At 37.1% G+C, this 72,089-nt stretch overlaps 1 non-coding gene across 1 annotated transcript; it reads left to right on the top strand.

Moving 5' to 3' along the window:
• The first annotated feature begins 39,908 nt into the window (after positions 1-39,908).
• Positions 39,909-40,015, top strand: LOC141635758 (small nucleolar RNA R71). Its single transcript, XR_012540420.1, has one exon. It is a non-coding gene; the product is annotated as a small nucleolar RNA R71 (small nucleolar RNA).
• The last annotated feature ends 32,074 nt before the right edge of the window (positions 40,016-72,089 follow it).

Raw genomic sequence — 72,089 nt, 5'->3', positions numbered from 1 at the left:
TTCATTTGTCCAATATGCTTGATAGTGACATGACTATGGACAAAGGCTTACACAATTTGTCTTGTGAAGACAAAAAGGAAAAGAAAAAGAGCCTAAAAGGCTCCCCACCCCACTGGTTTTGGTGATAAAAATAGAGAATTTTTTCTCTTAATTTTTCATTCTCTTATGTTTAAAACAAAACATAAACTTCTCTCACTTGTTCATCATAAAATCAAGTTTTATGAATCTAATTTGTTTAAATCAATAACTAATAATACTAGTAGTAGTATATGAGTATTAGTAATCAATTTTAAGGTAAACCACATTACAAATATCTAGTACATGTTAGTTTGTGGGATTAAGGGATAGTCTTGGGTGCTACTAATTGGAGGGCTTCTATTTTGAAGTCAAGAATGTTCATCCATTGTTGGAAAGCTCAAGAATTAACAAGAAGGAGATCTTGTTGGTGCCCATATGATGACCGAAATATTAGATGTGAGAAATCGATTTTCTTATCTCTTCTTATTTAGTTTGCATGCATAAGATTTGTAATTAATTTTATGACTAAATTAATTAAAACATATATGAATATGTTGACTATAATGAGTATAATGAGATATAGATTTCTAACAAGTGGTATCAGAGCACAAGGTTGTTTGCATGCAAATCGGTTATAGTTTTTCCAAGTTCTACGATTAACATATAAAACTTATAAATTTTTGTTTATTATGATATATCACGAAATTTACTATGCATGTTAAAGTTTCTGGTCCTAAAATGTATTTAGGATTTTTTGGTTAATTTATGGATTTTTATTGTTCATTTTATATAATAATGGCATTAAAAATGTGATTATATGATAAAAATGTCATTTTCGGACTAAAATTAGCTAAACTTCGAATTTTCCAGTGGTTTTTCGATATGTTGTCACATATATTATTTTTAGATGATCTGGAAATTTTCAGAATTTTTGAAGTTTTTATGCTCGAAATATGGATTTTTCATAATAAAAATCGAATTTAAATGAAAAATGGGTTAATATGAGATAAATTTCAAATCTGGTCATAGAAATTTAGTATGTTGTCACATGCAATTTTACAAGATGTGTGTAAAATAATAGGCTATAATGAAGTCTTCATGCATGATTTATGAATTTTTGATGAAAAATAGCATAAATAGTGACTTAATTAGTGAATAATTGCTAAAACATACTTCATGACAAAGGAAAAACGTTACATGTTGCATTTTATTATCTTTTTCAGATCTAAAATTGAAAAGTTGATGAATATAATTTTTCTCATGTTTTTATGATTTTTTCGAAATTTTAACCTAAGTTTTTTGAACATTATGAGTGTCATGGTATTTTCCCAGAATGTTCAAGAGTTTAAATTTCAAATTTCAAATTTATTTGAAATTTTTTTGATTTATTTGAAGTTTATAGCATTTTGTTGTAATTTTGAGTCCATTAATGAACAATTTTAAGAAATATAAGTTAATTATTGTCATAAGTTAGTGGAGACTAATTTTGAGTCCTAAGTTGGTTAGGGTAATTAACTTGTGCATAAATATGATTTTATGTAATTTATTGTGATTTTAAAAGGTTGAATCACGCAAATCCGTAAAAACCGATTAATATACGATATTGGTTCCTTAAAAGCGATTTAGCATAAAATTGGGCATGTTCATACATATTATAATGCTACATTTTATTTATGATTGTCATAATTTTATTTTATGTAATTTTGAATTATGTAATTTTTACTTGGTATGGCCTTACCTTTTAATTGGTATTACCCGAAATGTATGGGAATATCGATTCGGTTGTAATTTATTGTGATCTCGTATCACCGTTTTGTAATTTAATAGATTTATTTTTATTTTAATTACAAATGTATAATAGGAAATTACGTAATTTGTTATGTAATTTAATTATTTCGGAGTTCCTTGAAGACGATGTTACTCAAGAAGGCGATACATAAAGACGGTGTTACCTCGAGATGCGTACCAAAAACCGAAGTTCAAGGGACCAATGGAGTTGATTTCCGAATATGTAATAGTTAATTAGATTTTCTATTTTAGGAAGGCCATACTTGGATTTTATCTTTATGCTTTGCATTTTATTTATATGTTTCATGCATCGCTAAATCGCCATAACTAAAACATGCATTATCATTTTGAATCGAATTTATCGACCGTGTCAATTACAATTATCGTAGTTCACCGCTTTAGTTCACTTAAAACGTGATAGATAATAAATTAACATGACCTCTCGCTAAATAAACAATTGAGACTTAGCCGTACCAAAAAGTAGAAACCATGAAAACCTATTTCATAAGGGAGTGCACTCGGCCCTACCGGGGTACAAACCTTGTTACGTAGGGGAAGTGGGTGATAAATGTCTATCCACCGAATTCATGTTGATAAGGGATGAATCGGCCCTACCGTGCCCAAGTTAATGTGGATTTGGATCATAGACACATTTATTCGAAATTTGGATTGAGCTCAACGGAAGTATTCGTGACCGTAGTCGCATGTGTTCCGGGCTAAAGATAAATGTTAATGTAATTTTATCGACCAAGAGTTCTAAAAGTAGAATCGATTAAAGAGTTAATCCACCGAGTTATATTGATAAGGGATGAATCGGCCCTTCCGTGCCCAAGTTAATATGAATTTGGATCTTGGAATCATTTATACTAGTTGGGTAGAGGTCACTATGTAAATGCTTTACTTGTTATTTACAAGTATTATTATAACGATAAATGTTAAGTTTTCCACTATTACGTTATCATATTGTTCTATTTCTTTACCACTATTCATATACGATATCATTTCGATTTTTGATTCAAATCTCCATTAAAACATCGTAACTAAAGACAAATATGAATTTGCTTCTAAAACCTCAAATGAACCATTGCTAAGGATCTCTTGTAAAGAGTATAGGTTAAAGTTATTCATTATCAAACAAGTTTTTGATTCTTGACTAACACATCTACTTGCAATGGATTCTTTTTCATATACTTAATTGAATTAAGTACCTTGAAGCGATAAATTGTTTTGGTAATTAGATTTGTCAGAATTCGTAATTGACCAAAATAACGCAACCACTTCAATGAAAATTTTAAGACTAAAACGATTGAATGAAGAGTAGTCTTCATGAAATTCAATTTTGCTTCTCTAAGCAAAGATTCATTGAAATGAGTGGGAGCATTAAATTAAACCGTTAAGGACGAGGTTCAAGAAGTAAAGATTATAATGGAATTGATACAAGGTAATGTTAAAAGTAAAGTTATTGAGAATAACGACACTAAACCTATCAATCCTGACCGATAAAGTTTCCATTGTTTTAAATGTTGGACACTAGAAAGGAAACTACCCCAAATTATCGAAGAATCAACAAGTTAGTTGTGGGACATCTAATGGGACCTTCCTCTTTAAATGTTTATTTGATTGACATAAGTTTTCCTAGTACTACATCGTTAATATTAGAAACCGGTGGTGGTTTTCATCATTGTATGCGATACATAGAATGATTAGAATATGACGACTAGCAACAATAATGTTGAGAGATAGAGTCATTGTATACTCAATCTAATTTTTGAGTTTAAAGTTGTACTTAATTGTGACTATTAAGTGCAGAAACTCCAAATAAGAATATAATTTTGTTAAGATACAAAAGAGGTTTCACTTTTGTGACCCTATACACCACGATTTTATGTATGGCTAGCCCATTATCAAGGTGATTATATTCTAAACCAAACTAGAATGATATATCATGAAGATGATGCAAGACTCAAATTGGTAACCCAAGATTAAACCTTAAATTCTCAAATGATGAACGCAAAGAGTTATCGAGTACTCTTGAAACCATTAGATCTTATGGTATATGCGTATCTTGTATTCAAAGCAAGATGTCTCGTGCCTTTTGGTTGAAAAGGAGATCGAGGATCTAAATCATTGATCCAAAATAGAATGATTATTTTCTTTTACCAATGATTTAAGTTGACACTAATGTGTTCACTTAATAAGGTAAATAGAGAAATCTTTGAAGAAGTTCAAAGAGTTCAAAGAAGCACGATTTAGTCGTGATGGGATTATCAAAGTGAAGACTTTGATATAAGCTAAAGGAAATGTGATATAGTATCACAAGTTAATCTCTCTTAACACACATTATGGGATAATGTGTGATTGGATAAGAATTCAAACGCTATTCGATATGGTCTGGACTTCAATCAAGTTACTTTGAGTTACTTGATCCTTTTGGGGATTTTATCATTTTGTCTAAATTATTTTTCCACTAAATCTAAAACAAGTCATATGAGATATGATGTAAGTTTTCAAAGAAACAAATGCTCATTTTTCCTTATTCTAATCACAAGTACAATGGGTTTGTGGCTCGTGAAGCTGTCTTTCTAAAATACAAGTTTATTTCTAGAAGACAGAGTCGGAGAAATTATTCAAGAAGCCACAAAGAATGTTATGTCTCAAGAAACTTGTCTTTGTTGGCTACATAGGACGTTTTGTGTAAAACGTTGTTTCTTCAAAACCTAGGAGTTGAAGTCATCACTTGTGAAGATGATGAATTAGTGTTACTTTTAGAAAGTAAATAGATTGTAACTTACAAATAATTTGTTTGATTCAAGTTGATTACTTCTAGAAAGTAATGGACATATTACTTACATGAGAGCGTTTAAGTCACAACTCAATACAAGGCTTAGAGCCATGAAAATCCAAAATAAAAGGCTTGATTAGTTGCAAAGGGTTTTGCACTAATAAAGAGAGATTTCAAAGCTTGATTGGTTGCAAAGGGTTTTGCACTAGTTGAAATTCTTAAGTCTATTTGGATCTTCTTAGGGATTGTGTTTCATTATGATGATATACATATAGCGAGTGAATAAAAAACTCACTTCTTCAATTAGAAGGAATGTATTCAATACATGTCTTGAGTTTTGTAGATTCTTGCAATCCTAAGATATTGTGAAACTTAAGAGAGGGTCTTAAGTAGGACATCAATGAGTTGGAATCAACATTTTGATCATGTGATAAAACTTTTCTCAATGGGTTGAGAAGTTGTGTTTATACATGGAGTTTAGTGGGAGTTACGGAAATTTTAGTAGTCTTATATGTGGATGACATATTGATCATTGGGAATGATTTAAGACTTGGAGTAATATAATACATCTTTAATATCCAGATTTATGTAGATAAATTCACATGATATCAACGTCAAATAAGAAGTCTTATGTTGATAAGATTCATGACTAGTTCAATCAAGTTGAGCATATTTGATTGATTCCATTTGCTTCCGCTGCCGAATCAATTAAATAGGAAATGATGTATAACACTTCATATACTTCGAGTATGATGAATTGTTTTAAAATCGAATTTAAGTAATAAGTTACCAAGTACGCCATAAAGATTACCCTTAAGTGCTTGCAAAAGCATTAAGGATATAATGCAAAGTGTTTTTGATGCAATTTTGTGTAAGGGTGTTACACAATTGACAATTGACAATTGAGATTGCGCATGATTTCCGACAAAACCATAATCAAAACACATTAGGATGGTTAAGATACCATTGTGGCTATGTTATTTAAGAAATAGATTTTATAGAATCGTTCTAGGCAATAAAGAACAATGAGAAATATTTACAACGGAAATAGAGTACACTTGGAATCATGAGATGTGCAAGAAGGATGAGTCCCGCATACTGTGAAAACAGTGGGAGCTATTCTAAGCCTAGAGGGCCTATGTCTCGATTGGATCTCGACACGTATTCAGAAAATTTTATAATGCAAATATATACATAACAAAGGAAAATCAGTATGTAGTAAGGTTGAGTAAGGTACAAGAAGTTGATAAAACCTACTAACCAAAGCCTTCTTATAGGCTTAACATGATGACTCATGTCATTTCAATTGGATTGAGATTAATAACTACATAAAAGATCAAATTAAATTATAGAATATGAAATAGTAATCAGGCATTGACTATTCATATGTGATAATCGCATTTGTCGTTCGAGTTTTTCCTTTAAAAACTCTTTTCTTATACTTTGTTACATCCAAACGGCTTGTAGAGACAATATTGAGCCCCGTTAAAGTGAACCCGGATTAACATGGTATTCGCCCATAGTCATTTGTATGAGGTGACGTCTCGAAGTGACTAGAGTGTGATGCGATTGATGGCAAGTTCAAGTGCCATAGAGTCATGTGAGATGACTAGTCGATCACACAGGCAGACTGTTAGGAACACTTTGTCCGGCAGTGACCGCTTATAGAGTTCTGGCAAATTTATATAGCCTGGTCGTGGCGAGAGCTACTATAGTATTCTAATGAGTCGATTCTTTTGATTAAAGACTGTTCGCCTAAGATGGCACAGTTTCATATTAGCTTTGATTTATGTTACTACGACCTTCGTAAATGGGGTCAAATGGGCATATTTTGGGTTATGATGGTTGTGGCTAGTCGAAGGGAATAAGTGCGATAGGAATTGTCCACGCCTTTGTCAGGGTTAAAACAATATCTCAGGGCCAATCGAGGAGTAATGAACTGGAAATGCGTGGCCACGCTCGGAAGGTTTCTATGGTAGATAACTCCGGTCAATCAGTTATTCTCCAGATCGAGGAAACCACTCTCGATATGATTACTTGCAAGTACGACCCGAAAGACACCTTGCATTGAGTGGGAGATAGTAATAGGACAAGAGAATTGGTAACGCACACTTGTCGAGGACAAGTGGGAGATTATTGGAGTAAGTGTCCCCGACAATAATGCGATCACAATTGTCGATCATATTGATCACATATTTAAATCTCATACCAAGAATACGAAAGGGATGATACATTACATATATAGTCAACTGGTCAGCACATATCGGTAATGATTAGCTGGCTAGAGTTTGACATTACTGTCGTGCGACGGTGGTGATCAGTTGATCCCTTGAGGTCACACCTAAAGGACGATTCCCTTAATTGAAAAGGTTAATTAATTGTATGCCAATACAGATTAATTAATTCCTTAGAATTGAACAAATTATTATCATAAGATAGAAAATGACATCTTATTATAATGTGATTAAATAAGATTTTATTTGGTAATTTAAGAAGTTATATTACTAAAATTAATCGGTGTTTGCGAAACACGCGAGATGAGAATGATAAGTTAGTTATAATTACAAGATGTTGTGAATTATACTAACTAGTATTTAAATGACCATTTTATGTGAAAGTAATTTTGAATTACTAGTTGATACGGTCGTTATGTACCAAAAATAAATACCTATGTACTACTAACAGAAGTCAGCGGTAAGTAAGGTCGATCTCCACAGGGAGGCGGTTTACTATCTACTTATCTATTCTATATGTCTAATGTCACAATTGGGGGTTTGAAATGTTCTGACTAGACTAATTAGATTAAAGCAAGAGGGGAATGAATAAGAGAACATAATGAAGAAATACAAGGGTAAATCAGATAAAAGAGGGAAATATGCTAGGAATCGGTCTACCGTGGCAGCTACACTATCGGGTCAACTGAGTCGATTAAATTATTGATAAGAAGAGCGAGGTCGTCACCTTTCGGTCCTTAAACCTACGATTATACCCTTTCGGTCTCTAATCGCCCTAGGGTCTCCTAACTTAGCCTTCGCCTAATTAGGTATCACCTATTGTAATTAAGCAAGCCTTCCCTTCCAATCTTTCGATCCAGGTCGGGGGTAACTAAATAAATCGGTCTCCTGCATGCATTCATTCAACCTAATCACAATTATATTGCTTAATACAATTCTTATCGAAAACTAATCTAATCATGTCAATCCTAACGTATTGCTACCATGGCTTCTCTACTCCTAACATACTAAAGGAATTAGCTAGACATAATTAAATAAAGAACATAAGTAATAAAGAGAGGAAGAGAAATAAACATTAAATTAAAGAGGAAAAGGGAGAGAAATGTTACTGAAATAAATCAGGAATAGAGGAACAAAGTAGGAGCAGTAAAAGTAACGTAAGTGGTGTCGGAGAGAAAAATAGGAGGGAAGAGAAGTACAACTGACGTCCTACCTTCCTATTTATAAGAAAATAGGAATTATTTAACCTAATGACGGAAATAAACCTAAAAAGACCAAGCCCATAAGAGAATCCACTCGATCGAGTGATTTAAAACCACTCGATCGAGTAAACTAAAGCTTAAACCACTCGATCGAGTAGAAAATCTACTCGATCGAGTAAATCCTAAAATGCCACTACTCGATCGAGTAGAAAAAGGACTAGATCGAGCAAAATTGTACTCGATCGAGTACTTTCCAGCAACAATTTCTTGCTTTGCGCACTGAACTTCAAACGGCTGCCATTTCTTCATTACTTGGGCAAACAGGGCGATTCCGGTGGCGTTGGAAAGCTAAGAGGACAAGCTTTCATCTCCAATTGGAATTACCTGAATATGAGTTGTAGAACTCGAGATATGGCTGTTCAAAGTAGGCACTAGCAATTTGAAGTTCTTCCTTTGCTCGCCTAGCTATCTTACTTCTTTGCGCATCTCAAAATAGCTACATTCCCGCTCCAAATTCACTTTTCCTCCAAATTCATGCTAAACGGACGGTTAAAGGCTTGATTTCACTACTTTCTGGTTCATTCCTGCAAATAAGACAAAACAAACCAAAGTAGCATATTCGGGGCATTTCGTAGCATAAACTACGACAAAAGCATGGAAATACGTGCATGAAAAGGCCTAAAAAGACTTTATAAAATGCACGTATCAAATCTCCCCAAACCAAACCTTTACTCGTCCTCGAGTATACTAAATGCAAACTAATGGAACGGAAAAGATAACTTAGAGCTAGCTATAACTTGTCCACTTAAACCAATTTAATGCAAGCAAACTAAACACTTATAGCAAGATAGTCAAATGCAAACGAGTTGTAAGATGTTTATAATAAAGCTGAACCATCGACCTTGCAAGACCTTTAATAATGGACTCTCACGGGTCACTCTTCTCTCATGAAGCAAAGGGTGAACATATATATATGTATAAGAGAGAAAGAGAAAACAGTCACTCTCCTAGACTGCGACCTACATAACATGCATGCAACAAAGATGATAGACAATTCTAGCTACCTTACACACATTCCAACCAAACAAGGTCCTGTCACAGCCGAGGGCTTACAAAAATATGGTAAAGTGAGACAATGGGTAAGAAAAGGCAAAACATTTATGGGAATGTGGAGGTATAGGTGATCAAGCTAGTACCTAAATAGAACCATATGACTGTTGGAATATGTATCCTCCGACAATAATGCGATCACGACTGTTGATCATGATGATCACATGTTTAAGTCTCATTATAAAGAATACAATTGGGAAGTAATATTTTACTGTCAACTGATCAACATATATCGGTAATGATTGGCTGACTAGAGTTTGACATTACTGTCGTGCGACGGTGGTGATCAGTTGATCCCCTAGGTCATACCTATAGGGCAACACTCTTAATTGATCAATTAATTAATCGTATAACGTTACGAGTTAATTAAATTACTTGAAAATTGACGGACGATTTTGGAAGTAAAATTTATGTATCACATTGAAATTGATTAAAATGATATACGGTCTGAGTATTTGAATTGTATCATTACTCAGATGAAATTATTGTTTAAAGAAACAATTAAAATTGAATGAATTATTATAAATACAATTTATTTTGATTTGTAATTGGTAAAATATTTTGGTACAAGTAATTATGAATTACTAAGTCGATTTTTGTATATGACGTATTTTTATTAATATGTTGATTTTTAATATGTTAAAAATACATAACTAATTTATGTAACATATGACATGTGACATAAGACAAAATTGACAAAAATAAAATGGATTCCATTTTATGTATGTACTGAAATTAAGGGGAAGTTTTGGCTAAAATTGTGTTGTTTAAATTAGTGGAAAACATAATCATTCACTAATAGCCTAGCCATGCAACCCTAGTTTGCATTGTGAAGGCAAACAAGAGCATGCATTGGGTCTCCTTTCTTCCCTCCTCTTCCCTCCTACCCGGTTTTACCAAAGAAAAGGCAAAGGGTTTTCGTCTTATATTTTTTGATATACACTACATGCATGAGTGTGCATTATTCATTCATTCTAACTTATCAAAAATTAAGATTTTAGAAAGAGAAAATACTTCATCTCCTATTCTTTCCCAACCGGTTTTTGGGAGATTAAAAACCAAATTATTTTGGGTCATTTTTCTACAAGAATAATATTGTACTAGTATTTATAATATTAATTTTAATTAAGAGAAAGCTTTGGGTATAAATCCTTGGGAGAGATCCTACACTTGGGTCTTAGTTCATCCAAAAGGGAAAGCTCAAGAACAAGAGAGAAAGGTGATCTCTCTTGTGCCCATTAAACCGAAAATCACAATGTAAGAACAATGTTTCTTCCTTATTTTGTTTTAATGTTTGCATGCATAAGATCAATCATTAATTTTATGACAAATTAAATTATAACATATATAAATATGTAAGTATATAGATCTACTTTTCCTTCAATCGGTATCATGAGCCAAGGTTGTTTGCATGCAAATCGGTTAAAAGTTTTTCCGAGTTATAAAGATTAACATATAAAACTTGTAAAATTTGTGTTATTATGATATATCACGAAATTAATTCATGCATGTTAAACTTTCTGGTCCTAAAATGTTTTAGGATATTTTGGTTAATTTACGGATTTTTATTGTTCATATTATACAATAATGGCATTTAAATATGATTTTATGAGTAAAAATGTCATTTTCGGTCTAACATTAGCTATACTTCGAATTTTCCAGTGATTTTTGGATATGTTGTCACATATATTATTTTGAGATAACCTGTAATTTTTCATAATTTTTGGACTTGATATGCTCGAAAAATGGATTTTTCATTATTAAATTCGGATTTAGGTGAAAAATAGGTTAATATGAGATAAATTTCGAATCTGCTCATAGAAATTTAGTTTGTTGTCACATGCAATTTTACAAGATGTGTGTAAAATAATGGGCTATAGTGAAGTCTTTTTGCATGATTTATGGATTTTTGAAGAAAAATGGCATGAATAGTGACTTAATTAATGAAAAAAAAATTAATAAAACATACTCTATGACTAAAGAAAAACATCATATGTTGTATTTTATTATTTTTTTCAGATATAAAATTGAAAAGTTAATGTATATAATTTTTCACATGTTTTTATGATTATTTTGGTTAAAACCGATAAACCGCAACATTGTTTTTCCGGATAAATTTCGAAATTTTTAACCTAAGTTTTTTGTGAACATTATGAGTGTCATGGTATTTTTCCAGAATGTTCATGAGTTTAAATTTCAAATTTTGAATTTATTTGAAATTTTGTGATTTATTTGAAGTTTATAGCTTATTTTTGAAATTTTTAGTCCATTAATGAACAAATTTAGAAATATGAGTTAATTATGGTCAAATTATTAGTGAAGACTAAATTTTGAGTCCTAAGTGGTTAGGGTAATTAACTTATGCATAAATATGAATTTATGTAATTTTTGTGATTATAAAATGTTGAAATCACGCAAATCCGTAAAAACAGAGTAATATACGATATTGGCTAATTAAAGGCGATTTAGCATAAAATTGGGCATGTTCATACATATTATAATGCTGCATTTTTCCTTTATGATTGTCATAATTTTATTTATGTAATTTTGAATTATGTAATTTTACTTAGTATGGCCTTAGTTTTAATTGGTATTTCCCGAAATGTATGGGAATATCGATTCGGTTGTAATTTTATTGTGATCTCGCATCACCGTTTTGTAATTTAATAGATTTATTTTATTTATTTTAATTACAAATGTATAATAGGAAATTATGTAATTTGTTATGTAATTTAATTTATCTCGGAGTTCCCAAAGACGGATTTCTTCAAGATGGCGATACATAAAGACGATGTTACCTCGAGATGCGTGCCACAACCGAAGTTCAAGGGACCAATGGAGTTGGTTTCCGAATATGTAATAGTTAAATAGTTTTTCTATTTTAGGAAAGGCCATACTAGGATTTATTTATTTTATGCTTGCATTTTATTTATATGTCACATGCATCGCTAAATCGCCATAACTAAAACATGCATCTTCTTTCATCGAGTTTAATCGACCGTGTCACATAGAATTATCGTAGTTCACCGCTTTAGTTCACTTAAAACGTGATAGATAATAAATTGACATGACCTCTCGCTAAAACAATTAATTGAGACATAGCCTTACCAAATAGTAGAAACAATGAAAACCTATTTCGCAAGGGAGTGCACTCGGCCCTACCGGGGTACAAAACTTGTTACGTAGGGGAAGTGGGTGATAAATGTCTATCCACCGAATTCATGTTGATAAGGGATGAATCGGCCCTACCGTGCCCGAGTTGATGTGGATTTGGATCATGGACACATTTATTCGAAATTTGGATTGAACTCAACAAAAGTTTTTCGATAAGGGTTTCATCGGCCATACCGTGCCCTTGTCGGATGTGTTTTGGGCTATAGATAATTATTAGAGTAATTTTATCGACCAAGAGTTCTAAAAGTAGAATCGATTAAACGTTAATCCACCGAGTTATATTGATAAAGGATGAATCGGCCCTACTGTGCCTAAGTCGATATGAATTTGGGTCTTGGAATCATTTATCTAGTTGGGTAGAGGTCACTAGAAAAAATGCACAAAACTTGTTTAAATTAAAATTTTTACGAGTATTATTATTAAAACGACATTTGTTTTACTCCTTTGTTTTGTAGACCACTTTTTCCTCATAACAAATGGCAACACCAACCCCTATTGCAACGCCTCTCGCTAGTTCATCATGGCTCCGATCCTTCATGGATCAATGTAAACTTCAAAAGAATGGGTCAAATTTCTCCGATTGGGATGCCCAACTCAAACTAGCCGCCCAAGGTGACGACAAGCTTCGTTACCTTACCGAGGCATCTCCACCCGAACCTACTACTAGGTCGACCGCCGCCACTAGGGAAGCATATGAGGCTTACCAAAAGGAGTCCGCCGCTATAAAAAATGTCTTGATATTTGCGATGGAGGCGGACCACCAAAGGAAAGCCTTTAAAATGGGCAATGCTAATGAGAGTTACTCCAAGCTTGTGACAATGTTTTCACAAACTCCGCGGATCGTCCAATATGAGGCGGCCGCGGCATTCTTTGATCTCGACTTCAAAGAGAGCCAAAAGGTTAGCCCTCATGTGCTCAAACTCATGGAGCTTGTCGAGACCTTGAAAATTCAAAAGGTTGAAATTCTCAAAGAACTCATTGTAGATAGGATTCTACACTCCTTATCCAAAGTCAAAGCGTATGTTCAATTCCGGGTGAATTTTAACATGCAAGACAAGGATGTGTCTCTTGAAGAATTGCACAAGTTACTTGTGCAAGCCGAGAGGGACATGGGGTTAAATATGAATCTTCCAAAAGATATGCTTAACATAAGCACTAAGAGTAAGGGGAAGTTCAAGAAGAATGGGAGGAAGGGTAAGAAGCAAACTCCCACATTCACCAAAGCTAAGACTTGTGAAGCTAGCACTTCAAAAATCAAGAAGGGTCCTCCTGATAAATGCCATTATTGTAATGGTATGGGACATTGGAAAAGAAATTGTTCCAAATACCTTGGTGATATTAAGGCTGGAAAGATTACTCCAGTAGGTAAATGACTATCCTTCTTTGATGTTTCTAATTCAACTATGGTATTATGATGCAAAGTTGTGATAATGTATCTCCCTTTTTATTCTAAATAGGGCCTCCACCAAGCAAAGACAAGGGAAAGGAAAAGCAAGCATGAGAAACCATCAAGAAGCTAGGGATAGCTTTCATGGAGCTTTGCTTTTCATTGTCTTATTTTAAATTATGTTTTGGATTTTAGAACCTTAAGTTTCCGTGTTCGACATGGAAAGGTATTTTGGATAATGGGTTGTATTTTGGATAATGGTGACTTGGTTTGCAACCCAAGTCACCCGTTTTATCATTTTATCCTTTTGTTCTAAAATTCATGTTTAAATGCTTGTTCTTAGAAACATATAACTTAAAGTGATCTAATAGACAAATATAATGACGGGTTTCATTATATGTCCACATGCTTAAGGCTTGTGTATGATCATTTATAAAGCGATTTTGAGTCTATGAACTCTCTTAAAGGAATGTCAATCACCAAGTACACTTACGAAATCTGTAACTATTAGTCAATCTATGAGATAGTTCTTCTTATACTTCAAATCATTATTTGTGTCTCATATGCTATCTTTGAATCTATAGTGTATTTATTCTAAAGATAGAGTGGGAGAAAAATGAGGACACAACACACGAGACAAGATAAAAAGTAGATCTATTGTGTAAATGAAGATCTACGCAAGAAAGAATGATTTGAATGAAGGTATATCTATTTACATAGTATACCAAATAGATGAGATCTATGGTCTCAAGTAAGTTCTATATGACAAAAGAGACCAAGTGAAGTAATCGAAAGAACATATTCTTATGATAACTACACGAGGAGACCAAAAGAAAGTTTTGGAACAAAATGACTAATGTAAAGTCTTAACAAGTTTTTGACTAAGTTTATGATAAATTTTGACCAATAGTTTCAACCTTGAGATTTACTTAAGAGCCTAAATGAATCAATGTAACATCCTAGTAATAAGCGATATTTATCACTAGAAGTTGCAAGGATAGATATACCGATATCTCCAATAGCCAAAGTTTTAAACCACGCAGATGTCATTACTTAACCTCATTATGAAAATGGATTGGTTAAACATCCTTCTAAAAGGGATATTTTGAAGAATGTGTATTAGATATTACTTATATTTAATAAATGACATTGCCACACATCATTATGACATGAGTGTGTTAGAGATTTAAAATCTCTTTCCGTAAGGTTAAAATGAGACCTCTTCGAAATAGGTATTTTGAAGGGATATGATGGGAACATATATGGTTTTATCTTAATAACTTGGCAATGCAATTTATATTTCAATTCTTGAAAAGTTTCGATTGAGAAGTCAATTTCGAAATATGTGGAATTGAGTGGGAGTTAGGAAATTATCATGTGAAGACATGGAATTTAGTGGGAGCTATCATCCTTTGAATGTTTACAACTTACCACTCATTAAAGAATGACGAGCTAACACCTTCCTTCATAGAGGAAGTTTTGAGTTTTCAATTCTGGATGAAAATGGACTATGATGAATCCAATTACATCAAGGGATGTTGGATAAGTATTGGGAGATACACATCGGATCAACAGAAACATAGGTTATTCATCTAAATGAAATGGAATTGCCATTAGCAGTCATGGTCGTTCCTTGAACCTAAATATAGTTGATGACATGATTATAAGTTACTAATGTTTTCGCCATTAGAATGATCATGCACATGTCCAATGGTGAATCATATGCATAAGAGCATGATGATTCATTGGTAAGCCACAATAGAAACGTCATGAATTCTCAAGTAGAATCCGATGAGCGATTTCGGTGTTTGTCAGAATGCTCTTATATGTGTCAAGAGGTTGCGCATATTAATGAAAATCCCAGCACATGTAAGGATTTATGAGAATCCTAAATCTTTCAAGCCTAGAAAGAGAAATAAGAAGTTTTGGAAAGATACTTAGTTGAATAAGAAGTTACTCAAAACTAATCTTTCCTAACTATGCTAGGACTTGTGAGAAGTGCTAGGCTAATCATCTTGTCAAATTGTTGCAAGATTCTGCAAAACATATACCTAGTGCATTGTGTGTGGATGGAGTACTTGATCAGTACAAGTTATATCATTCACCACAAATTCGTTCGTTATGTGATAATCGATAAGGAAGTTCTTTCAAGATAAAGAACCATAACCGAGGTCGGGAACCTTGATGTGTACTTGGTAAGATTCATGCTATGAGAGAGAACATGAATGTAAAGGAAAATGCGATTATAAGAAGTTTGAACACATGGACACATGGCATGTTAAACTTCTATTGCAATCAATAAGTGTTTACACTTACGATTTGCATCACAAGGTTGTAATATGGTATTGACTACCCTAGTGTGATGTGGACATTTGTCGTTTGAGTTATTATTAACTCACCTTGTACATTTTTATATCCAAACGGGTTGTGGAGACAATTGAACCCCGTTAAAATGAACATGGATTAACATTGTATTTGCCCATAGTTACTTACATGAGGTGACGTCTCGAAGTGACTAGAGTGTGATGCGATTGATGGCAAGTTCAAGTGCCATAGAGTCATGTGAGATGACTGGTCGATCACATAGGCAGACTGTTAGGAACATTTTGTCGGGCCTAATGACCGCTTATAGAGTTCTGTCAAATTTATATAGCCTGGTCGTGGCGAGAGCTACTATAGTATTCGAATGAGTCGATTCGTTTGACTAAAGACTATTCGCCTAAGATGGCACAGTTTCAGATTAACTTTGATTTGTGTTACTACGACCTTCGTAAATGGGGTCAAATGGGCATATTTTGGGTTATGATGGCTGTGGCTAGTCGAAGGGAATGAGTGCGATAGGAATTGTCCATCCCTAGTCAGGGTTATAACAATATCTCAGGGCCACTCGAGGAGTAATGAACTGGAAATGTGTGGCCACGCTCGGAAGGTATCTATGATAGATAAATCTGGTCAATCAGTTATTCTCCAGATCGAGGAAACCACTCTCGATATGATCACTTGCAAGTACGACATAAAAGACACCTTGCATTGACTGGGAGATAGTAATAGGACAAGAGAATTGGTGACGCACACTTGTCGAGGACAAGTGGGAGATTGTTGGAATATGTATCCTCCGACAATAATGCGATCACGACTGTTGATCATGATGATCACATGTTTAAGTCTCATTATAAAGAATACAATTGGGAAGTAATATTTTACTGTCAACTGATCAACATATATCGGTAATGATTGGCTGACTAGAGTTTGACATTACTGTCGTGCGACGGTGGTGATCAGTTGATCCCCTAGGTCATACCTATATGGCAACACTCTTAATTGATCATTTAATTAATCGTATAACGTTACGAGTTAATTAAATTACTTGAAAATTGACGGACGATTTTGGAAGTAAAATTTACGTATCTCATTGAAATTGATTAAAATGAGATACGGTCTGAGTATTTGAATTGTATCATTACTCAGATGAAATTCTTGTTTAAAGAAACAATTAAAATTGAATGAATTATTATAAATACAATTTATTGTGATTTGTAAATTGGTAAAATATTTTGGTACAAGTAATTATGAATTACTAAGTCGATTTTTGTATATGACGTATTTTTATTAATACGTTGATTTTTAATATGTTAAAAATACATAACTAATTTATGTAACATATGACATGTGACATAAGACAAAATTGACAAAAATAAAATGGATTCCATTTTATGTATGTACCGAAATTAAGGGGAGGTTTTGGCTAAAATTGTGTTGTTTAAATTAGTGGAAAACATAATCATTCACTAATAGCCTAGTCATGCAACCCTAGTTTGCATTGTGAAGGCAAACAAGAGCATGCATTGGGTCTCCTTTCTTCCCTCCTCTTCCCTCCTACTCGGTTTTACCAAAGAAAAGGCAAAGGGTTTTTGTCTTATATTTTTTGATATACACTACATGCATGAGTGTGCATTATTCATTCATTCTAACTTATCAAAAATTAAGATTTTAGAAAGAGAAAATACTTCCTCTCCTATTCTCTCCCAACCGGTTTTTGGGAGATTAAAAACCAAATTGTTTTGGGTCATTTTTCTACAAGATTAATATTGTACTAGTATCTATAATATTAATTTTAATTAAGAGAAAGCTTTGGGTATAAATCCTTGGGAGAGATCCTACACTTGGGTCTTAGTTAATCCAAAAGGGAAAGCTCAAGAACAAGAGAGAAAGGTGATCTCTCTTGTGCCCATTAAACCGAAAATCACAATGTAAGAATAATGTTTCTTCCTTATTTTGTTTTAATGTTTGCATGCATAAGATCAATCATTAATTTTATGACAAATTAAATTATAACATATATGAATATGTAAGTATATAGATCTACTTTTCCTTCAATGACAACATCCATCCTTACTCAATTATGAATTAAGCACATATGCCCTTCATTTGGCATAAAACTCACCAAACCGAACTGAAAATACTCCTCAAGATATAGATAAAGCATAGAAGTGAAACCGTCTCATCAAACAACATTTTTTTCTTTTTCTTTCTATTTTCATTCTTTTTTTTTCGGTTTCTTCTTTTCTTTTCTTTTCTTTTCCTGTTTTTTGGAATTCCTTTTTCAAATTCTCTTTTTTTTTCTTTTTCACGTCTTTTTTCATCATCCTCCCTTTCTTCTTAGATTACCAACTCCGAGTCAACAGAATACGAGCCAAACTTGGCACAATGAAATATATACCGCAAAACATACACTAAACTAGCTTGACAAGGCAGGCTAAATTTGGGATGTAGCTAAGGGTCAACAGGCAAATTTGGCTAATGTGGAGTTAAATGGGTAAAAATGAAAGAAAAGGAAATTGTAAGCACCTCCCTGCATGTGACACCAACCACTAACCCGAATTTATGACGACAAAAAAAGCAATTGAATTTTATATACGTGCAAATTAATGAACATGCTATGCAAGGAGTAACTACTCACAATCCTACATGAAACCGGTCATAAATGACACCAGTTTATAAGGCTCTAATCCTTAGAAATTATAAGTAGGTTGCCAAAATTTCAGGTCAAGTCTATATGTTCAGCTAAATTTTAACATTAACTCGTAGATATGCAAAAGACAAAGCTAAAAAGATATATAGTCTATGCAAGGCTTAAGCAAAAGACAAATAATATAGCAATTTCATCACTGGAATCCATCGTTCCGACTCAACCTATATGCTAAAATAAACGTGAGATTTTTGAATTTTTAACAATTTATTCAATTTTTTTGAGATTTTAAATTTTTTATGAAAAATAAATAACAATGCATACGGAAATAAACGTGATAACAGAAATGCAAATAAAAACAAGATGCAGACACAGATATGGATGCATAACCTCCCCAAACCAAACCGTACAATGCCCCCATTGTACCAAAACATGGAAAGGAAATGCAAACTAAGAGAGAAAGAGAGTAAATACGGAAAGCTCACAAGATTGCGTGAATAAGGGACCTCCCCAAACCAACCGGCAATGTGGGGGGTCGCTAAATAGCCCAAATATCGTCACAGGAAGCGAATCCAAGTCAAAGGGCATCCAAAACAGCTTGATCGAGAGGAATAATGGTCGATCGAGTTGTTCTCTCTTCGCAGGTGCTCGATCGAGTAAAATGAGAATGCTCGATCGAGTAAAACAGCAGAAAAAGCTCTCGATCGAGTACAAAAAGTACTCGATCGAGTGATCATTAATATGTTCCTGCAAAGATGCAATGAAAACAGCCCGTAAAACTAACAGAACAAGCATAACTGAAATAGTCTATGGTACGAAGACCATTTATTACAACTAAAACTGAAATAAAATGCAAAACAACTAAAAATAAATCTCCAGATTGCCTTCCGGGTAGCGCTAGTTTCAGACAGGTCCCAGCTCGACCTTCTTTTTCAACAGCTGCTCCAATCAGTCATAATCAAAATAGCTCAAAGCTCTTAGCATGAGATCATACATCTGCACATGTGCTACACAAGAGCATAAGTAGCACCAAAGTGGAATAAAGAAATAGGAAATAAAAATGTATGACCGTTTAAGTCTAACAAATTTCCTATGAGAGCTCCTAAATTTGTCCACAAAATAGAGGAGCTCGGGAGCAATTGACAATAAAGTAGGGCCCCATTTCAGATTGACAAGATTGACATGACAAGGACGGTGAAAATTCGTTAATTTATACGTCCACATGGGAGGGGGTATAGCATTAAAAGAAATAGCATGAGTCAAACGAGGTAGCGTACTTTGAATATTAACAATAATAAAATCATCGCTAATTACCTCAGGTAGGTTGCTCTCAATGGAATCATCGACAAAAGAATGTAATACCTCATCCGTGCTGGGAGCAAATGCCGACTCAGCTGTCCTTTCGTCGCCCTCAGTGGAATTCAGCCCGTAAATCGCAGCCTCAAGCGCATCTAACTCGGCTTTGAATAGGGGAGACTCACCGTATCCATTATCATCGTCAAAATCGTCATCCAAAACTAATCCATATGATGAATCAATGCTCTCGCTGGCCAATTCAGTCGATCGAGTAGAATTATTACTCGATCGACCACTTCCTTCCTGATTTTCACTCGATCGAGCAGAATTATTACTCGATCGAGAAATTTCTTCCAGAAATTCACTCGATCGACTAATATAAGTCACTCGATCGAGTGATTCTTCCTGTACAACGCTGAAATCTTCGTGTAAGCTCTTGAAATATGATTGAAATTCGTCATCCGAGTCATATAAATCATCCTCAGCATTGGGCAACACGGGTTCTTCAGGGGAAAAACCGCTCTCGTTAAAGTTTTCCTCTTCTGGTTGCCAACTATCCGACTCAGCTACTAATTGAGCAATTTCAGACTCGAGCTTATCAAATCGCGCACAAGTGCGTATATCATCATCTTGCATTTGGAATGCAAGTGTCTCCAACAAAGATTTCAGCTCCGCAAGCTCTTCTTTCTGTATGTCAGGAGGATCTTGTTGCGGTGGCCATTGATAGGGTGGATGTGGCGGCACAACTACAGGGGAATGGCTAACACGTCCCCAATGCTTGAACTCGTAGACCGCATCATTTTCTGCCATACAAAGAACTGCATTGTGCTCAGGAAGACCACATCACCCGCAGTAAATCACCTGCTGCGCCATATAATGGGACATAGGTGATGGGTTAAAGGTACTCAAGCCTTCCCTTTGACAATATTTCACCTAGAAATGTCTAGGTAGAACCTGTAAGGCCAATCAAAACAGCACTAAAGAAAAGATTAGAACGGCCTCAAGGGAAAAATCCCCTGAGGCTAAAAACAGACAGAATTAAACAAATAAATAAATAGTTGCCTCCCCGGCAACGGCGCCAAAATTTGATACGGTCGTTATGTACCAAAAATAAATACCTAAGTACTACTAACAGAAGTCAACAGTAAGTAGGGTCGATCTCCACAGAGAGGCGGTTTACTATCTACTTGTCTATTCTATCTGTCTAATGTCACAATTGGGGGTTTGAAATGTTTTGACTAGACTAATTAGATTAAAGCAAGAGGGGAATGAATAAGAGAAAATAATGAAGAAATACAAGGGTAAATCAGAGAAAAGAGGGAAATATGCTAGGAATCGGTCTACCGTGGCAGCTACATTATCGGGTCAACTGAGTCGATTAAATTATTGATAAGAAGAGTGAGGTCGTCACCTTTCGGTCCTTAAACCTACGATTATACCCTGTCGGTCTCTAATCGGCCTAGGGTCTCCCTAACTTAGCTTTCGCCCTAATTAGGTATCACCTATTGTAATTAATCAAGCCTTCCCTTCCAATCTTTCGATCCAGGTCGGGGGTAACTAAATAAATCGGTCTCCTGCATGCATTCATTCAACCTAATCACAATTATATTGCTTAATACAATTCTTATCGCAAACTAATCTAATCATGTCAATCCTAACGTATTGCTACCATGGCTTCCCTAGTCCTTACATACTAAAGGAATTAGCTAGACATCATTAAATAAAGAACATAATTAATAAAGAGAGGAAGAGAATAAACATTAAATTAAAGAGGAAAAGGGAGAGAAATGTTACTGAAATAAATCCGGAATAGAGGAACAAAGTAGGAGCAGTAAAAGTAATGTAATTGGTGTCGGAGAGAAAAAGAGGAGGGAAGAGAAGTACAACTGACGTCCTACCTTCCTATTTATAAGAAAATAGGAATTATTTAACCTAATGACGGAAATAAACCTAAAAAGACCAAGCCCATAAGAGAATCCACTCGATCGAGTGATTTAAAACCACTCGATCGAGTAAACTAAAGCTTAAACCACTCGATCGAGTAGAAAATCTACTCGATCGAGTAAATCCTAAAATGCCACTACTCGATCGAGTAGAAAAAGGACACGATCGAGCAAAATTGTACTCGATCGAGTACTTTCCAGCAACAATTTCCTGCTTTGCGCACTGAACTTCAAACAGCTGTCATTTCTTCGTTACTTGGGCAAACAGGGCGATTCTGGTGGCGTTGGAAAGCTAAGAGGACAAGATTTCATTTCCAATTGGAATCCCCTGAATATCAGTTGTAAAACTCGAGATATGGCTCTTCAAAGAAGGCACTAGCAATTTGAAGTTCTTCCTTTGCTCGCCTAGCTATCTTACTTCTTTGCGCATCTCAAAATAGCTACATTCCCGCTCCAAATTCACTCTTCCTCCAAATGCATGCTAAACGGACGGTAAAAGGTTTGATTTCACTACTTTCTGGTTCATTCCTGCAAATAAGACAAAACAAACCAAAGTAGCATATTCGGGGCATTTCGTAGCATAAACTATGATAAAAGCATGGAAATACGTGCATGAAAAGGCCTAAAAAGACTATATAAAATGCACGTATCACTAGTCAATTTGTTAAATATGATTTATTTAATTTGTAAATGATATTTAATTTGTTAAATATGCATTTTAAATTAAAACATGACATAAGACATGTCACATGTCACATGACATATAATTGTACAATTGAAAAAAAAAAATGGACTCCATATTACACTATATAAACCGAAATTGGTGGGCATTGTGAGAAGTTTTGTCTTTTTCCATTTGTCTTATTCATTTGTCTAATATGCTTGATAGTGACATGACTATGGACAAAGGCTTACACAATTTGTCTTTCGAAGACAAAAAGGAAAAGAAAAAGAGCCTAAAAGGCTCCCCACCCCACCGGTTTTGGTGATAAAAATAGAGAAATTTTTTCTCTTAATTTTTCATTCTCTTATGTTTAAAAAAAAACATAAACTTCTCTCTCTTGTTCATCATAAAATCAAGTTTTATGAATCTAATTTGTTTAAATCAATAACTAATAATACTAGTAGTAGTGTATGAGTATTAGTAATCAATTTTAAGGTAAACCACATTACAAATATCTAGTACATGTTAGTTTGTGGGATTAAGGGATAGTCTTGGGTGCTACTAATTGGAGGGCTTCTATTTTGAAGTCAAGAATGTTCATCCATTGATGGAAAGCTCAAGAACTAACAAGAAGGAGATCTTGTTGGTGCCCATATGATGACCGAAAAATTAGATGGTGAGAAATCGATTTTCTTATCTCTTCTTATTTAGTTTGCATGCATAAGATTTGCAATTAATTTTATGACTAAATTAATTGAAACATATATGAATATGTTGAGTATAATGAGTATAATGAGATATAGATTTCTAACAGTATTCGGCTTTACTGATGCCCAAGTTAATATGAATTTGGATCTTGGAATCATTTATCATAGTTGGGTAGAGGTCACTATGTGAATGCTTTACTTGTTATTTACAAGTATTAATAAAACGATAAATGTTAAGTTTTCCACTATTCCGTTATCATATTGTTCTATTTCTTTACCACAATTCATATACGATATCATTTCGATTTTTGATTCAAATCTTCATTAAAACATCGTAACTAAAGACAAAACTTGAATTTTTCTTCTAAAAACCTCGTATTATCCATTGTACGGATCTCTTGTGAAGAGTATAGATAAAAGTTATTCGTAATCAAAAGGGTGTTTTATTCTTGACTAACATATCTACTTACAATGAATTGTTTCTCATATGCTTAATTGAGTTAAGTACTTTGAAACGTTACATCATTTTGGTAACTAGATTTGTTTGAAATCAAAAATGACCAAAATACCTCAACCACTTCAATGAAAGTTTTAAGACTAAACAAATGAATGAAGAGTAGTCTTCATGAATTTCAATTTTGCTTCTCTTAGCAAAGACTCATTGAAATGAGTGGGAGCATTCTCGTAAACCGTTAAGAAAAGGATAAGGTTTTAAAGAAGTAAAATTAGAATGTAACTGATACAAGGTAATGTTAAAAGTAAAGTTATTGAGAATAACGATACTAAACCTATCAATCCCGACCGATAAAGTTTCCATTGTCTTAATTGTTAGACACTAGAAAGGAAACTACCCCAAATTATTGAAGAATCAACAAGTTAGTTGTGGGACATCTAATGGGACCTTCTTCTTTAAAAGTTTTTTTGATTAACATAAATTTTGCTAGTACTACTTCGTCAATATTGGAAACCAGTGGAGGTTTTCATCATTGTATTCGATAAATAAGATGATTATAATATGACGACTAGCATAAAATAATATCGAGAGATAGAGTCATTGTGTAATCAATCTAGTTTTGAGTTTATAGTTGTACTTAATTATGACTATTAAGTGCATAAACTCTAAATAAGAATATAAACTTGTTAAGATACAAAAAGAGGTTTCACTTTTGTGACCCTATACACCACGATTTGATGTATGGCTAGCCCATTATTAAGGTGAATATATTCTAAACCCAACTAGAATGATACATCATGTAGATGATGCAAGACTCAAATTGGTATCCCAAGATTAAACCTTAAATTCTGGAATGATGAACGCAAAGAGTTATCGAGTACTCTTGAAACCATTAGGTTGTTAATCTTATGGTATATGCGTATCTTGTATTCAAAGCAAGATGTCTCGTGCCTTTTGGTTGAAAAGGAGATCGAGGTTGTAAATCATTGATCCAAAATAGGTTGATCATTTTCTTTTACCAACGATTTAGGTTGACACTAATGTGTCCACTTAATAAGGTAAATAGAGAAATCTTTGAAGATGTTCAAAGAGTTCCACGAATCACGAATTAGTCGTAATGGGATTATCAAAGTGAAAACTTTGATATAAGCCAAAGGAAATGTGATATAGTATCACAAATTAATCTCTCTTAGCACGCATTATGGGATATTGTGTGGTTGGATAAAGAAATCAAACGCTATTCGATATGGTTTGGACTTCAATCAAGTTACTTTGATTTACTTGATCCTTTTTGAGGATTTTATCATTTTGTCTAAATTATTTTTCCACTAAATCTAAAACGATTCATATGAGATATGAAATGGTAGGGTACCATGCTTGTAAGTTTTCACAAAGAAACAAATGCTCATTTTTCCTTACAATAATCACGAGTACAACAGGTTTGTGGCTCGTGAATCTGTCTTTCTAGAATACAAGTTTATTTCTAGAAGACAGAGTGGGAGAAATTATTCAAAGAGCCACAAAGACTGTTATGTCGCAAGAAACTGGTCTTTCTTGGCTACATGAGACGTTTTGTGTAAGACGTTGTTTCTTCAAAACCTAGGAGGTTAAACTCATCACTTGTTGAAGATGATGAATTAGTGTTACTTTTAGAAAGTAAAAAGCTTACAACTTACAAAGCAATTAATTGACTCATGTTACTTCTAGAAAGTAATGAACATATGACTTACATGAGAATGTTTAAGTCACAACTCAATACAAGGTTTAGAGCCATGAAAATCCGAAATAAAAGGCTTGATTAGTGACAAAGGGTTTTGCACTAATAAAGAGAGATTTCAAAGCTTGATTGGTAGCAAAGGGTTTTGAACTAGTTGAAATGCTTAAGACTATTTGGATCTTCTTAGGGATTGTCTTTCATTATGATGATATACATATAGCAAGTGAATCTAAAACCCACTTCTTCAATTAGAAGGAATGTATTCAATACATGTCTTGAGTTTTGTGGGAGTTACGAAAATTTTAATTAGTCTTATATGTGGATGACATATTGATCATTGGGAATAATTTGACACTTATGGAGTATTATAATACATCTTTAATATCCGTATTTATGGATATAAATCCACATGATATTAGCATCAAATAAGAAGTCTTATGTTGATAAGATTCTTGATTAGTTCAATAGAGTTGAACATATTTGATTAATTCCATTTGTTTCAGCTGCCGAATCAATTAAATTGGAAATGATGTATAACACTTCATATACTTTAAGTATGATGAATTGTTTCAAATCAAATTTAAGTAATAGTTGCCAAGTAAGCCATAAAGATTACCCTTAAGTGCTTGCAGAAGCATTGAGATGTAAAGCAAAGTGTTTTTGATGCAATTTTGTGTAAGGGTGTTACACAAATGATTGACAATTGAGATTGCGCATGGTTTCCGACAAAACCATAATCAAAACACATTAGGATGGTTAAGGAACCATTATGGCTATGTTATTTAAGAAATATATTTGCTATAATCGTTCTGGGCAATAAAGAACAATGAGAGATATTTACAACGGAAATTGAGTACACTTGCAATCATGAGATGTGCCAGAAGGATGAGTCCCGCACACTGTGAAAATAGTGGGAGCTATTCTAAGGCTAGAGAGCTTATGTCTAGATTAGATCTAGACACGTACTCAGAAAGTTTTATAATGCAAATGTATACATTACAAAGGAAAACGAGAATGTAGTAAGGTTGAGTAAGGTACAAGAAGTTGATAAAACCTACCAACTATAGCCTTCTCATAGGCTTAACATGATGAGTCATGTCTTATGTCATTTCAATTGCATTGAGATGAACAACTACACATAAGATGAAAATGGATTATAAAAATATGAAATAGTAATCAGACATTGACTGTTCATATGTAATCACATTTGTCGTTCGAGTTTTTAAATCTGAAAACTCCTTTTATACTTTGTTACATCCAAATGGGTAGTAGAGACAATATTGAACCCCGTTAAAGTTAACCCGGATTAACATGGTATTTGCCCATAGTCACTTGTATGAGGTGACGTTTCAAAGTGAGTAGAGTGTGATGCGATAGATGGCAAGTTCAAGTGCCATAGAGTCATGTGAGATGACTAGTCGATCACATAGGCAGACTGTTAGGAACACTTTGTCGGGCCTTATGACCGCTTATAGAGTTCTGGCAAATTAGTATAGCCTGGTCGTGGCGAGAGCTACTATAGTATTCTAATGAGTCGATTCTTTTGACTAAACACTGTTCGCCTAAGATGGCACAGTTTCAGATTAGCTTTGATTTATGTTACTACGACCTTCGAAAATGGGGTCAAATGGACATATTTTGGGTTATGATGGCTGTGGCTAATCGAAGGGAATAGTGCGATAGGAATTGTCCACCCCTTTGTCAGGGTTAATACAATATCTCAGGGACACTCGAGGAGTAATGAACTGGAAATGCGTGGCCACGCTAGGAAGGTATCTATGGTAGATAATTCCGGTCAATCGGTTATTCTCCAAATCGAGGAAACCACTCTCGATATGATCACTTGCAAATACGACCTGAAAGACACCTTGCATTGAGTGGGAGATAGTAATAGGACAAGAGAATTGGTGACGCACACTTGTCGAGGACAAGTGGGAGATTGTTGGAATATGTGTCCTCCGACAATAATGCAATCACAACTGTCGATCATGATGATCACATGTTTAAATCTCATTTTAAGAATACATGTGGGATGTAATATTTTACAGTCAACTGGTCCACACATATCGGTAATCAATTGCTGACTAGAGTTTGACATTACTGTCGTGCGACGGTGGTGATCAGTTGATCCCCTTAGGTCATACCTATAGGGAAATACTCTTAATTGATTATTTAATTAATCGTATGCCGATACGAGTTAATTAAATTGACGGATGATTTTGTGAGTAAAGTTAACGTGTCTTATTATAATTTAATTAAATGAGATACGATCTAAGTAATCGAATATCTTTATTACTTAGATAAAATTATTGTTTACGAAACAATTAAAATAGAATGAATAATTATTATAAATACAAGTTGTTGTAGTTATAATTATATGACCCATTTTGGTACAAGTAATTATGAATTACTAATTATTTTTGTATGTGACATATTTAATAATATGATGATTTTTAATATGTTAAAAATACATTATAATGTAACATGTCAAGTAACATGTCACATATGTCACAATTGACAAATGACAAAAATATAATGGACCAGCATGTTATATGGGTGACCGAAATTAGAGGGGTTTTAGGGTTGTTTTGTTTGAATTATTTTATTCTACAAACACAATCATAACCCTAGGGTATAGGTATGCAAGGCTAAACATTTTGAGAAGAGCAAACCTATAACTAGGGTTGCATGTCAGTCTCTTGTGAAGAGCAAAAATAAAAGGCATTGGGCATGCTACCCAAGGCTATTTTTTTCGGCCACCATGGGTAAAAAAAAAAAGAGTTTTCTTTTCAAAATCATTCATTCATCTTTCATGATAAAATTTCTAGTGTAAGAAATTATTTTCTCTCTACATTTTTGTGAAACATTTTAGAGAAATAAAAACTCACATCACTCTCCTCTTGGCCGAAATTTTCAAGAGGAAATACACAATATTTTTGTGTCAATTTTATAGTAAAACTTATATTATTACTAGATCATAATAATATTAGTTATTAAGAGGTTTCCTTGGGTATTCACTTTTGGGAGCGATTCTAATTTGGATCCTTGTTCATCCATAATAAGGAAAGCTCAAGAACTAACAAGAAGAAGATATTGTTGGTGCCCAAATAGCCGAAAATTAGATGGCGAGAAATAGATTTTTCCATCTCTTTTATTAAAGTTTGCATGCATAAGATCTAGATTTAATTTTATGACTAAATTAAAATGACACATATATGAATATGTTAATTAATGAGATTAATAATTTCTAACACTATTCACGTATAAAGGCATACATAATTGATCAAACGACGACGTACGACTAGTGATATTGGACCGCTTTGGCCCTAATTAATTAACTCGGTAAAAATACCAAAACAATATCCACATTTTTAACTTTGATTTACTTTAAACTGAGATAAAATAGCCTCTACAAAGGTTTGAATTTGCGACTATATGCAACATATTGTGACGTTACCAGACTTACCAACAAGCTACTAACAAGTCTGAGACGACCTTGGGTTTACGATTTTATTTACTTCTCTTCCTGCCAAATTATGCTTTGTTTTGTCTCTATAGGCGTGGGTAATGATGGCCGACAGCTCAGAAATTGTTTAGCTGAGAGGGATGGATGAATGTGCATATCAAGAGAGGACAATTCATCTCACCCTTAGGCCCTGTTTTTTCTGGCTTATTTTCAGCTCACTTCAGTTCAGCTCAGCTCTATTCAGTTTAGTTCGATTCATTCGATTCGATTCGATTCGATTCGATTTAATTTAGTTCGATTGATTCATTCAATTCGATTCGATTCATTCATCGATTCATTCATTCGATTCGGACCAATAAGTTCAAAGACATTTCACTTCTACTTATCTTAAACTTATAGATTTTATTAATATTTTAATATTTATTTATTTATTATTATTATATTAAAAATTTTATATCAATATCATTAATATTTTTATTAATTAATTAATCAACACAATTATTATTATTATTATTATTATTATTATTATTATTATTATTATTATTATTATTATTATTATTATTATTATTATTACTATTATTATTATTATTATTATGAATATTGTGATTACTACAATCAATAATATCGATATTAATATAGATAATACAATCACTAATAATCTTCTTAATATGAATATGAATATGAATATTAATTAATTATAATATTATTAATAACATTGCTACTATTAATTTTAATAAACTAATATTATTCTTAAAAATATTACTCTATTATTACTTTTATTATAAATACGTTCGAACTTTATTTTTTCAGATACATTTTTTTCTTAAACATTCCATTTAGTACCCTTTTTTTTACCTAAAATATAACCAAATGAACTCTTAAATCATCATTTTTCCTAAAACTTATTCTAATTGCTCAAATGACTCAAAAGATTGATTCCAATTTAACAATTAATAAAGTATTTTTCTTCTTTATCAATTATTAATATTATTTTATGATTTTTAATTAATCATTCAAAATTTATTTGTTTGTCACAGATAAAATTAGGATTTGTTAACTTTTAGTTATTTAATTAATTAAGTTAGGATTGATGGTGGTTCTTGGTGGCTACTGAATCACTCAAATTAGTATGATAGTTGCACGAGCTACTATTCGAATAACAATTTGGCAAATTGGTGCTCCATTATTCCATCAAATTAGGGTAGAAGGTGGTTTGTGGTGGCTACATAAACACTCAAATTAGTATATAACTATTAGTGTATCTATTATTATTATTATTATTATTATTATTATTATTATTATTATTATTATTATTATTATTATTATTATTATTATTATTATTATAATTATTATTATTATTATTATTATTATTATTATTATTATTATTATTATTATTATTATTATTATTATTATTATTATTATTATTATTATTCTCCTTCTTCTTCATATAATAATAATAATAATAGTAATAATAATAATAATAATAATAATAATAATAATAATAATAATAATAATAATAATAATAATAATAATAATAATAATAACTAATTATTATTATTATTATTATTATTATTATTATTATTATTATTTTTTAAACGATGCGCGAAGCTTTCACTAAAAGAAAAATTAAAGTTTACATGAAATTGGTGGGGAGCCGAGAGACAAGCTTTCATAATAATAATAATAATAATAATAATAATAATAATAATAATAATAATAATAATAATAATAATAATAATAATAATAATAATAATAATAATAATAATAATAATAATAATAATAATAATTATTATTATTATTATTATTATTATTATTATTATTATTATTATTATTATTATTATTATTATTATTATTATTATTATTATTATTATTATTATTATTATTATTATTATTATTATTATTATTATTATTATTATTATTATTATTATTATTATTATTATTATTATTATTATGGTTCAGTTCAGCTCCAATCAGCTTTAGTTCAGTTCAGTTCAGCTCAGCTCCATTCAGCTCAGTTCAGTTCAGCTCTAAAAAGCCAGAGAGAACAGGACCCTAGTTCCATTGAATCTCCTAAGAATGTGAGTGTTGATGTTTAAAGTTTAAACGACTTTTCCTTACATATGTCCTTAGAGGAAGCACATGCTAGGTTACATAACTCGTGGTTCGGTTCGAATTCGGGTTCGTAATTCATAATTCGCTTTATATAGTGAACCGGGTTCGATGTGCATATAATTAATCTATTATTTAAGGGAAGGGATAAAACTAAACATACTAATACAAATATTTGTTTTTATTTTGAAAAATATAATCCCTCCATTCATCTCCACAAGGCCCTTTTCTTTTTTCACGTTTGTGGCTCGTGGTATAAACTCCGTCGTTAAAAGCTACCAACCAAAACAATATTTATAACTTCACAAACTACTCTTAGTAAAGAGGCAAGTAAAGGTCGGATCCCAAGGGACGGTATTGATGTAGGATTTTCAATTCCAAATGGCTGTGTCTAAGGGTGTTACAATTTAGGTTGAGATAGGAGATCAACTAAACTAATCAACAATATAAAAGTAAGGTAAAAATAATCAAGGTAATTAAAATGAGATGTAAACAATTGAATAAAAGCACTAGGGTGTCACGGGTTCATAGGGGATTCATGGGAGTTGATCATACAAACATGTTCTCTACTAGATGCAAGCACTTATTGTTGTGATGGGATCGAGTTGGTGTATAAGCTTACAATCCGTAAGATGGTTTGGGACCCGGAGCCGAATCGATTAGATTTTACAACACCTACAAGTCGACTTAGTCCTTCCTATTCAACTATATGCATGGTCTAATGAGACTCGAGTTAGTGTATAAGCTTACAAGTCTCATTGAAAAAATAGGTGATGGGTAAAAAATGCAAGGATTCATAGGCTCGCAGTTCATCAAATATAACATGTGGATAAGTTGAAATCACAACAAGCAAGAAAATTAATTATGAAAACATATTAGATTAAGTATGAATCAATCCCCATGTTGGTTTCCCCTAACCCCCATTAACCCTAGTTAAGGAAACTACTCACTCATTATCAAGTTTAACATGCTAACAAGGTTGTCAATCATACTAGCAAAGCAAAACATGATGAATAAATGAAAATGATTAACAATAATTAAACAAAGTTAAGAGAGAATTATACCTATGAAGATGATTCCAAATAATTAAGCAAAGAATAATAGAAGTACTTGATGATTGATGGAAGGTTGTCAATCCTCCAAATAAACCCAAATAATCTTCTATTTACCCAAAATAAATGAAGAACAATAGAGAAATTAAGGAAAAATTAATATTGAGATTTGTATTAAGACATGATTAAGAATGGATTACAACTTAATTAAGAGAGTATTAAGGATTCATAAGACTTGGTTAGGAATTTGGTAGTAATTGATACTAATCTAGGTAGTACAATGGGGTATTTATACTAAAGATTAAGTATAAAGATTAGGGTTACTAAGGGCTTAAATGACTATTAAGTCCTTAAGAAAAGTTGAGGAAATGCTCCTCTCTAAGGAAAAGAGCATATCCGTCTTGCTAGTCTTGCCACGATCCGTGCGTCCTGAGATGTGGCACGGGCTCTCTGACCTATGATCCGAGCGGATTGTCTGGAAGACGCTCGGATCCTTTAGCTGCAAGACGAGCGTCTTGGCTGGGAGACACTCGGCTGGTGGTGATGGGAGACGCTCGGATCGTGTGTGATCCGCTCGGATTCCTCGGCAGATTGCTTCTCTTCTTTTTCCTCCTTCATAATCAGCAAGGATCATTTCGGGGAGGCAAGGATCCTTTTATCATTGCCCATTTCACTTTCTTATCTACATAGGCCTTCTAGTGATGTCTTCTCTTTGATGCTTGGTCATTAGATGCGATCAATTTAGCTCCATTTCGCCATGTAAATGTAAGGTTAGCACTCCTTTCCTACCAAGGGGACAAAACCTCAAAGAATATGCAAAATGGGAAACTAAAGATAGTAAATGACCTAATTATGCACTATAAAGCATAGAAACGAGGTTAATTTGGGGACTAAATGTGCTCAAATATGAGTCACATCAAAGATCCCCAAATCGAACCTTTGCTCATACCGAGTAAAGAGGTGACAAAAACTAGGACCCTTATTCAAACTATCCTATTAATATAGCCGATGTGAGACAATTATCGGGTCTCACTCCGCCCCTCAACTCACAACAAGACAACCATGAGGTAGGATCCCTTCTTGCAAGGCATGATGGGGCTTGCCAAAATGGCGATACATCCAACCATTAAGCACGCAAAACAAGAAATGGATGCATCTACAAAAATGAATAGACACTTTCCTCATCTAAGTGGCGCAAATTATCTATAAGGGAAGCAATCTAAGGGTACACACTCCATTATAGATACAGTTTCTTCAAGCTACTAAGCCTAAGAGGATACCAATAAATCACCTCCAAGTTGTGTCAAGCTAGGGTACCTTTGTCCTCAATTGTTAAATGCATTCGTGAAGAGTAGACTCCCTATGGTGTTAAAAACACTGTAGGATCGCGGAATTCCCATCCTTGCCTAGACAAGAAGAAGGGTCGTCCCCTCTCTACCATGCACAAAAGTGGATTCGATGGATAAAGGGATCATTTGATTTTCGTATGGGAGTTTGCTTTTGTTGTTGTTTTTCCCCCCAATTTCTTGTGGCATTTAACATTTGAGAACACTTTCTTTTTGCCATTTCTTTTGGTGCTTGGCATTTCAATACTTGACAATTTCAACTTTTTCTTGCATTTTCTTTTGAACATTTTTAAAGTCACCCCATTTGTAGTGAGGGTGCTTATATTTGAAGCATAGGAGTTTTCATTTTTGTTACTCCTCTTTTCTTTTGATGCAATTGCAAACTTTTTCATTTTCATTTTAATGCTTGAACTCAAATTGATAGTTTTTGTGCCCATTCCCTTTTTGATGACAAAATGTGGTAGAATGTGAAAGATGATTGCATGGTTTCAAGGGTCACCTTGGAATAAACGGTAGCGAAGGAGTTATCACACCACAAGGTACTCTTGACTAGGCCTTAATCCATGGGTCAAAGGATACTAGCATGACACATCCTAGGGTGTTTTACAAGTATTCTAACAAGCAAAGTCTTAAGAAGAAAAAGTATCTAAAAGGGCCTTATATACACTTGTTAAGTTTCCCGAATAGTTGTTTTCACAAAAAATTTCCTAAATGCAACTATATGCCATGATGCAACTATCATTTATACAACTCTAATGCATATGCTTCTACCAACTAGTATGCCATATAATCTAAATGCAATCCTATAATCACATTGTTTATACCGCATCAATCAAAATAAAGCCACATAGTCATTAACATAAAGAGGAAAAAGGAGATTGCAAAGATCATACCATGGGGTCTTCAATATCCTCATGTCTCGGATGTGGCGTAGTCGATCAATGTGAAAAAGGATAGACAAAGAATCAAACGAGTATATACAATATATACAATTCTACACTAAAAGGGGAATGAACATGTTTTTGGGTTTTTCAATTTTTCAAATTTTTATGGTTTTTGTTTATGAAATAAAGAGACATGTTTTTGTATTTTCAAAATTTCTCAATTTTATCATTTTTTTATTTTTAGTCAAGTTAGGATTCCTCATCCCTACACTAGTATAACATTGTCCTCAATGGCCAATACGATAAGGAATTATGCAAGCTATATGAGAATGCATGATTTCTACACTAAATGCAAACTATATGAAATATAAACAAGTGAATGCATTCTAAACTATACTATATGATGCATGAATTTTTGTTTGGTTGTAGAGCATAATTTGAATTAACTCCCAATGCGTGTGCTTAAACTTCCCCAAACCAAATAAGACACTATTGCTAGTGTAAAAATTTTGGGGAGTTCATGCACAAAATGCTATGCATGAAACTAAACTTGTCATTTTGGATTTTTCATGGTGGGAACAATAAAAGACACCCCAATGAAACGGAGGTGGGAGTCCTCTAGGTGGTGCTAGGACTCAAACAAATGATCAAGATAAAAATATTTGAAAATAAGAGAAATGAACAAAGCTAAAGGAGGTGTAGGAAACTCACAATGGATTGTAACATCCTCCAAAAAGCTTCCTAGTCCTCAATTTTCCCCCATGGCGACATCACTATCATCATCATCGTCATCCTCATTATCCTCATTGTCATCATCATCCACTTCCATGGATCCGGAGGCTTCACCATCAGAACACGAGCTTTCCATTTCTTCTTCCTCTTCTTCATCTTCTACACTCTCAACAACAATTTCCTTCCCTTTGGTAGCCTCACCACCCATGCTAGCATCTCTAGGAGCATTAGGAAAGAACACTTCCCTATCCACCCAACTAGGCAAAGGACATGATAGATCAATGAGTCCTTGCCTAGCTAAGTGTAGGAGGGGCGGATATTGGGCATGGTAAGCATTGACCCGCTCCTCAAAAGCTTCCTTATGCATGTGTTGCATCAATTTGGTCAAGTAATCGTTACCTACCTCAACATCTTCGGGTCGGAATTCTTGGTAGGTAAACGGGTAGGGTGGAGTCACAATGGAGGAGGAGGGCTCGGCAATGGTTTTCCTATATTGTTGCATTATCAACTCGGCTTCATCGGAGAGTGGAAGAAGATAGTTTGGGCTTCGGACATTAAGTCGGCAAATCTTGTATAGTAGAATTAAGGACTTGGCATCTTTGGTGAGCCACTCAAATTTGTTGTCAAGGTTGTCATTCTTGACCCAATGGAATTTGTTAATCATAGTGGCTAGATCAATAAGGTGGCCTCCCCTAACTGGCTTATAAGTCTCATCTTTGTTGAAATTCCGGTTGAAGTGCTTGGCCAACCATGTTACCAATCCCCCATTTACAATAAAGGCCGCACCTTCTTTACCATTGTCAATTGTGAGCCACCTTTCGAGTAAGAGTTGAAGCACATTGTATTTCCTGGTGAACTTCTTGTCGACATTCATGGTTGACTCAAGGTAGATGAAATCGAGTTCGGTGAAATAGTTAGTCCCCTTCCTAGCAATTAGAGTATTTCCCACAACCTTATGCCATACCCTTATACCCGGATGGTGGACATAAATGGCACGACACTCATTGAATGATTCAAATTTTCTTCCGGTGATAGCTTTCCATAAAGGAGCGGGGTCATATTTTGAAGGTTTCTTCTCATTAGTCGAGTCGTTATCAAGACCGAACACCTTGCCAAACTCATCAAAGGACATCTTTCTATCCACATTTTCAAGGCGGAATTCAATATTCTTTCGAGTCTCTACCTTAGTGATTTTCAATGAACATTATAAATTCCATGGTGAGGGAGGGGTAAGTCAATTCTTGCATATCAAATAATGTAAGCAACCCCACAGACTCGAAGAAGTTCTTGGTCCTCTCAAGGACACCCAATTTGGTCAAAGCATCTTGGCAAACAAACTTGGTGGGCAAAATCGATTTCTTAGCAAGAGATATAAAAGCTTTTTTATGAGAATCGGATGTGAAAGTTACCTCCTGATATTCATATAATTTCTCAATAACCAGAATAGGAGTAGTAGCTTCCACCATAGGAGTAGGAGTTTCTTGAATTTCCACTCTTGCTTGTTGTACCACCAAAGCTTTTGAAGCTTGAAGAGCTTGTTGCCTCTTTGAAAGATTTGATTTTGGGGGTGCCTAGTTTCCACCTTTTGTCCTTATCATTGTTCTTCTCCTTGTTAAGAATGTATCAACAACCAAAGATTTGCTTGAATTCTTCTTAGTATCCTCAAGCTTCAATGAATCCCAAATCGATTTAGGATTTTTGAAATTTGCCTATAACCCTAGAAAATCGATTCAACTTTGAAGATTTTGATGTTTGAATGGCTTTTTGTTGATAAAGGAGTAATTTGATTGTGTTTTGAGGATGTTTGGGTTTGATTTGGGTGAATTTGGTTGAGGAAATTGAGTTTTATGGATGGAGGGATTGAGGGTTTTGAGGGTTTTGAATGTGTGTTTGTGTTTTGAATGAATGAAATGAAATGGGGAAGGGGGTTTAAAATCCCGTGTTTTTGTATGTTAGCAGTAGGAGACGAGCGTATTAGGCATGAGATGCTCGGATTGTAGTTCAGTTGGCATTGGAATATGAAACCCGTGTTGAGACGAGCGTCTTCTGGAGGAGACGAGCGGATTCTGGCTTGACATGAGCGGATTGTTCTGGGGACGCTCATATTCATAGTCAAAGTGAAATCCCTATTTTTGAAGTGGCCAGGACGCGCGGATTTTCATTGGGATGAGCGTCTTTGGGCTGAGACGAGCGTCTTATCCTGGGGACGCTCAGATCCTTAGTTAGTAAAAAAATTTCCTTTTCAGCTCTGTCAAGAGGAGCGTTTTAGTGTCAAGACGCTCCGATCACTTCCAAGACAAGCGGGTTGTCATGGGGACGCTCGGATTACTCCTGTACCTCACGGGTTCAGTTCCACCCTTGGGGATCATCATATCCCAAGTCATTTCTTCTTCATTTCTTTGGTCTTCATTGGGGGTGCACTACGAAGGCTCAGATAGCCTAGGCAATTGCTATCCGCACACTAGTCCAAACACTACACATCAAGAAACATTAAAGTACCTCCCTCACTTTCTCTCATAATGATAATCTTGATCAAAACATTAAAATGTAAATCCAAAATTGACAAGTATGCAATACAAGAAGTAAAAGGCAAGTTAAGCGGTTAGAATATTTACAAATGTTAGTTTAGGGAGGACTCCACCAAACTCTCATTCATGGATGAGATGTCAAGGGGGCATAGCCAAGGTGTTGTTGATGTTGCTCAACACCGTGTAGAAGTAGTCGAAGGCTTGTTCATTGTTATGATAAAGATCTTCAATCGACCTTTGCACATTGTTATCTTCATCGTGGTGACTTGAGTTAAGATGGTCACCAAAGCCTTGGTCTATAGCATTGCCAATGTAGGGATTGACTAACCCATCGAATTCGTCATCCCATAGACCACATACTTCACTAGCTTGATTCCCTATAGTATCATGAGTTGATGGAAATAACACCTCTTTCTTGTCGTCATGGCCAATGAGGCCTTCTTCTTCTCTTGTCATGAGTGGTGGTGAGCTATTCAAGCTCACTTTGCTTTGAAAATTTCATTGCTTCTTGGACGGAGCATCTTGGAGATTATCCACTTTCTTCTTCCATATGGGTGGTGATTCTTTACCCATAGCTTGATCTTTGCATTGAGATGCAAACTTCTTCCTATCACTTTCTCGTCTATAATGATCGATCATGAAACATGGCTCATGTAAGCGGGGAGCTCTCATTGTCTTGTCAAGGTTAAAAGTGATTGTTTCATCTCCCACTTCAAGTGTGAGCTCTCTATGTTTCCCATCAATCACCGCTCCCGCGGTATTTAAGAAGGGTCTTCCTAAAACGATAGGAATGTTGGAGTCTTCCTCCATGTCAACAATAACAAAGTCCACCGGGATGAAGAACTTGCCAATTCTTACCGGCACATCCTCGCATACCCCTAAAGGTGTCTTTGTTGATCGATACGCCATTTGAAGCGTGATATTAGTGCACTTGAGCTCTCCCATTCCTAGCCTCTTGCATACCGAGTATGGCATGACACTTACACTTGCCCCAAGGTCACATATTGCTTTGTTGATTGTAGTGTCGCCAATGGTGCAAGGAATACAGAAACTTCCCGGATCTTTGAGCTTTGGAGGTGAACTTTCTTGTAGAATAGCACTACTCACTTTAGTGAATGCAATAGTCTCTGCTTCCGGATGGATTTCTTCTTTGTAAAAATATCTTTCATGTATTTCGCATAGGCCGGAACATGATTGATTAATTTCGTGAATTGAATTCAGACTTCTAAGTTCTTCACAATCACCATGAAATTTCCAAGTTCTTCATCAAACTTAGGCTTAGCTTGACGACTTCAAAATGGAAGTCTAATCACAATAGGCTCTTTTTCTTTAGCATTCTCTTCATTCTTCTTCTTTGAAACTTCTTGAATGGTGGCTTCTTCTTCCTTAGAGTTCTCCACAACTCTTTCCTTGTTACTAGCATCCACAATGTTTTCATCAATTGGCTTTTTTGGCCCTTCATACCTTACACCACTTCTCAAATGGATGGCACTCACCGACTCATGTCTTGGGGGATTACTTTGAGGTGGTAATTGCCCCTTTTGTCTTTGAGAGCTAGAAGATGCTAATTGAGACATTTTGGTTTCCAACATCTTTGTGTGGGCTAGTATGTTGTTGATGGTGATATCTTTTGCTCTGCTATCTTTTTGCATTTGAGAGAAGAATTCTTGTTGATTGTTTTGCATTTGGAGGACCGCTTTTTGAACATCAAAGCTTTGGTCATTGGATTGATTGTATGATGGTTGATTTTAATAACCTTGGCTTTGGTTGTAAAAGGGTCTTTGAGCTTGATTTCTCATTGGAGGTGGGGTGTATGTTGGTTGAGGATTTTGAACATTTTTGCTTTTGTATAAAAGATTTGGATGGAATTTGTATTTTCATTGTAATAGTTGAAATAAGGGGTGCCACATTTGTATGCTTGGAAAGCATTGACTTATTCACTTGTTCCCCTACATTCACTTTGGTCATGTCCCAAAGTTCCACACCTCTCACATACTCCACTTGGAATTGAGGATGATGCCACCATAGCATTAACATGTTGTTTGGGTGATTTGGAGGCCTCATCAAGTTTAGCCATAGCCTTCTCAAACTTCAAATTGATGGTGTCAATATGAGCACTTAGTTGAGCACCCAATTGAGTAATGGAATCTACCTCATGCTTTCCTCCTCTAGTAGCCTTCTGAGGCCTACTATATTGCGAGTTATGAAACCGCCCTTTCTTCAATTTTGTTCCATGTTTGACTGTCATCAAATTCGGTAAACATACCATGGGATCCCATATTGAGAATGTTTTGGGAGTCTTCATATAGACCATTCCAAAATTGTTGCACAAGGAACCACTCGCTAAGTCCATGATGTGGACAAGAACGACAAGTGTCCTTGAATCTCTCCCATGCTTCATACAATGATTCCTCATCCCTTTGTTTGAACCCGGTGATTTGTGCTCTCAACACATTAGTCTTCTCCGGAGGATAGAATTTCTTGTAGAAAGCAAGTGCCAATTTCTTCCAAGAATCAATACTAAGAGTAGCCTTGTCTAGGCTTTTCAACCATTTGTTTCGCGGTACCAATAAATGAAAAAGAAAATAAGACTCATCGGATTTGGTCTTGAGTAACTCCGGTTTGAGAAATCGCATCACAATAGTCACAAAAAGTCTTTATATGAGAGTGAGGGTCCTCACTAGGCATCCCCCCAAATTGACTTCTCTCAACTAGTTGTATAAATGTGGATTTGGCAATGGAATTACTGGTTAAGTGTTGTGGTGTAGGAGTACCATTTGGTAGGTTCTCCTTGGTTGGTACGAAATGTGATGAAAATTTAGGCATTGTGGGTTGATTTTGTGGTGGGTTTTTTTATTGGATTGTCCACTCCTTCTCTTGCAAAATGGTTGGTAAACTCAATGTTATTTGGTTGAGTGTCCACAATTTCTCCAATACCTCTCAAAGTACCTCTAGCAAGTCTTCTATTATTGGTCAAAGTTCTTTCAATTTCGAAATCAATAGGTAATAGATTACCTTGTGATCTCCTAGTCATGCAAAATATCAAACAACTCGAAAACAATTAGAACAACCTTGAGGAGATTTAATTCCCCAAGGTAAAGAAAGACACAACTAAAAACAATTAATGAAAATCAAATCAAGTTAACACCGTCCCCGGCAACGGCGCCATTTTTGGCTCGTGATATAAACTTCGTCGTCAAAAGCTACCAACCAAAACAATATTTATAACTTCACAAACTACTCTTAGTAAAGAGGCAAGTAAAGGTCGGATCCCAAGGGACGGGTATTGATGTAGGATTTTCAATTGCAAATGGTTGTGTCTAAGGGTGTCATAATTTGGGTTGAGATAGGAGATCAACTAAACTAATCAACAATATAAAAGTAAGGTAAAAACAATTAAGGTAATTAAAATGAGATATAAACAATTGATTAAAAGCACTAGGGTGTCATTGGTTCATAGGGGATTCATGAGAGTTGATCATACAAACATGTTCTCTACTAGATGTAAGCACTTATTGTTGTGATGGGATCGAGTTGGTGTATAAGCTTACAATCCCTAAGAAGGTTTGGGTCCCGGAACCGAATCGATTAGATTTTACAACACCTACAAGTCGACTTAGTCCTTCCTATTCAACTATATGCATGGTCTAATGAGACTCCAGTTAGTTTATAAGCTTACAAGTCTCATTGAAAAGATAGGTGATGGGTAAAAAATGCAAGGATTCATAGGCTCGCATTTCATCAAGCATAACATGTGCATAAGTTGAAATCACAACAAGCAAGCAAATTAATTATGAAAACATATTAGATTAAGCATGAATCAATCCCCATGTTGGTTTCCCCTAATTCTCCATTAATCCTAGTTAAGGAAACTACTCACTCATTATCAAGTTTAACATGCTAACAAGGTTGTCAATCATACTATCAAAGCAAAGCATGATGAATAAATGAAAATGATTAAAAATAATTAGACAAGGTTAAGAGAGAAATATACCTATGAAGATGATTCCAATTAATAAAGCAAAGAATAATAGAAGTACTTGATGATTGATGGAAGGTTGTCAATCCTCCAAATAAACTCAAATAATCTTCTAATTACCCAAAATAAATGAAGAACAATAGAGAAATTAAGAAAATATTAATATTGAGATTTGTATTAAGACATGATTAAGAATGGATTACAACTTAATTAAGAGAGTATTAAGGATTCATAAGACTTGATTAGGAATTGGTTACTAATTGATGCTAATCTAGGTGGTACAATGGGGTATTTATACTAAAGATTAAGTACAAAGGTTAGGGTTACTAAGGGCTTAAATGACTATTAAGTCCTTAAGAAAAGTTGAGGAAATGCTCCTCTCGAAGGAAAAGAGCATATCCGTGTTGCTAGTCTTGCCACAATCTGTGCGTCCTGAGATGTGGCACGGGCTCTCTGACCTATGATCCGAGCGGATTTTCTGGAAGACGCTCAGATCCTTTAGCTACAAGACGAGCGTCTTGGCAGGGAGACGCTCGGATGGTGGTGATGGGAGATGCTCGGATCGTGTGTGATCCACTCGGATTCCTCGGCAGACTACTTCTCTTCTTTTTCCTCCTTCACAATCCGCAAGGATCATTTCAGGGATGCAAGGATCCTTTCATCATTGCCCATTTCACTTTATTATCTACATATGCCTTCTAGTGATGTCTTCTATTTGATGCTTGGTCATTAGATGCAATCAATTTAGCTCCATTTCTCCATATAAATGCAAGGTTAGCACTCCTTTCCTATCAAGGGGACAAAACCTCAAAGAATATGCAAAATGGGAAACTAAAGATAGTAAATGACCTAATTATGCAATATAAAGCATAGGAACGAGGTTAATTCGGGGACTAAATGTGCTCAAATATGAGTCACATCAGTTTCCCAACGCATGTTTTACGCGGTAAATATCGTTAGCTACGTATTTGCAAAAGTTATAAAAGTTAAATATTTTTAATGTACTCGTAAAGACGAATTAAACAAGATCTCACATGAATATATTTTCACTTACGTATTGAGAGAAAATTGATAGTGAATGCTCACTTGTGAATAGTGTGTAAAATAGAAAAGGGCATTGTGGAGTTGAATGGAGGGAGTATTATGTAACTATTGAAAATAGAAATACATAAATAGTCTCGTTTTTCGTTGTGTTTGGGAAGTGTAATGTAGCACTCTACCGCTAGAGAAAAGTCAAATAAAGTGCTTTGTACAAAAAATAATACTCCATCCTTTTCTAAATAACATTCACCCTTTTTTTTTCATTTATTCACAATACTTTCTCTCTTTCCTTATTTCGTAAGGTTTTTTATTTATTTTAATCACTCACCCTCACAACAATACCCTAAAATACCAATACTTTATCTTATTTTAACCATCTCACCCCACAACAATACTTATTTTAATCACATCATCCCACAATAATACCACACATTACCTTCCCTCTCTCCAATTACCTAATGTAACACCCCCACCAACCAAGGAGCCTTAACAAGACCGTCCCTAGCAGTTATGGGTTTTACCATCTTGGTTGCCCGAGGACAGTAATAATCAAATGTCGATAAAAGAAAGTTTATGTTATATTACAAGTGATTTAAACCAACAGGCGATATATAAAAGATACAACTCAAAACTACTATCTGCTATGTGAAACTATTTATGCCATGACTCGTGGTAGAATCATCCCTCCAAGCACCCAGTTAAGATCCATACATCAACCTGCTAAGACTGACTGCTCACCATATTGGATCACGGCAGACACAAAACAAGGAGACAACACAATAAACCACACAAGGTCAGTAACTGAGATAACATGTATATAAAAGCAGACACAACACAAGTACAACAACAGACACCCCACACCTCCTCCAACCACACACACATCTGACTGTCCGAAGGTCCAGTCCTGCCAGTGGGGGACCGCAGCCGCTCCCTGCACCTAAGCCCCGCTCATCAATCCGAGCGATAAACCCATGTTCCTTAATGTGCACATCTCTTTTGTGGCGGGTTCCACAGAAGGCGAATCAAGGGCGTGAAGCCACTCCTGCAAGTAACTCCACTCAGCCGAGGACGCACCTCGAGAATCACAGACAAACAACCACAACTAACAGTACAAACAACCATCACCAACTATTATTCCAACACCATGTTAATCAACTACCACAACCAGTCAACAATACAGACACTAAACCAACCAAACAACATCAGCAGACTCTCTAGACAATCAAAGTACTGAGTAGGCGAACCTACCTTTAGCAAAATGCAGCGAATCCGCGTCCGACCACAAGATACCTATCAACCACGAAAACCACCTATACAACCACTACAACCACCTATTACTACCACTATAACCATGACTAAAAACAAAGATGACGATGATGATGATGACAACATACCTATACAAAGAAATCCGGCGTCAAGACCACTACCCGACTCAAGCATCCCATCCCAAGGGCGTACTCGCTCACAAAGGCATCAAGGGGGTGAACCATGGTGAAGGAGAAGAGAGATGACGGCATTTAGGTTTAGGAAGAAGATAGAGAAATGATTTGGGGTTTCACGATTTACGATTTATAATTCCCCGCTGTATACCCGTTACTCGATCGAGTAACCAACTTACTCGATCGAGTGACCTCTACTCGATCGAGCTCCCAAGCTACTCGATCGAGTAGCCTCAGCTAGATCGAGTAACAAGCACACAAAGACTCACATCGTAGCAAGTCACCACTCGTAAGGTTTTCGAAGGTCAAAAAGGTGTCTAAGGTCAGTCAACATCAGTCATCGGGTCTCTAAAATGACGGGTATTACAGTCTTCCCCCTTTAAAAAGAACTTCGTCCCCGAAGTTCGACTCATCCTCCCCCACGACACAAGGTCAGAGGAACCAAGGCAACCACCACTGTTCATCCGACACAAGTCAACACAACCGTTTAGAAAGACCATCTCGCTATGAATGTTCATCAACCATCTTCATTACCTATCTTAGCACATATTACGCAAAACAACTTCCTATCAAATCATCAACTTCCTATTGAACCACTAAACACACATTGTATACAAGAACAACCAACTCGACTATTACTTACACACACTTCCTGTTATTACTCATATGTAAACTAATACAATTACCAGTCTATTCCTCCATCGATTACTTGTCAACAACCATCAGTTACAAAACACCCAAACGCAATAATTCTATTACAGATACACAACAGCATCTCATTCATTCCACTCAATCATACTAATTCTTTTATTATAGTGAAAACAAAATTGTGAACAAGTACTTGAAAACAAAATACAACACATGCTAGTTTATTCAACAATTGCAAACTACTACTCAATTATACACTAACCATTACGAAATTACCCAAACAACCATTTAAAATACTATAAAATTGTCATAAAAATACTATAGAATTGCTATAATTACGTCATTTTCCCATACGACATTACTCTTCCCCTCTTAAAAGGAACTTCGTCCCCGAAGTTCACCATCAAAACAACCTTAATTATTACACAAGTCGATAAATTATTATTCCACATTGACATGACGAACGAACCATATTACACATTTGACTCATGTCAACCACGATACTTCCTTGACATTACATAAAGATGACTGATATATATATGAAACTATCGTCAATGTGAACAACACAACAAGACATTCTATCATCAACTATCAGCCGTGTGATCAATTACTTTCTTATACGACCAAACAAATTAGGCAACAAGGATTATAACTATTATACACTACATTACCTGAGACAATTTGGTTTAACATTACCGAAATTGTACACTACATTACCGAAATTGTATAAATCATACAGATATGCACAACTGTATAACTACCTCTGAGGTGGGATAATGATATAACATACCCACAATAAGAAACATTATAACAAGAATCACAAAATTGGTGATATAAATGAATTTTAAAATGAAATAAATATCCTACCGGGTTACTCGATCGAGCTCGTAAGGCAGTCGATCGAGCTGGCTTTACTCGATCGAGTTCATCAGTTACTCGATCGAGTTAGCCGAGAGCAGAATGCATCCCACATGTCACCCCTGCAGTTACTCGATCGAGTGAGGGGCACTCGATCGAGTAGCCGTAGGTCGTTATCCCTCCAATTCACCACTTTGTAAGGCCAAAGCATCATATACATGAGTCGGAAATTCATTTCCGACACTAACAACCTGCATAAAATTATGAGAAACATCCAAAATACGGCCTTATGGCCAAAATACAAACCAAAGTCTAACAAAGTACTAACAACCAAGTGCTAAGCAATAACAAGTCATCAAACCGAGTACTAAATATAACAAATCCATAGGAATGAGTATATGTAAACCAAGACCAAAGAAATAAACATCACTCCATGGCCTGCTCCTCCATCTTCGCATCACAACCACCGCCTCCGGACGTGCCAGCTCTAGTTGTACCCTCACCCGTGATGCCACCAGTGCCAGAATCGTGTGGCAATGGCACCACAACTCTTGAAACGGGTGTCAGATGAGGCCATCAAAGCTAAGCTAGCACACATTATGGCTGGGGCACTGAGAGAGACTCTCTGGGCTAGGGTGGGGTTAAGGTAGGCAGCAAGCAACATCACCTCATGTAAGTTAAGCTTACTCACATCTCTCCGGTCATAGAGTAAACAAGTCAAGGCACGAAGACAGATCTTTAAGGTGACATGTTAGACATCGTTTATCAACATGTTGCTGAAGGTGGGGGGCGGGCATGCCGGTAAATCAAGGCATGAAACTACTGGCTCCACACTCAGTCGGGATGTCCCTAAGAGCTCACTTCTCCGGTCGGGCAAAGCCAAGGTGGGTGGCGAATGTATCCAGGGTCAAAAGAAAGCTAGTGTTCATGAGACGAAATTGGACGGTCTTTTCCGCCGCATCATAAAGAAAAGAACTCATAAACTCCAAGGTCAAAAAGGCATAGAAGTGTTTCCTAATACGGTACAACCCGGTCATATCCAAAGTCTCAAAGATGTGCCACACATCTGTATCCACCCCTAGGTCCGTTAAGAGTGTGGTGTCGATACAACGGGTAGGTTTCTGATGACGTCTCTGTAATTTGACAAACGCATCTCTTTGCTTGAAATCAGCAAAGATGATGGTAAGGTACTACAGGCACAGATAGGACCGTAGGTTCCCCACTTCATTCATCAACCTCAGGATCAGAAGCCCTCCCCCTCTTACTCTGACGGGTACCAATTGTAGGTCTCGGCATCTGTTTTCAACACACATTTTAGGCACACAAAGAAACACTTACTTGAATGTACATAAACTTTCATGTATAACTATAGAAAAGAAAAACTATGTACACACTTTCACCAAACAATCCAAAAATTTCAAGTATACAACTCTCAAATTCTCATTAGACGATCTTTACAGCTACAACAATTTTGAAAGGTATGACATCAATTAACACATCAACTTCACAACTTCAAAGTATTAAACTTTCAAAATAGCTTCCCAAATAAGCAACCATCAAAAGGAATTGGGGGGATTTTCAGTTTGGGGGACTTTTAAGACGGAGTTTTAAGACAAAATTTTGAGCAAAATTCATCAAAATCAACACTAAACATGATACCCATAACATATATTATTTATTTTTCCCCCTTTCATATGCAAAAGACAAACAAAAATTCAATTTGAATCCCCAAACCGTGGAAATTTTGGTCCATTCAAACCCCCATATTGATTCGATTTTTCTACTTCTAGCATCAATAACCATCAAATTAAAGCAATTACTTCATGTTACAACAATTACAAGCAAGAATACATGTATACAAATCGAATTTTCAGAAAAACACCAACACTTTACATGTTTCTAATTGACTAAAAACATAAAAAAGCATGAACATTATTAACTTGAATGATTAGCAAGCGAAAAGGACGAATTAAATAAGAAGAATACCAAGGAAACAACACCAAATCACCAAGCTCTTGAGAGAAAAGAGAGATTTAGAGGAAATTAGGGTTTATGAATGAAGGAAAGTAAGAAGAAGGAAGATAGGAAAAGGGTATAAGAAACCCGTATAAACTCGTGTACTGTTCTCTTACTCGATCGAGTAAGTAGGTTACTCGATCGAGTGGCCTCTGCTCGATCGAGTTGGAGCTACTCGATCGAGTTTTCATTGGCAGATCCAACTTTTTCGACCTTATAGCTCCCTAAGTAGATCGAATAAGGTCTACTCGGTCGAGTAGGCACTTGTACTCGGTCACGCAAGGTTTGGTACACGGTTAAAAGTTACAACTGCAGTTAACGATTTCTGCAAAACAACAACTCGTGTCGATTCCAAAGGATATTTGGAAATCGTCACAGATTATTTCATTCATTCACAACACATTATTACTACTCCAATATAACTCAACGATTTCATCCGATCATTACACATATCATTCCACCCTATAACAAACATTATGCAAAACGATTCACCATGCCATCAACTTTTCGTACATGCAACCAACAGATTACTTCGCTTCTACTTATGTACTTGCAAATTCAACTATACAACATATATGTTTACTATAGTAAGCATTCATTTAATAATAAACCATCATATTTCATCCGAGTTTGCTAAGAATTCGATCATGTCACAACGAGTTATTAACTAAATTATTCGACTTAAATATGCCATATCACAAAAGTACTCAACAAATTCATCCATTGCCTAATTACTACTTGACAAACTCTATCATCCATTACAAGACTTACAATTCCTTTATGTACTCATACGCATACAAAGACTTACAACTCCTTATTATCATCACATTTTCCAATACTATCATGCATCTATCGGTGCTTTCACCATCTCTACTACATCCATACACACTTCCACTCAACCACAAACTTACACAGTTCCTCATCGCACTTACACATACTAAATGTTACCAGAGACTCCATCACAGTTATTTCCAACTTAATCATCATACACACTAAGCACATAATTCCCGACTCGATATTCCCGTATCCGTCGATATTGGAATTTATAGAGAACCCGACAAACACCCGATGATGATAGGACACATGTATTTATTAGTTGTCATTGTCATTATTTGGGTTCGTTTTACGATGTACAATGAGCGTTGTCAACGGAGTATTTTATTAATTTAAATGATATTTAAATTAAAGTTTTTTTAAGGTGAATTCATTTTACTTTCTTTTGAATTTATTTTCTCAAGTTTATTTTATTGAAAATAAAATAAATAATTGATTTGAAAAATCATTTTATGAGTGTATTTGATTTGAAAAATCATAGATTTTAATGTGTTAATCGATTTGAAAATCGAAAACTCGTTTTAACCACGCGTTTTGGAGCTCGATTATAGCTCGGTTTTTGAGCCCGTTTTCTTTACGAGTTGGCACGAATCTCGAGTACAATAACCAACCTAGGCCTCTACCCATCCAACCCCAGTTCAAACCCCCATACCCACGTTCCAAATCTCGTCCCAAACAAACACAAAACAGCCCAACTCTCTCCCTTACCCATGTTTGCATAGCCCATCGAAAGCCTTTCTAAACCGACTCAAACTTGGTCCAAACCCGCAACCCATAACTACCAACCCGTGCTCCACATTACCCACAACAACCCAGCACCTAGCCCACCACGAAATCAGCCCTTAAGCCCTCCAAACCGAAGCCCCAAGACATCCCTTTTCAATCCCGTATGCCCTGCTTTGGCAGCCCAAACCCCGTATCAAATCACCACTAAAACCCGTGCCCATGAACTAAGACTCTTACCCGACATCCATACCATATTACCCTAGCTTAAACACCAAGAAAAACCCTTCCAAAACCCTACACGAGCTCACAATAGCTGCTGGACAGCAGCAGCGAAACAGAGCAGCCCGACTGCTTATGGCTCCCTTTTACCCTACTTTAACTCCTTATAAATACCCCCCCTTCACCATACATTCATTCCTATAAGTTCTCTATACATACAACCTTCACTCACAAGCTTTAAACCCCAGAAACAAACCCTAATTGCCTCTCAAAAACCCTCGACAAAACCGACATACAAACTGAGAATCAGTTTGTGTGTCCTCTTTAAAACCCTTCGTTCTCCCTTCAAACCTCCATCAAAATTCGAGTTTCTTGTTCCAAATTAACCATACAATATCCATCTACACATTAGATAAAGATTTATGAGCAAAATTACCCTTGAGAGTACACGAATTCCCTCGAAAAACAGAGTGTTATACACTCTGTTTTCGCGGCTTTTCCCTGTCTGTCCAGTTCTGTTTGTGCTCGTTTTTCGTGCCCAATAACTCAAAACGAGCAGGGATTGTTTTAAGATCTCTGTTCCCCTCTCTTTCTAGTTTTCAAAACATCTTTTAAATCGAATTTTCACAGTGAAACTAGAGAGAAATCGCTGTTTGAAAGTTGCTGTCCAGATTCGATAAAAACGTGTTGTTTGCTTTGTTTCTTCGTCGACGACGGCCTCTCGAGATAAAATCTACCATCGATTATGACCCAAGACGGTGTCAACAATACATTTAGGTTGAGGGTGCATCAAATCCTCCTCTTTCTCCCATTTATTTCGTTTTTTTATGTTTGTTTTTTTATTGTTTCGTTTTATTTCGTTTATCGTTTTTATTTATCGTTTAAATTAACTATGAAACTAGTTTAGTCCGAGTATGAGTTAAAGTACCACCATGAACACCCGCGTTGACTTGAGATGGGAAAGAAACCGCTACATCAGTCGGTCATACACCCCCGTCTCATTTACATATCCTCGTGTTCAAGGTAGGGCATTAATAAAACGAGTTCTAACTTCGCTCTTCGCTTTTGACCCCTCTTTTGTTTTGTGTGATTCGACCCACCTTAGGACCCGTCACATGTTAGTATGACCTCTGATTGTTAACATATAACTCATTTAGATGACATTAGACCAATTTGATAACCTAATTAGACACATTAGGGTACATCGACGTAGCTTTAAAAATCAACTAACAATTCTCAGAACTTAATTGAATGCATCTCTCTTTTCACCTAATTTCTCGCTAGTATAAGAGTGCGTGATTAGCACCTTCTTATTAACACTCGATGAGTTAAATTAATTAGCAAACTTGACCTAATTGGACCCCTTTAGGCCGTGTAGAATGCGCGTTTGCAAGGTATCTTTTCAAATCGATCAACGTCGTTTCTAACTTGTTTTCTAGCCCGCTTTCGAACTTGTTTCGCTATCAATCGATCTAACTAATGAACCTGACCTAGGACCTAGGGTTGGACGTGGCTTTAGGCCGTGAGGCTTGGCCGTGTCCTTTGGTTTTTCTTGTTTCGTTTGTTTTACAACGTTCGTTCTTTATTTGTTTTGTCGCTTGTAATTTGTCGTTTGTTATCGAGTTGTAATTTTCGAGTTAGCTTTCTTTTATCGAGTCAAAACCTCTTTCAAAACCTTAGTCTTGTTTGGTTAGATGGTTGTGCCCCAATGCATGTAAGAGCGTAGTAAATCTCATGTTGTTTAAAGCAACATGGCCCGATTTATGCTAATGCATGCTTCGGTGCGTGGCCTTATGTCTAATTCGATGAGATTAAGTGAAAGCACACATTACGAGGAGTGACCCAAGGCCGTGAGTCATGTAAGCCGTGGGCCACCCCCCTTGTGCACGTTTCCCTAGGCCGAATTGGCCGTGTAATGCGTCATGTACGGTTTTGTGTATAGCGTTGTATTTTAGATCGAGTTGTATCTTTAATTCCTCGTTGTGTCAGCATGAAATGCCTGGGTTGTAATAGGGTAGATCCCAACGGCTCCCCTATTCCCATCAAGCCTTGTTTGTTTCGTTTATATGTTGTTAGATCAATCAATCCACGTGCTAAATTACAACTTTGACAAAGTTAGTTTAGTTGCATCTAAATCGACATAGAAACTTCACATGTTAGGGTTTTGAAAACGATGTTTGCATATCATATATCGTAGTAGCTATGACCTTGTTTGAAATCCGACACTTGACTTAGTAGAGGCCGTTATCGACGGGCGGGGTTAGGTGTCCGTATGGGCTTCCTAACACGTACCCTCACCCCTTACTCAAGATCTATGGTTTGTGGATCCGTCTAAATACCATTGGATTACGAGAGTCATTCAAATCGAGTGATATAGGGTGCAAGTCTTTATCTTTAATCACTCGTAGTCGATTGGCTTTATGCTTTTCGATGAAAGGTGTAAAGTTGACTTGAACGGTTCAAAGTTCCCATAAAACTTGGTGGCGACTCTAATTTGTCTTAATTCGATTCGAAAGAACCTCGAGTCGATTATGCCTAGTGTGGATCCCGCGGACGCAGTTCCCGAGGGCCTTGTCCACAGTTTGGCGACTCCACTGGGGAAAAGAGGACTAGTTACACTTTGTTTCTAGGGTCTTTTCCTCCGAGGTGCAACTTGAAAAGAAAGTATTGGAAAGTAAAACATTACTCATAGTGCTACGATTCATGCATAAACCCTTAAGGACTTTCCCGGGCCGTCCCAGCGTTTCTTTGTGATGCGTGGGGGGCGACGTCCCACTATGCCAGGAACTCGCACATTGCTTGCTTCCGCTCCGCCTCGCGTGGTTCTTGATGGTGGGGATGCTCTTCTAGGTACTCTACCTAAAGGCCCTTGCTCTATAAGACCGCAAAAGGAGGGAGGGCATAGACCTTCTTGTAGAAGACTTGCCGAGACTTAGAGATGTCTAGGAGCATACATCCTTATAACATGAGAATGACAATGTGCAAGGTGTTTTTTTCGAGTCTTTTCAAATCTTCCATGTCCTTTTCAAAACCGAACTTTTGAACAACTTACTTTCAAAATAGCATGGTTTTAAAAATGCGGAATGCTGCCCAAATAGGACTATAAATTTCGGCCAAAATGAGCTTTTATAGCCGGCATGCTACCCATTTCAAATCTCATTTTCAAATCAATCCTTCGTTTTTCAAAATCAATCCAAAATGCCTCTCAAACCTCAACCAAGCATGAAATGCGTCAAGTCGTGTCCGGGTCATGGCTGTGTTAGGCCGGGTGTGTTTCGTTCTAAGAGTCTAGAACACGACCTTGTTGGGTCACCCAAGCTCACCTCTTGGGCCTTGAGTCATGCTGGTCGACCATTTGGTCTAGGATAGTCCACAGAAACGCCCAAGCTAGGCCATTTAGGGCGTTTCACCCGAACCTATGGGCTATGTTAGTTCAATCACGAGTTTAGTCACACCGAGTCCGGTTTAGATTCGAGCTATGACAGCTTGAGTCATGTCGTTTTGTCGAGTCTAAAATGAACCAAGGTCTAAATCCAACCGTGAGTCGAACCTTTGGTTAGTCAGTCTCAAGTCGAGTCTTTGTTTGAGTCAAGTTGGGGTCGTGTCCTTAAGTGTGCAGGCGCTCTTACTTTAAATATTGACTCAGTACGAGGTTTTCTTGTAGAAAGGCCGCCAAAAACCCGACGTCAAGCAATGGAAGATGCTGTTAACAAGCTCACTGAGGCCGTGAACCTCATGATGACCCGAATGGATGTAATCGAATCTAAGCTGGGTGAAGATTCCCCTTTATCTACCCCACCTCTGACTGATCTGGAGAAACGGTTCAAGTTCATTGAAGACCGTCTGAAACTCTCCAAGGGGAAGAACATCCACTATGAGAATGCTAGGGCCTGTGCCCCAGTTCAGGATAAGTTGCCCACGAACATGGTACTCACTGACATCCCAAAGTTCAAAGGCACCGAAGATCCAGTCCACCATGTTAAGGCCTATAAAAGGTACTTAGCACTGAAGGGAGTACCTGCAGACATGCTCTCTGAAATTTTTGCCCAATCTCTGGATGAACACCCGAAGGCGTGGTTCTATAATCTTGACCTTAAGAACTTCCCCACTATCGAAGATATTACGGTGGAGTTCTGTAAGCACTATGTTGACAATGTTGAGATTCAAACCAACATAAGGACTTTGGAAGTAATGACACAGAAGGAAAAAGAGGGCTTTACTGAATTCCTCGCAAGATGACGCGCTGAAAGCGTAAAACTAGCTAAGAAGCCTGATGAAGTTGAAATGGTAGATAAGTTCGTGAAGAATTTACGACACCTTTCCGTAATGCTCGAAATACTGAATTTTGGTTCTTTCAAAGAATTGATAAGAATCGGGATAAAGGTAGAGGACGATGTCCGAATTGCTGAAGCTGAGAAGCCAAAAGGCTACCAAAGGGCCTCGTCATCTAAGGCAAAAGCACCGGCAGCGGCCCACTTTGTTGAAACTGTCAATCTCTTAGATGGACAGTCAAAAAGGCCTCCGCGCCAAGCTCCGAGGGTATTCACCGATATCGGGTGCACTTACGCCTACGCTCTCCAAAGGCTCATGGCCCAAGGAAAGTTGAAGCCCATTGGTCCAACTCCGGATCCACCTACTGAACAACAAGGCAAATGGTATAAACCAAATGCCTACTGTGCCTTTTATCAAGGGAAAGGCCTTGATACTGAAAGGTGCTATCGACTGAAGCACGAAATCCAAGACATGATTGAGAATGGAACACTCCCGATCCCAACTGTTAAACCCAATAACATCACCAATCCATTTGGCGATCACGCCAACTTTGTTTCTGTCGAAGACAATGTCGATTATTCCCATCTTATCCGCCCATGTCACTTGAAAGGGGTGTTTATCGGGAAGATATTTGTGGATTGCTTTGAATTCTTGCCAAACCCGAAGAATGAAATTCAAGTCGGGAGTCTTGCTCCAGAATGTACTCCTCTCGTTAACGAAGTTAATAAAAGACAATTCGATTCACCGACCTTCATCATTGGCGTAGATCCTCAGAGGACTACCTTGGGATGGAGGCAGACCATCAAAGGGATCAAGGACTAGAACCGAGCATCTAAGCTGACAGCTGAACAAGGGAAAGCTCAAGACCAGATTTGAGAAATTATGAGTCGGGATCTGTTTTCTTTTCTTAGTCGAGTCGAGTCTAGGACTTTATTTTCTTGAAGTTGAGTCGGTTGTCTCGCGATGACCTAGGGTGTGTCCTAGGAATCGTTCCTTTGAGTCTGTTAAGCAATTGCCTTTCCAATAAAAGTTGCAGTTTCGTTTCCAAATATCCCTTGTTTTCAATCCTCAATCATTCCAAAAACATGATAAAATGCACAACACACTCAAAGAGATCCCTGGGGTAGAAATATGTCCCGTTTCAAAATGTAAGGTACACTAGGATCCCGTGTTTGATTCCTTTACCTATTCCATGTCTGGTGGTAGAAAACCTCCATCTAAACCAATGTTTGTGACAAGCTTTTAGATGATTCTATGACAAACCAAGACTAGCTCCTTGTTTCCCCTATCGGTGATGGAAGGCAAGCCTTTTCCCCAACAAAATCATCCCATCTCGAAGAGAGAAGATATCAACCCGTTCTAACAAGGAATTGTTAGTTCCTACCCAAATTAGTTGGCGAAGCCCAGTTTTCAAGGTGTATCCATTTGTGACTAAGGGAATGAATAGAAGACAATTTTCAAGAAGAGAAGAAAAAAGATGAAAAAGAATGAAAAGATAAAAAAAAAGGACGAAAAAAAAGCAAAAGAAAAAAATGAAAAATGGAAAAAGAAAAGAGATGAAAAAGAAAAAGAAAAAAGAGACAAAAAGAAGAAAGAAGAAGAAAAGAAAAGAAGAAAAGAAATGTCGAAATATTGATCGGAGTTCAAAGGCGAAGCCAAAATGGTCAGGTAGTGCCATCAGCAGTCATCCATACCCCTAAGTCCTTCCCGAGGCAGTTACAAGGGATTAGTTAGGGATTCTGAGAATCAGTCATCTTGTGTTAGTACATCCAAGCTTTTAGGGTCCAGACATGGAAATTTGAACCCACATCATTTCCCAACCCATTTTGCACTCGTGGTTCATCAAACCCGAGACACCCATTCCAACCACATCAGCAGCCATAGCCCTTGGCCTTAGCACCACAAAACAAACCTTCAGAATGATGGTTAACCATTCCAACTTGTTATTACCAAACTCCACATCCCAAAAGATCCAAGCCTTTTACACCCAACCCTAGACACGTGATACAATGGTACCTTACAGGCTAGAATGGGATATGACATGATACCTTAGGTGAAACCTTCGAGTGTGTACACACAATCAAAATGCCACGTTTATGCACCTTGATCGAACTACGTCGGATTTGATTTCACTCCACGCGAATACGTAGGCAGTCCTTCTGAACAAGGGATTCAATCCACCCGTCATCCAAGTTGTCATCTTGTCGGTTTCTTACGGGTCTTAACCAAGTATAAATGAAGCCACCTTTGTTTGAGTTGGTCTTAGTACTCAATGTAAGCTAGGATAAGGATATAGGTTCGGATGAATAGTATCAAGTCTCAGAATGAGCTTTATCTAACGGTTTAGGAAAAGATGCTGAATCATATAGATGTGGATTTGTGTTGGGAACAAAAAATATGAAAAACCCGCTGAAAAGAAAGAAGGCGTGGAAGAAAAATAGTAAAAGCCCGCTGAAAAGAAAGAAGGCGGTGGTAATAAATGATGAAAACTCGCTGAAAAGAAAGGAGGCGAGGAGAAGACTGACAGGATGTTCCCAACAGGAGTGATGTGTGATGTCTAAGTATTCTAATAAAATCAACCTGTGTTTAGTGTCTAGGCGAAGCCAACGTTGTTGCTCCGTTGAGTTTAATCCACCCTGTCAATGCCAAGTGATCTTGATTCCCATGTGCCCTTGGGAGCACGGCCATGCCATACGATATCCCTGTCTCAAGTCCGATGGCCTTGTGATTCCCGTTTGCCATCTTTCGGCGCCAGAATGGCCAATTCACATTTCTACCCCCAACAAGTCAATAATTGAATTTAAACTCGTGCACACTTACGGTTTTATTTTCCTTTTTTGTTTTACGGTAGCGGGCTACGCCCACGTTATTTACGGGTCATACAGAGTGTCTGAGTCGTATTTCATGCTCACCAATCAAGGTTCGATTTCAAAAATTTCAAAATTTCAAAATCACAAAAACTTTTTGCGAATCTTTGTGGGTCGATGACCCAATCTTTTGAAATTCAAAATTTCAAATTCAATTTTTGAAAGGTCGATGGCCCAACATTCCAAGTGATGTCAAATTCAAACTTCGGGTCGATGGCCCAGTTTTTCAAAATTTTCAAATTTAATTTTTGGGTCGATGACCCAGTATTTCAAATGATCCAATTTCAAGATCGATGATCCAAATGTGCTTATATGATGATTATTGCTTGTACATTTTCTGTGTTTCAAATATAGCAGGATGTGCTTCAACTGGGGGGCTCTAAAGTCTTCGACTTTAGAGCCATTACAGAATCAGGGGCTCTGCCGTAGGCTTCGAGACCATTATCAGGATGTAAAGGATGACATCCACCAAGAATTCAATTCAATACAAGAGTATGAAATGGAAGAATTCCGTAGCTGAAAGCAAATGATGAAAGCGGCGACAACCTCCTTGGAAAGTCCCGTCCTGTTCGGACAAGCGCCAAAGAGATGATAAATTTTGGGCAAATGTCGTGAGATGATGAATTTTGGACATACGCCCGGAGATGATAAACTTTGGGCATGTGTCGGCGATTTGCCGAACTACGACGCGGTTTGATTCCATCGAAACGGATACGTAGGCGCCCGAGGATAAGGCTCAACCCACCATATATGCAGTTTTAGGGGTCGACGACCAATGATGACAATTTGACGCAACGAAGCAAGAGTTAATCCCCGACGACGTTTTTCGGTATGATCTCTTCTTATGGTCAAGGCGAGCTTATATACGCAAGTCTAATGGACTATAAACGACCCGAGAATCCTCGGTCGAGAGGGACTGGGGTATACTTTGACTTTCGCCTTGTCCAAGCCTCAGTCAAAGTGGGGCTCTGTAGATACCCGTATCCGTCGATATTGGAATTTATAGAGAACCCGACAAACACCCGATGATGATAGGACACATGTATTTATTAGTTGTCATTGTCATTATTTGGGTTCGTTTTACGATGTACAATGAGCGTTGTCAACGGAGTATTTTATTAATTTAAATGATATTTAAATTAAAGTTTTTTTTAAGGTGAATTCATTTTACTTTCTTTTGAATTTATTTTATCAAGTTTATTTTATTGAAAATAAAATAAATAATTGATTTGAAAAATCATTTTATGAGTGTATTTGATTTGAAAAATCATTGATTTTAATGTGTTAATCGATTTGAAAAATCGAATTTGAAAATCGAAAACTCGTTTTAACCACGCGTTTTGGAGCTCGATTATAGCTCGGTTTTTTAGCCCGTTTTCTTTACGAGTTGGCACGAATCTCGAGTACAATAACCAACCTAGGCCTCTACCCATCCAACCCCAGTTCAAACCCCCATACCCACGTTCCAAATCTCGTCCCAAACAAACACAAAACAGCCCAACTCTCTCCCTTACCCATGTTTGCATAGCCCATCGAAAGCCTTTTTAAACCGACTCAAACTTGGTCCAAACCCACAACCCATCACTACCAACTCATGCTCCACATTACCCACAACAACCCAGCACCTAGCCCACCACGAAATCAGCCCTTAAGCCCTCCAAACCGAAGCCCCAAGACATCCCTTTCCAATCCCGTATGCCCTGCTTTGGCAGCCCAAAACCCGTATCAAATCACCACTAAAACCCGTGCCCATGAACTAAGACTCTTACCCGACATCCATACCATATTACCCTAGCTTAACCACCAAGAAAAACCCCTCCAAAACCCTACACGAGCTCACAATAGCTGCTGGACAGCAGCATCGAAACAGAGCAGCCCGACTGCTTATGGCTCCCTTTTACCCTACTTTAACTCCTTATAAATACCTCCCCTTCACCATACATTCATTCCTCTAAGTTCTCTATACATACAACCTTCATTCACAAGCTTTAAACCCCAGAAACAAACCCTAATTGCCTCTCAAAAACCCTCGACAAAACCGACATACAAACTGAGAATCAGTTTGTGTGTCCTCTTTAAAACCCTTCGTTCTCCCTTCAAACCTCCATCAAAATTCGAGTTTCTTGTTCCAAATTAACCATACAACATCCATCTACACATTAGACAAAGATTTACGAGCCAAATTGCCCTTGAGAGTACACGAATTCCCTCGAAAAACAGAGTGTTATACACTCTGTTTTCGCGGCTTTTCCCTGTCTGCCTAGTTCTGTTTGTGCTCGTTTTTCGTGCCCAATAACTCAAAACGAGCAGGGATTGTTTTAAGATCTCTGTTCTCTTCTCTTTCTAGTTTTCAAAACATCTTTTAAATCGAATTTTCACCGTGAAACGAGAGAGAAATCGCTGTTTGAAAGTTGCTGTCCAGATTCGATAAAAACGTGTTGTTTGCTTTGTTTCTTCGTCGACGACGGCCTCTCGAGATAAAATCTACCATCGATTACGACCCAAGACGGTGTCAACGATACTTGTAGGTTGAGGGTGCATCAAATCCTTCTCTTTCTCCCTTTTATTTCGTTTTTTTATGTTTGTTTTTTTATTGTTTCGTTTTATTTCGTTTATCGTTTTTATTTATCGTTTAAATTAACTATGAAACTAGTTTAGTCCGAGTATGAGTTAAAGTACCACCATGAACACCCGCATTGACTTGATATGGGAAAGAAACCGCTACATCAGTCGGTCGTACACCCCCGTCTCATTTACATATCCTCGTGTTCAAGGTAGGGCATTAATAAAACGAGTTCTAACTTCGCTCTTCGCTTTTGACCCCTCTATTGTTTTGTGTGATTCGACCCACCTTAGGACCCGTCACATGTTAGTATGACCTCTGATTGTTAACATATAACTCATTTAGATGACATTAGACCAATTTGATAACCTAATTAGACACATTAGGGTACATCGACGTAGCTTTAAAAATCAACTAACAATTCTGTAACTTAATTGAATGCATCTCTCTCTCTTTCACCTAATTTCTCGCTAGTATAAGAGTGCGTGATTAGCACCTTCTTATTAACACTCGATGAGTTAAATTAATTAGCAAACTTGACCTAATTGGACCCCTTTAGGCCGTGTAGAATGCGCGTTTGCAAGGTATCTTTTCAAATCGATCAACGTCGTTTGTAACTTGTTTTCTAGCCCGCTTTCGAACTTGTTTCGCTATCAATCGATCTAACTAATGAACCTAACCTAGGACATAGGGTTGGACGTGGCTTTAGGCCGTGAGGCTTGGCCGTGTCCTTTGGTTTTTCTTGTTTCGTTTGTTTTACAACGTTCGTTCTTTATTTATTTGTCGCTTGTAATTTGTCGTTTGTTATCGAGTTGTAATTTTCGAGTTAGCTTTATTTTATCGAGTCAAAACCTCTTTCAAAACCTTAGTCTTGTTTGGTTAGATGGTTGTGCCCCAATGCATGTAAGAGCGTAGTAAATCGCATGTTGTTTAAAGCAACATGGCCCGATTTATGCTAATGCATGCTTCGGTGCGTGGCCTTATGTCTAATTCGATGAGATTAAGTGAAAGCACACATTACGAGGAGTGACCCAAGGCCGTGAGTCATGTAAGCCGTGGGCCACCCCTCTTGTGCACGTTTCCCTAGGCCGAATCTGCCGTGTAATGCGTCATGTACGGTTTTATGTATAGCGTTGTATTTTAGATCGAGTTGTATCTTTAATTCCTCGTTGTGTCGGCATGAAATGCCTGGGTTGTAATAGGGTAGATCCCAACGGCTCCCCCATTCCCATCAAGCCTTGTTTGTTTCGTTTATATGTTGTTAGATCAATCAATCCACATGCTAAATTACAACTTTGACAAAGTTAGTTTAGTTGCATCTAAATCGACATAGAAACTTCACATGTTAGGGTTTTGAAAACGATGTTTGCCTATCATATATCGTAGTAGCTATGACCTTGTTTGAAATCCGACACTTGACTTAGTAGAGGCCGTTATCGACGGGCGGGGTTAGGTGTCCTTATGGGCTTCCTAACACGTACCCTCACCCCTTATTCAAGATCTATGGTTTGTGGATCCGTCTAAATACCATTGGATTACGAGAGTCATTCAAATCGAGTGATATAGGGTACAAGTCTTTATCTTTAATCACTCGTAGTCGATTGGCTTTATGCTTTTCGATGAAAGGTGTAAAGTTGACTTGAACGGTTTCAAGTTCCCATAAAACTTGGTGGCGACTCTAATTTGTCTTAATTCGATTTGAAAGAACCTCGAGTCGATTATGCCTAGTGTGGATCCCGCGGATGCAGTTCCCGAGGGCCTTGTCCACACACCCCACATTTCTCTATGAATACCCACCATCACACACTACAATCCTCACGCGAGCGTCAGCCCCTTCACCTCTCCCTTAAACTTCTAGACTCGACTTCCTAAGTCACAAAATCGACACGTGTTTCCGACCTACCGATCGTAAACACATGCCTTACACATATTGTTTGGTACCGTCGCCGTGCATTCGACTGACCCATTTGACCAACTCAATTCATCAATCAACATGTTTTAATTAACATATTTTCAACATATTTTCAAAACCAAATCCTTTTCTAAGGCACTCTTTTAAACTTCTTGATCGTGAGTAGTCGCTACGAGCAAACCGTCTCTAAAGTCGTCAACGTCGCAAATATCAATACACGTAAGTTTGAGGGTGTAAACAACTCATTTATTTCATGTCTTTACTATTTTTATGAGTTCATAAGCATTAACAATGCATAACACGATTCAAGTATAGGTTAGATGAGCCAAAACCGAGTTTTGGTCCGAGACAGAAGCCCTTTGCTATGCAAAGTGGCTCACGCCTCTTGTGGGTCTTGGGTCAGACTCATCCGTGTTTGTTCTCGTCTTTCCTCTTTATTTCATTTCTTATTTGTAATCGGATTTTACCATTTCACATGTTTCAAATCATTTTTATGACAAACTTTTTAGCCATAAGTCATAATCACCCTCGGTTCTTAATACCATGACGGTTGAATTCGTGACTCGGCGATATTAATTGGTTAATTACATTTTAAAAGAAATTCTTCTCTTTTATTTACCATTTTAATGCATTTTTATGTTAAACATATTTTGAGGATCACAAAAATCATCCTTGGTTTTTTATACCATGACGGTTTATTCCGTGACTCGATAATATTATTGGTTAATTACAAATTAATGGTATTTAAACCCCCTTTTATTTTATTTACCATTTTTCTCATTTGTTTACAGTTGTAAATATATTAGTCATAATTCATAATCATCCTAGGTTCTTTATACCATGTCGGTTTAACCCGAGTACAATGGCAAACTTGATTAATTAAAAATAAATGAACTTTACATAATTAGTTAAAATCAAACATTTTACATTCTTATTTGTAAACCATACTTTTCAAACATGAAAATCCGACAACGAATGTTACTAACACAATAGTAATTATTCCGAGTCATGCAAACAACATTTGCAAATCATTAATTACAAAAACCATTTTAAACAACCTTTTTAATTACCAAGAGGCACCTCTTGGCTCGCCCCATTGCCCGCGCCCTAAGAGGCTGCCTATTTCCACATTTAAAAACCTGGGCAGAGCCCCTTACGTCGTCAATAGGCTCGCGCCTAAACAGGGCTGCCTGGCGCTGTTCTGCCTTGTTTTTAACACTAGTCTAGGACGATCCCGATTAGGGTTATTCCGAATACATGACGGATCAGATTGACAAGTTCACGTTTTTATACATTGTCATTTGACACCCTTTTTCAATAAATGGATCGTGTTAAACATCATAACCCGAATTTGGTAAATGCATGTTTAATTTCCGTTTTCACATGCAAATCAATCTAAATCCAACATGACATCTTATGCTTGATATTTGGATTAACAAACCGACTTAGAAAGCTCACATGTTAGGTTAAACTTTTGGATGTGCATTCATGCATTTACACCGTTTTATCAACTTTTGCACTTAAACAACCACGATCGATCAGTAGAGGCCGCTAATGCGGGCGGGATTGGGTGTCCAATTAAAGGGCTTCCCAATATGTACCGTCACCCCGTATTTAGAACCTTTGGATAGTGGATGGCCTTATCCAGGGCGTACGAGAGTCATTTTAGGCATATAATGCTATAAGGGGGTCGAGTCCGCTTTTTGCCTTGATTGACCTAGGTATGAAGTGGATTCGAACGGGTCCAGGCATCCCACAAATGCTTGGTGGCGACTCCGAACATCTCTAATCGTTTCGCGACCTTTACCGAGACGAAACCGACCTATCTAAAGCGATCCGGTCGAAAGCATTTTGATGCCACCGATCGTGGCTTTCAAAATAGCGATGCATGTCCACAGATTGGCTTGGCGTGCAGGTGGCCCGTGACTACAGATCGGTAGGTGGCCCAAATTCACAGACCGAGATGTGGCCCATGTGCACATTTTGGCGACTCCGCTTGGGAGAACTAGGACACTTGTGTCTTTGTGATTCTTAGAGGTGAAACTGGAATGAGGTCGTGGTTAAAGTGCATTAATTGATATTACGGTCATAAGTCGGGTTCCTTATCCGGGACCACAACCTAACTCTTTTCGACCAATTGGCTCGTCTCGTCGGGGTGAGTTTTCTCATCCCCGCGTTTCGAATACCAAGTGAGTCAAGGATACCGTTGATGTTACACATTTCTGTTTCAACAAAGAGCTTTAATCACCTTCGAGCACGAGGCTAGAGCACCCTCCTTACACATTTTGTTTGGATTGGTATCCCTCTCGCAAATCGGAGTTTGATTGCTAGGTGTGTAACCCACCCTTTTAAGCCAAAACCCGTGTCAGCATTACCCATAATATAATGAACTGTGAGTGCTTATGTGTTATGTGATCATAACTTCTTCCGTGTCATTTCAAACTTTCAAAAACACCCTTTTGCGCCGTTATAATGGCCGCTTCAAACCTCGATCTTTTGCCGACCGTTGGAACCTTTTTATGCTGTCGTAATGACGATTTTCAAACCCGGTTTTTATAACCGTTTCAAAGCACCTTTTTGCGCCGTTATAAAGGCCGTTATAAACCTCGGTCTTTCGCCGACCGTTGCATTTCAAATGACACGCCTTTTTTAGCCGTCGTAATGGGGATTTTCAAACCCGGTTTTCTACGACCATTTCAAAGACACATTTCACGCCGTTTAATAGCCCTTTCAAACCCCGGTCTTTTGCCGACCGTTGCACGCCTTACTAGGCCGTCGTAATGACGATTTTTAAAACCGTTTTGTCACAACCATTTCAAACCTTGGTATTTTGCCGACCGTTGCATAACCTTTCTAGGCCGTCCTAATGACGATTTTCAAACCGAGTTTTTAAAACCGTTTCAAAGCAACTTTTTACGGCGTTATAATGGCCATTTCAAAACCCGGTTTTTATAACCATTTTAAATACACATTTTCGTGCCGTCATAATGACGATTTCAAACCTTGGTTTTTACAAACCATTTCAAAATACCTTTTTACATCGTCGTACTGGCCATTTTAAACCTCGGTATGTCGCCGACCGTTGTATTCTCAAACCACCCTTTTACGCCGTCGTAATGACAAATTATACCCTCGAATTTTCAAAATTCGAAAGCATTTTTCAAAGTAAAACATTTTTCAAACCGTCATGATGATGATTTCAACCCGTGCAACTCTCCAAATTTCAAATCTCGTTTTCGAAATCAAATTTGGCTTTTCTAAGCCGTCTTAATGACGATTTCAATTCTCACACTTTTCGATTTGCATACCTTCTTTCAAAAGGTTAAAACGATTTTCTAACCCGTCGTAATGATGAATTCAATCCTCATAATTTCCAATTTCAAATCTTTGAAAACAAATTTAACCGTTTTCAAATTCAAATCCAATTTCAAATCATTTGAAAACAAATCTAACCGTTTTCAAATTTCAAATCCAATTTCAAATCATTTGAAAACAAATTTAACCGTTTTCAAACTTCAAATAAACTCAATCTTTGAGAACAAATTTAACCGTTTTCAAATTTCAAATCCAATTTCAAATCATTTGAAAACAATTTTAACCTTTTTCAAATTTCAATTCAAAATCAAATCATTGAAAACAAATTAAACCGTTTTCAAATTTCAATTCGAAATCATATATTTAAAAACAGATTTAACCATTTTCAAAGTTCAAATACAATTTCAAATCATTTGAAAACAAATCTAACCGTTTTCAAATTTCAAATTCAAAATCAAATCTTTGAAAACAAATTTAAAAGTTTTCAAATTTCAATTCAAAATCAAACCATTTGAAAACAAATCTAACCGTTTTCAAATTTCAAATTCAAAATCAAATTCTTTGAAAACAAATTTAATCGTTTTCAAAATTTCAACCCAATTTTAAATCCTTTGAAAACAATTCTAACTGTTTTCATAGCCATTGTGATGACGATTCCAAATTCTTCGATTCTCTATTTTCAATCCGTGATTCGGAATTTCCGAAACCGTCTTCGGAAACAACTTGTTTTCAGAGCCGTCGTAATCTCAACTTAAACCGTATTTTGAAAACAAACCTAAGACAACCTTTTCAACTGGCCGACCTTCGAAAGATCCCTACTCTTCGGAAGCCGTCCATAAAATGACAAATGAATCTTTTTGAAAATTTCTATGTTCGAAAATTTCAATCCACCTTTCTGATTGAGCCTGGAGTCGATTCGAGTCCAGTTGATTCAAGTTAAGTCGTCTAGATAACGTCGAGTCTCTGTTGAAATTAGTACCTACCTTCTAGTCTAGGTCGTGTCGCCTAATTGTCGAAACATCTCCGATGGCGTTAGCACAGTTAAAGTCTGTCGGGTTTTAAACCCATCTTTCCCCCACATTACGGGTCAAATGTCAAGTTTGTGTATATGTCTTGTCCAACGGCGTCACGCCATCAACAACCTCCAAAACTGAGTCAAAAGTCGTCTGTATAGGTGTCACTATGCCAAAGTCGACGCTCTAGTGTAAGTTCAAAGTCGTGCATCAAGAGTTCAAACACAAGAGGTCGATCAGGATCTTTAATGAACTCATAACCTATTCACATCGTCGCGTCTTCACGACAAAACTGCCTTTTTCACATATGTGTCGTACTTGCCTCTGTTTCTGCAATCCCCTGCCAAGACAAGTTATAACGCCTATCGTTATGTTAAATAGGAATCCCTTGGGTGCCATCGATCGCCAACCAGAAACTCAAGGAGCCGATCAGTTTGCATCCGCCATGACTTCTGCCAAAACCAATAATATGGTCCTTCGACTCCTAGCTACCGTGGAAAACATGAGCACTCGGCTCTCCCAAGTTGAGGACAAAATGATAACCGAGAATCTTCCCTCTTCTGATATTGAGCAAAGGGTTAAGCTTCTTGAAAGCCGGCTACTGGCCAACGACCAAACCAAAACCAGACGACCTCATAGGTCCTTCCCTGATCTGGGTATGCCTTATGCCACAGCCTTGGAAAGGCTAACCTCCTAAGGAAAACTTCAACCAATTGGTCTAACTCAAGACCCTCTACCAAACAAGCGAAGACGTAGATAGGACGGAAAACTGTTTTGTCAATATCACCAAGGTCGCGGACACGATACTGAAATGTGTCTCCCCCTAAAATATGTCATCCTTAATATGATCGAAATAGGCGAGTTACCATTACCTCCCTCAACAAACAACAAAAACAACCATCCAGAAAACCCTACTGAACACAGCCAGGAATCTTCCCTAGACTTCTCTCACCTCAGCCCTCCTGACGATGAGGAAATTCATGCAATTGATGAGGATGGCATACAAAGCGGTATAATGATGCTCTCTGTTTCCATCAACAACATATTCTCAAAGCTGCAAGTGGTTATCGATGATTTGAACACTCGGGTAGCTAATTTGGAGAAGAGGTTTGGTAATACAGAAAATGAACCTGACCACCATGGAGAAAACCAACCCTCCCTTCACCAACCAATAGCTATTGAAAATGAGTAGTCATCTGATGGTTCCCACATCCACGAACCTACCAACAAAGAACATGAAATCACCTCAACAAATATCCTTTCAAAATACCAAGCAACATCCCAAAAACTTCCCATTGACAATGACCAAATCCTGTCTCCACCCAGGATTGACAAAATCAAAAACAAAAACAAAACTCACAAAAACATCCCAAAAAATACCAATGTTGGAATCATGAGAAAACATAAAAGGGAATTCGCAGATCTGGGGATAACATATGCCACCGCTCTGGAGATACTTGCTTCAGAAGGAATGCTGCAACCCATTGGTCCGACTCCAGACACACCTGAACACAGAAGATCCCGGTTCTGGGATGGTAATGCTTATTGCCTATATCATCAAGGCAAGGGCCATGCCACCGAAGCCTGCTCAAAACTTAAGCATGTCATTAAAGGTAAGATCGAGGCTGGCAAAATCATAATTGCACCTCTCAGTCAAGATAATCCTCCTGAATGTCTCAGGCCAAGCAGCAAGCTTGAACGTTCTCAAAGGACGTTCACTAGACTTAACACAACCTATGCCACAGCTCTTCAAATGCTTATGATTGAAGGGAAACTACAACCAATCGGGCCCACTTCGGACCCGTCTGAATGCTGGAAAACCCGTTTTTAGGACGACAATGCCTATTTCCAATATCATCAAGGAAAAGGTCATGGCACTGAAACATGCTTCAAACTGAAACATGTTATTCAAAATATGATCGAAAACCATGAACTGATAGCTTCATCCCTATGCCAACCAAGTGATGAAAACAACCCTCATGAACATCTCATTCTGCAAGGAGATGAAAGACTCATTGACTATTGTCCTCATATCATCCCCAACAATGAGACTGAAGTGCTCAAGTGGGTCAACACTCAAGACCAGACATTCAAGCCTCTGGATGTTGTGAAGGAGACCTTCGAGGAGGAAAGTGATGATTAGGAGTCCGTATCTACGATTGAGTCTGAGTCCGAGTCTTAGGCTTTCTAATATCTATCCTAGCGTCTGTCCTTTTTATTCCTAAGTGACAAACTGGGGGCTGTCCCCATGAGTCATATGTATTCATCGAGTCTATGCTAACATCTTATTTATCTAAATAAAAGCATAATTTTCAACTATCATATATTCTCCCCTTTACCATTTCCCGCTGACAACGAGAATTGATTTGAGAATTGATTTAAAACAAACAACATATTCCAATTCAATGTGGGTACACTCGAGTGACGTTCCGTACCGAGTAAGCAGAGGACTCGAAACTCCGCGTCCATTTTCTTTACCAATTCCATGTCTGGCAATAGAAACCTTTCATTAGCACCCAATTTAGAACGAGTTTCTATCAAAGGGATCCTACGACGAACCTAGATAACAAACCAGGACATCTTCTTGTTCATAGTCAATGACGGAAGGCAAGCCTATTCCCCACAAAAATATCCCATCACCAAATATCAACCTCTCACCAACGGGTACATCCCTGTCTTCACCTCTACCTTCCTCGAACGTAGGACGGTAAAAAACCAATATATCCAAAGCAAACCCAAAGCGAAAGGCCAAAATCAAAGGCCCAAGCCAATAGACATTCACCCAAAGTCAAAGCGAAAGGCCAACATCAAAAGCCCAAGTCCATAAGCCATTCGGCCAATCTCCATTCAACTAAAGCCAAAGCGAAAGGCCAAAATCAAAGGCCCAAGTCAATAGCCATTCACTCAAAGCCAAAGCGAAAGGCCGAAATCAAAGGCCCAAGCCAATAGCCATTCCCTCAAACCCAAAACGAAAGGCCAATATCAAAGGCCCAAGCCAATATCCATTCACTCAAGGCCAAAGCCAAAGCAAAAGCCCAAGCCCAAAAGCCATTTAATCCAATAGCCATCCACCCAAAGTCAAAGCGACAGGCCAAAGTCAAAGGCCCAAGCCAATATCCATTTACCCAAAGCCAAAGTTCAAGGCCAAGGCAAAAACCAATACCAAAGTAAATTCGCTTAAAGCAAAAAAAACCAAAGCCAAAGGCTACTCACCCAACGTCACGGCCAAGACCCAAGCCAAAATCAAAACAAAGCAAGATTGAAACCTTTTTCTCAAAAAGGCCAAAATCCAAAGAAAGCATCCAACACACAAAATCCTGGACAAGTGAGTACAAAATACCAAGTCCAGGACCAACAAGTCCAAAGCCCAGGACTAACATGTCCAAAATACAAAGTCCATGACCAACAAGTCCAAAACACCAAGTCCAGGACCAACAAGTCCAAAGCCCATGACCAACGTTTCTTCCCTCCAAACTCCCGGACCGACAAGTCTAAAACACCAAACACCAAAACCTGATGTCAAAGAGCTAAAATAAGAGCTCAAGACTCGTCAACTAACAACAAACCCAACAAAGATTCACCCCTAAGTCCTTCCGGAGACTGCTACAGGGAGACCTATCGAGGATCATAGGGATTCCCCTCAAGCTCACAACCAATACTGCTTCGCCCCTAAGTTCTTCTAGAGGCTGTTATAGGGAGAACTATCTACGCTTCTGAGGATTCCCCTTAAGCTCGTAATATCACACCTTAACCTTTAAGGTCCAGACATGGGATTCTGATCCCACATTATTTGCCAACCATTTCGTGCTCGGGCCACATCAAGCCTGAGACCCCATTCTGCACCACATTACAAGCCGTAACCATCGGCCTAAACACCACAAATACAAACACTAGATTTTTATCTGTCGAACAAACCTCATATTACCAGGCTCCACATTCCATAATGTCGAAGCCACTTTCACCCTGACTCAGTTACAGAGTCTTCAAAAACATTTCTCCCTGGAACGGGACATGCCCATTTCATTCTTAGAGACCACTTTTTAGTGTGCTCACGTAACAAGAAACCTTTTCACAAACTATGCCTCTTCGATTCATGATCAAGAGGGATTTCTCTCCAATCAACCTTCGAGTCACCAAACGTAATTCACCGTCGTGACCCTCAGCTCGAGATTTTTGTCTGTCAAACGAACCTATTATTACCAAGCTCCACATTCCATAATGTCGAAGCCATTTTCACCCTGACCCAGATACAGAGTCCTCGAGTGCTTTGCTACCGAGAACGGGACATACCTAGTCTACCTTGAGGGTCCACTTTTTAGTGTGCTCACATGATAAGGAACATTTTAACAAATTACGCCTCTTCGATTCATGATCAAGGACGAATTATCTCAAATCAATTTCTCGAGTCACCAAACGGAGTTTACCGTCGTGACCCTCACACTTTAAGGTCCTAACAACTCGCTTAGGCACACACCCTGAACTACGATCTGGTTTGATTTCACATCACGTGAATACGTAGGCAGTCCTTCGAGGACACAACCATACACCTCAAAATCACATTAAGGTCCTAATAGTTAGCTTAGGCACACACACTCAGAACTACGATCTGGTTTGATTTCACTTCACGTGAATAGGTAGGCAGTCCTATTACAAGGACGCAACCACACGCCCACACACATTCAATTTTCACACCTTCAATTTGCAACCCATTGCACACACACTCAGAACTACGATCTGGTTTGATTTCGCACACACGCGAATACGTAGGAAGTCCTATTACAAGGGCACAACCGCATACTCTTTTCACAACCATTACAATTTCCAATCCTCAATAACCAGCTCAGAACTACGATCTGGTTTGATTTTGCAAACACGTGAATACGTAGGCAGTCTCCCAATGAGGACACAGCCGCACACCCATTTCAATCTCAACCATCAGCATCAATCCTCAAAAGCAGCCCAGCCAGCTGGAAAAATTAATCTTATACCTTTTTACTGGGGGCTTTTTCCTTAAGACGTCGCCCATTCCTTATTTTGTCAAATTCTCACCTTCACACTCTAGGGGCTTCCCTTTCGAGAAGCCACCCGTCCTTTATCCTCAAACATCTTTTGAGTCTCAGATATAGTCCAAAATAAAACCGCCCATAGCCTAGTACTCGGTTCGGACAATGACGAGGTCTTAGTTCCGCTCTCCGAATCATCATGCCTCAAGCAAGTATCTCAAACGGGCAAATGGTGGCGAGGATGTCAGGAGAAGATAATCAATTTCTGTTCCCCAGCCAAGCGGACCTTCTACCCCAGGGATTTGATACGCGTTGTCACCCTTTCTTTGCTAGGAGTTGCACTTACATGTGCAAAGTCTGTCAGAGTCACCCCCGTGTTGTGTCGACACTGACTTTGTGTCACGTTCACGACTGCCCATTTGTCAGTCTGTCAGTGTGCGTCTGTGTGAGTCAACGTCACAACGGCCACGTGTCTTCAATCTATCAAATCTCGGATTTACGAGCAACAAATTTCAATTCTTAACCGCTTTTGAGCTTCACAACATTCAAAACTTCTATCTCCCCTCGCGTGAGATATTACATGCTAGTTGCTTTTATGCTAATTGCTCACATGCTTATGTACTTACGTGCTTATATGCTTGAATTCAACGTGCTTGCGACTGCGCATTTGTGTGGTCACTAACCATGCAGGTAATCTTGAGTAGACAAAGTCACTTCAACTGAGTACTGGGTTCTTCCCAGAAAACGGCAACCCGTCAAGTCCAAGGGCTTTTAACCCAATCGACTACATGGCTGGTGAGCCTCTACGCACCTTCAATGGCTAGCGAGCCTTTGTGCACAAACAAGAATCATTTGAAGGACATATCCGGAAGATGCATCAGGTATGACTCCTTTATATGGCTGCCGAGCCTCAAAACACACCACCTTCAACACAGGTTGGCGAGCCTATGCGCGCAAAAGATTCAAGGACATATCCAGAAGATGCCTCAGGTATGACTTCTTATTATAACTGGCGAGCCTTTATACGTAGTCTAATGGACTTTAAACGACCCGAACTGAAAGTCGACAGACTCTAAACTGTTCCCGACGGCAGGTCCTTGACTCGAATTCCCGAGTCGCCTCGACGTCGCCCTTCCCGACGGCAGGTCCTTGGCTCAAACCTTTTTGAATCGCCTCGACGTCGCAATGGTCTTCAGGTTGTAATCTTCGATTGACCTGGAGATCATACTTTGACTTTTGCCCTATCCAAGCCTCAGTCAAAGTGGGGGCTCTGTAGATACCCAGTATCTACACCTTCCGAAAATCACCCGATGATGATCGGACTATAACGTGTTTTTGATATGCGTACGTGGATTGGCTATACATGAGATAGTTTAATGCACTACTCGGATACGAAAAATGATTTCATAAATGGTTTTCTAACTTCATTTGCATTAAAATAACACTATTTAGAGTTAAAACCGTCTTCGGACACAAAGCGGACTCAGAAACCCGCAACTCGAGTCAACTCGAGCCAACCTGAGTCAATCCAAACCTCGAATGTCAAAAATAATGCCATGAATTTCTTTATCATGTCATTTCCATTAAAATGACCCTAATTAGAGTCAAAACCATCTTCGGACCCAAAACCGACTCAGAAACCCGCAACTCGAGTCAACCTGAGTCAAACCAAATATCGAATGTCGAAAATAATGCCATGACTGTCTTTATCATGTCATTTCCATTAAAATGACTTTAATTAGAGTCAAAACCGACACCGAGCCAAAAACCGACTCGAAATTCAAATCGTGACTCACATGGGTCAAACCCGAGTCAAGCACAC

The sequence above is a fragment of the Silene latifolia genome, chromosome Y (assembly GCF_048544455.1).
Source record: "Silene latifolia isolate original U9 population chromosome Y, ASM4854445v1, whole genome shotgun sequence".
NCBI classification, from domain to species: Eukaryota; Viridiplantae; Streptophyta; class Magnoliopsida; order Caryophyllales; family Caryophyllaceae; genus Silene; species Silene latifolia.
This window is presented reverse-complemented; position numbering and strand designations above follow the sequence as displayed.